Source organism: Arachis hypogaea, chromosome 7, assembly GCF_003086295.3.
Source record: "Arachis hypogaea cultivar Tifrunner chromosome 7, arahy.Tifrunner.gnm2.J5K5, whole genome shotgun sequence".
Taxonomy (NCBI): domain Eukaryota; kingdom Viridiplantae; phylum Streptophyta; class Magnoliopsida; order Fabales; family Fabaceae; genus Arachis; species Arachis hypogaea.
The window spans coordinates 67866873-67938961 of NC_092042.1; the positions used below are offsets into that span (position 1 = coordinate 67866873).

Below are 72089 nucleotides of genomic sequence, written 5' to 3' on the forward strand. Positions count from 1 at the left end.
TAGATCTGCTAAGAATATTCTCATGGCATCACGAGATTTTTTCCGAAGGCTCAAGCTGGTGTGATCGCAGGCTACTGTCGCTCCAAATTGCCATATATGGTTCCAATTGTGCTGTCGTCTGCCCAAAACTTCATGGTTAGGTATCTTGTGAACACCACCATGTAGAAGTCGTTGAGCGTCTTTCTTCCCAAAATGACGTTGTATGCAGTGTGGTCTTTGAAGACGACGAAGTCGGCCATGATAGTTCGCCTATTGACCTCGTTTCCAACGCTGATTGGGAGCTTAACCACCCCATTTGGCTTGATAAAGAAGTCTCCTATGCCCACCTCCCCATTCTGGTGTGTGTGGAGGTCAGAGTCATGGGGCCCGAGGGCATCGAAGGCATTCTTAAACAAGATATTGAAATCGGCGCCAGTGTCTACCAGTATTCTCTTTATGAGTCTGGATCCTATCCTACTAGCCATGATAGCCATGAGCGGGTCATGGGTAACATCTTGAATCTGGTAATCCTATGATCGGAATGTGAAATCGGGAAAGGTTGTCGGCGTGAGGTGTTCTGAAGCAGTTGCTGTAACACCCTACCATATAGAGCCTTATGCTTAAGTCGTAAAGTAGAGGTGACGATATCTTACGACCTCTAAAAGTAATAGTCGTACACAAATATAGTTGAAATAATTTATAATTAGGAGCCTTGAAGAAAAAGTTAAGCAAAAACAAAAATAGAAATTCGTGTCACACTCGCAAGGTTAATCGTAAAGTGGATAAGGAAAGATCAAAAGAAGACCAAAATAATAATATACAAAATGGAGTTCCAAAATACAGATGTCAAGCTCCAGACTCGACCTGCGAAGCCAAAGCCTGCCAGATATATATATATATATATATATATATATATATATATATATATATATATATATATATATATATATATATATATATATATATATAACCCAAATAAAACTCAAACTACAGAGTAAGCACCTATTCCTCCAAGTCAACCTCTATGAAGGACAAACATAAAATATATACAGAGAAAAATCTCTATACATATATACATAGCATAAATACAAAATACAACATCCCAAAATAACCAAACTTCGCTTGAACAGGAAACTCCAGATGCTCAGCGTGGTGCCTCTTGACTTGCATCTAAAATCAACAACATATGTGTGGAATGAGAACCGGAGGTTCTCAGCATGGTAATGATGCCCACATATATAATATATAAGGTCCCAGAAAAGCCAAAGAAATTTCTTGAACTTTGACACTCAAAATTAAATCTTAAAGTTTATAAATTGAAAGCCATAAATAAGGTGGGTTATCTAAGATTCTTATTTCTAATTCCTTTATAACTTAAGCCCTAATTTTCACCTTCCTTCAATCCTCCAATCCTCCAATACTCTGGTGCATAGACAAATAATACAGACAAAGCAAACCCATGTAGGTGTTTATAAGCTCAACCTGGAGCAAGCAGGACGAACCACAATCTTTGCTACTGTCCAAGTATCTCAAACATTGACCCAGAGCAAGCAGGACGAACTTCAATCCTTGCTACTATCCAGATGTCACAAACATACATTCATTCAATCTTAATCGGATAAACTATTCTTCCATCCAAATTAACTAATACAGAACTTCCCAAAAATTCTTAGATAAATCGGTCACAAAATCCATTGCAATTCCTTCCCACTTCCACTGAGGAATCTCAAGTGGCTGTAACATTCCTGACGGTTTCTAATGATCTATCTTCACCTTTTGACAAGTCAGGCACTTTGACATAACTGTAGCTACATCACTTTTCATCCCAAGTCACTAGAACATCTTCTTTAAATCATAGTGCATCTTAGTACTTCTTAGGTGAATGGAAAACCCACTGTTGTGAGCTTCCAACAACAATTCTTGTCTCAGACTCCCGAGATCCGGCACACAAATTTTCCCTTTATACTTCCACAATCATTCACCATACTTAGTGAATTCTCCATGCCTCTTTTTACCAACTAGTTGAAATAATTGCTGAAGCTTTTGCTCATCTTACTGAGCCCTCTATATCTCTGATTTAAACGTACTTGAAATCTGCAACTGATTTAAACAAGCTCTTCCGGCAACTTCACCAATATCCAGCTTAAGATCCACAAACTTATTCACTAACTCCTCTTCCTTGATTCTCATTCAAGCTATTGTTAAGGACTTTCGACTCAACGCATCCGCCACCACATTTGCCTTTCCAGGGTGATAACTTAGTTCAAAATCATAATCCTTTAGCAACTCCATCTGCCTCCTCTGATGCATATTAAGCTCTTTCTGATCAAAGATGTACTTGGGACTCTTATGATCAGACAACACGATAAACCTCACTCCGTACAAGTGGTGCCTCCAATTCTTCAATGCAAACACAATCGCCATTAATTCCAAGTCATGAGTTGGGTAATTTACCTCATGCGGTCTCAGCTGATGCGATGCGTAAGCCACCACGTTTCGGTGTTGCATCAACATACAACCTAAACCCTTCAAGGAATCATCACATTATACTTCAAACGGTTCGTGCGGTTCTGGAAAAATCAAAATAGGCGGTGAAGTTAACTATTGTTTCAAGGTCTGAAAACTTTCTTCACACTTTGATGTCCACACAAACGGCACCTCCTTCCTTGTCAACATAGTCATCGGTAGTGCAATCCGAGAAAATCCTTCAATAAATCTCCGATAATACCCGACTAAGCCTAAGAAACTTCTGACTTCTGTCACCATTGTCGGTCTTTCCTATTCCATCACCGCCTCTACTTTCAAAGGATCCACCACTATTCCTCCCTTGCTCACCACGTGACCTAAGAACTTCACTTCCTCCTTCCATAACTCACATTTGGACAACTTAGCATACAATTTTTGCTCCTTCAGGATTTGCAACACAATTCTCAAGTGTTTCTCATGCTCTTTCACCGTCTTAGAATAAACTAAGATATCGTCTATGAAAACCACCAAAAATTTGTCCAAAAAGTGACAAAATACTCTGTTCATGTAATCCATAAACACAGCAGGTACATTTGTTAACCCAAAGGACATCACCGCGAAGTCGTTGTGTCCATAGCGCGTCCTAAACACTATTTTTGGAATGTCATCCTCTTTCACCCTTATCTGATGGTAACCGGATCTCAAATCAATCTTGAAAAACATTCCAGTTCCTTGCAATTGATCCATTAAGTCATCTATCCTTGGCAGCGGATACTTGTTCTTTACAGTCACTTTGTTCAACTGTCGGTAATCCACACAAAGTCGCATTCCTCCATATTTTTTCCTTACCAATAAAACTGGCGCTCCCCACGGAGATACACTCGGTCGAATGAACCTCTTATTCAGAAGCACCTCCAACTGAGCCTTTAGTTCATCCAGCTCCATCGGAGTCATTCGATACGGTGCAATCGACACTGGTCCGGCTCCCGGCACCAATTCAATTGCAAATTCAATCTCCCTTTGAAGTGGAAACTCAGGAATATCTTCCGGGAACACCTCTGGAAAGTCTCTAACCACCGAGATTTGATCTTGCTCATGATTATCACCTAACGTAGTCGCAGCCAACAATATATAACCTTGACACTCGGCTCCACTGTAGTTCACCATTACAGAGTTCAGGTAATAACCCTCAGCTACCACTGCTCCATTTTCTCCTTCCGGCATAAACTGAATTGATCGCTCAAAACAATCCAATAAACCCGATTCTTTGACAACCAATCAAACCCCAAAATCATCTCCAACCCAACCATTGGTAAATAAATCAAGTTATGCACAAAGTCTCTACCCTCAAGTTTAAAACCTACTTGTCTACAACCTGACCTAGTCATAACCGTCTGACGCAGAGTATGTACATGCAATTCAAATGCAAATTCTGACACTTTCAAGCCTAGCTCCTCAACTTTGTCAAATGAAATAAACGAATGCGAAGCTCCAGTATCATATAATGCAACTTAGGTTTTATCGCCAATTAAACATATACCTCTCATCAACGGATCCGCCTTAGCAGCATCTTTGGCATTCACAGTAAATACTCGCCCTTGGTGTTGACTCTGACCCGCATTTGGGTTCTTCCCACGAGTGCAATCTCTTGCAATGTGACCAGGCAAACCACAGTTGAAGCAACCACTTATACCAATCTTGCAAAAGTTATATAGATGAAAACGTCTACAACAATCACAAGTTAAATTCGGAGAAACCTTACTCTGATTCCCTCTCCCTCTGCCACGCTGGTACTGATCATAAGTGTTCTTTCTGAAGCCTCCTTGACCTTGAGGTGTATGTCCTCCTTTCTTGAAATTCTGACCCCTTGGCTGAAAGTACTTGCCACATTCTCGACTAGTGTTTCCTCTATGAGTGTCCCTTGACGAGGCTATCGTCTTTGCACATTCCTCAATAACTCTCGCCTTGATCACAAGATCGGAGAAGATTCGAATCTCTAAAGGAGCCACAGCATTCATGATGTTATCCTTCAAACCCCTTTAATACTTAATGCATTTCCAGCTTTGATAGGTCTCCGGGGCACCTTGACACATCCTAGAGAACCTACAGAGCTTCTCAAATCGGCTAGTATAGTCTGTCACAAACAAGAAACCTTGCTTCAGCTGCATAAGTTCCATCTCCTTCGCTTTCCTTGCAGATTCAGGAAAGTACTTCTTATAGAAAGCCGTCTGAAATACATCCCAAGGGACGTCGGCATTCTGAAGCTAGAGCAAGTGGCATTCTCCTTGCCACCAATGTTGAGCCTCTCCCAAAAGCTGATACGCAACAAACTCTACATACTGGTTGTTCGGAACATGCTGTACTTGTAAAGCATGCTCCATGGCTTGGAACCAATTATCCACTTCCGTAGGGTTGGTTGAACCTCTGAAACTTGACGGATGAATCTTAAGAAAAGTAGCCAAGGTCATCGGAGTACCTCCCATGTTATCACCATTTTCTTCAGCATTATCATTCTCATTTCCATCTCCGTTTTCGTTTCCAGATGGTTGGTGATAAACCACTATTTTATGGTTTATATTGTATTTAATTGAGTGGTTTTATCAAGCTTTTCACCCACCTATTCATATGATTTGCATGATTTTACAATTCCTTCCTAGTTTAGTTCTATGATTGAAAACATGCTTCTTTGGTCTTAATTTAACTAATCTTAATCCTCTCTTATTACCATTCGATGCCTTGATTTATGTGTTAAGTGTTTCAGACTTCATAGGGCAGGAATGGCGTAAGGAATGAAGAGGAAGCGTGCAAAAGTGGGAGGAACACAAGGAATTGAGGAGATGACCAGTGAGAAGTCATGCGGTCGCATGGCTCACGCGACCGCGCGAAATGGAAGAAATCACAGTGACGCGTTCGCGTGCCTGACGCGACCGCGCGGATTGGAAGCTGCACGAACGACGCGAATGCGTGGACGACGCACACGCGTGGTACGAAAAAACGCTAAGTGACGCGAACGCGTGGACGACGCGGCCGCGTGACCTGCACGATCTGCAGAAATTATAGAATATGCTGGAGATAGTTTCGGGCCGCCTTTTGACCCAGAGTTCGGCCCAGAAACACATATCAAAGTCAGAGGACATGCAGGGACTCAATATCGGAGATCTTCAGTTATTCACTTTTCATAATTTAGATATAGCTTTTAGAGAGAGAGGTTCTCTCCTCTCTCTTAGGTTTTAGGATTAGGATTTCTTTTAGTCATTAGGATTGTTTCTTCGTACTAGGTTCAATAATTTATGTTTCTCTTCTATTTTTGTTTACTCTAAAGCTTTTATTTGTATTTGATTTATGTTGCCCAATTGGCTTATGAACTTTTCCATGTTAAAATTGACATCTCCATTCAATATAATTTGAGGTATTCCAGATATTTATGATTTTAATTTAGCTTTCCATATTCTTGGTTTTGGTTGAATAATTGGTAACTCTTGAGTTATCAAACTCATTGTAATTGATAATTATTATTCTTGCTGATTAATTTAGATTCCTATAACTCTAGTCTTTCCTTAAGGAGTTGACTAGGACTTTAGGTATTAAATTAATTTGTCCACTTAACTGACCTTCATAGTTAGAGGTTGACTTAGTGGGAGAAACTGTATAATTCTCATTACCATTGATAAGGATAACTAGGATAGGACTTCCAGTTTTCATACCTTGCCAAGAGTTTTATTAGTTATTAATTTATTAATTCCTGCAATTTATTTCTCTTGTTCAAAACCTTTTCAAAACCCAAAAACACTGTTTTGCATAACCAATAATAATTCATACTTCCCTACAATTTCTTGAGAAGACGACTCGAGGTTTGAATACTTTGGTTTATAATTTTTATTGGGTTTGTTACTTGTGACAACCAAACGTTTGTAAGAAAGGTTGATTGCCTGGTTTAGAAACTATACTTGCAACGATAATTTATTATAACTTCTAAACCATCAATCTTCAGTTCTTCAGTTGGCCTAACCTCTGCACGGCTTGTAGAGTCGCAGCAGCATTTGCCTCCATAGTATTAGCGAGGTTAGCCATTGCCGCCATGAATTCGGCATGGTTATCGGCCGGTTGCTCATTTCCACTCTCTTATCGTGAACGTGTACAACCTCATCCGCGAGAGGCCATTAGGGTTCCTGTCTACACCAAACAATCAATATCAAGGTGATCAGTGTCAATATCAAAAGCCCGGTGCTTCAATTATCCCAAAAGGCACTCACAAACAAGCACACTATGCAATATCAATGGGATAACCTAAATAGCATCAAAGAAAAAGACACAGAGTATGCATTGAAGGACAATCGGTCTATCTCTCAGGCTCACGAGGACGAACCGCTTTGATACCACTAAATGTAACACCTTAATTATTCTAAGCCTTACCTCATGTCGTAAATCAAAGGTTAATCAAAGGTTACGACAGTTCTATAGCTTATACATATAATATAGAAAGAAGTAATATATTCTAGAAGCCCGATGAAGGATACAGCTCAAAAACAGGATATAAAGAGCGCAAAACATACACACGAAGCTACAAACTTAACGCACAAGATATAGATATAATATAACAAAATATCAAAGTATAATAGTATAAATATCTAGCCACGGCCTGAGGAGTTTAAGCTAGCTAGCTATACATAGACAATATAGAATTTTGAAAGTTAAAACAGCTTATACAAGTTTTTCTTTCAAAGCAAGCCTCTAGGAAAAAGTAAATACAAAAGTGAGAGATTAATACAAAATAATCAAAAGACTCCAAAATGAGATAGAGATCCTCTGCTCTGTCACCACCAAAATAACTCACCGAGATGGGTTGTGACTTGCATCTGAAAAACAACAACAGAATATGGTATGAGAACCAGAGGTTCTCAGTATGGAGACAGTGCCCAGTTATGTAAGATATAAGACCCCGGGACGCTAGAGGCAATCCTAGAACTTCATATCCATCACAAGATTCATCTTAAAGGATAGCTAAACATTAAAGAATAAATTAAACCTTAACATAATAAAAGGGGTAGTCTATCTTAGGAGATTTTCTAATCTAACAGTTCTCCGCTGTCCCACAGCCTTCTCCAACCTATCCTCCATGCGATCCCATCGCCACCGCCTTCCGAACTTCCTCAATCCCAGTAGAAAACACAATTAATATCAATGCAAGTAAAACACAAGTATATGCATATATGGCAAGTAATTCAAGTAGGCAATTAGGCATGTTATACAGTTAGGCAAGCAATTACAAGTCGGCAAAGCAAACAAACAGATAGAAGATGCACATGATTAATGCATGTCCTATTGGCTGTGATATCACATTGTCGGTTTAACTGCCAACCCGACACATCTCCATGGAGATGTTGCCCTTCGGAATCATAATGGGAACCCCCGAGATATGGTGCTCGAAACACCATCCAGGATTTTGTGCCTGCACACTCTAGTGATCCGAAGGGATGCGAACGGGATACTCTTGCCACGGACCTCACATCTCAACGTACGCAGGACAAACCACCGCCCTTACTCTGTCGCTACCTCGACAGGCGGGATCTAACCACAGTCCCTGCCAGGCGCATAGCGTCTCAACAATCTCAATTTAAAAAATATTATAGCAGTGGTTTTTCAAAAATTCATTATTTTAGTATATCAATTATTCATCATTGAAACTCCGAGTCCTCGACTCATCTCAACCACTGTCGATTCATAATTTCCATTCCGAACTCATTAGTTCATCAGTTTCTCAATTCATATATTATTCTTCCTTCTCTCTCCATCAAACCCATCCTCAGTACACCATAAACTTAAGCCTCCGTTCTCTAACTTTTCAAGGTAATATCAATTTAAATCTCCTAAGACCTTTTCTATGTTTTGATGCCCGAAAATAAGCCAAAGAGTCTGATATAAGTGTCACGGAAGTTTACAAGCTTGTCTGGAAGGTGAAACAGTTGAAAACAAGGTGTTAGCTGGAAAACAGGGCATGTGCGTACGCACAGGGGTGTGCGTGCGAGGATTTTCAAAATGTGTTTGTACGCATAGAGGTGTGCGTACGCACAAGTGTTAAATTTTCCAATTCTGTTTGCTTGCACAAGGAGTGCGAACACCCTCAACAGAATGCACCTTCCAACGTGTGCGTGCACACAGGGCTGTGCGTGCGCACAGCTTGCAGAACTTCCTTGGTTGTGTACGCGAACAGAGCGTGCTAGAGCTCCCATCAGTAGCCATGTCCCCGTGTGTGTGTGCGCACAAGGCGGTGCGTGCGCACAGGTTCAAAAATCCATGGGGTGTGCGTGCGCACAAGGCTGTGTGTGCGCACACAAAGCAGAAATCACAAATTCTGCAGCATTCACAGAATTCAGATTTTTACACCAAACTTTGAATGATCATAACTTGCTTTACAAAAATCTATTTCTTACAAACTTTATATCCATTTAAATAATTTTCAATGAACTTTAATTTAAAGTAAATTTCAACAAATTTTGATAACTGAGGCTCAAGTTATAATCCGTCAAAGTTTACCAAAATTCCGTTTTTACCAAAATTTCAGAAGTTCTCAATTTTTCCAATTTCACAACCAAAATTAAACCACCATTTCATCAACTCCCAAAACACATCAGATTTCACACTTTTTATACTTCAATTCACCACTCCAACTTATGCAATCATCAATCCCCATTATCAAATACATAACAATGCATTCATTTTTCAACTAACACATTAATTAAATTCCATTCTACCATTTCCAACAATCATCATAATCAATTTCAATCTCAATCTTCAATACCATACTATCAACATCAATATTTCAATTTATCAACAACCTAAATAATCAAATCATCATACATCATCATACAACAATTCTAACAACCAATTTAATTCAATCCTATCCTATGGGTCACTAGCCTAAGTGTCCAAAAATATTATATATTACATAGAGAAAACCGACACCATACCTTGGCCAATTTCCAATATGCACTAAATCACCAAGTTGACCTCAACCAAGCTTCCACAAGTTTTCAAACTCAATCAGGCCATCATTTCAACTCCAAGCTCCAAGTAAATGCCAATAATCACAACTTCAAACTATATATACACATAATTTCATAACCAATCAACCTAGGGTTCAACTTAATCATAATTTCACAATGGTTCAAGATACTCTTACTTTACCCAATAGTTTTGGAAGTAAAGCCCAATAGTAATCAAGTACTAGAGTGTACCTAAACACCCAAAATCACAAAATTTCACTCAATACAAAACTCTAAAAATTCAAAATTTTGGAAGGAAGAACTGAGAGAGATTTTATGATTTTCTTACTAGTTTTTTGGGTGGGTTTTGTAGAGCTCTTCGCGAAGATCGCGTGGCAACAAATGGTGCGGCGATCGGAGCTCCGTAGCTCAAGTTATGAGCTTGGGAAGATGATGATGAATAGAGCTTCTTCTCCCTTCTCCCTCTTTTCTTTCAGCTGGTGTGTGTTGTGTTTGAGTGTGTTAAGTGCTGATGGGTTCATTAATGGAGGGTTTTATATGTTGGACTTGGGCTCAACTTGGGTCCGGTACAACCCATTAGCGTTTTTAGCCCGTTTGGCTCAACTTTGGGCCAAACCTTTAAAATTAACGCCCGGTTTTTTACTTTAAATATTTTCCTATGGTTTTCTAATGTTTTTAATTTTTCTCGCACAGTACGGGACAGACTTAAACCGGTTCGACCGGTTCAGCTGCTGGTTTGCGATTTTACTCGGTTTTTTGCAAAAAATACATTTTCTGACTCAGAAAAATCTACTGAATCTAAAAATCATATTTAAATCCTCTAATTCTCATTCTAAATTTTTGGAACCTAATTTGGGCGATTTAATTATTTAATTAGATGGTTAATTAGTCTCGGTTCTTACACCGTAAGGATCTTTAGCTCTTTCTTTTGAGAAGACTTTGACTTTTCACTTGGCCTTACAACCTCTACGTTTACCACGATGGTAAGGTCCACCTCAGCTTCTTCCCTTGAAGGTGGTCTGGCAGCTCGGGGGGTTATGGCCCTCTCCCGTTTCCAGGGCTCTCTCTTTTGTAGGTTTTCGGGGTTTACATATTATTTTCGTGGATTCAAATAGTTTTCCGTCACGGAGGTAATCAAAATATAGGGACTTGTTTCCTCTAGTCTACTCCTTGAGTTACCGTGCCTTTGGTATTATGCCACGGTCGGCTATCTGCTGGTAAATTTCAGTGGTCGGAGCAATTAGAGGGGTGTAGTTGATGAACTTCATGATCTTTACGGGTTGGGGATTTTCCCAGCTGCTCTTTGTCCCCTTCTTTCGGGGGAGGGAGGGTGGCCTCCTGATGAGGAAAGACAGTGGTTGAGGCATTCCGTTTGTTGGCTGCCATGACCTAGATGACTTCTTCGTCATTTATATATTCTCTTGTCATGTTATGGATCTCATGCATGGTCCATACGAGATTAGCAATTAGGTGCTTTCGGAAGTCCTCGTTACTTATCCCGTTGATTAGGTAGAGGCTGGCAATAGAATCTGTTAGGCCGTTGATCTCTAGATATTCATCATTGAAATGGTCCAAATACTTCTTCGTGGGCTCGTTTTTGCGTTGGGTAATATCCAAGAGGTTTATAGGGTGTTTGGCCTTCGCAATCCTAGTCATGAATTGGGCTAGGAATCTTCGGGATATATCTGCGAAGCCCTCGATGGATCCCTGAAGTAGGGAGTTAAACCATTTGATCGCTGGTCCGACAAGTATTATTGGAAAAGCCCGACAACATATCGCATCACCCCTTCCTGATTCATTCGAGTCTCAAATGCTATTAGATGCTCTTGCGGGTCTTTTGTCCCATCATATTGCATGTCAAAGTGCCTTGGAAGTCAGACCCGGAGGATATTGTCGGCAAAAGGGGTTACTCTTATGACTACGGGCTCGTTGTGTCGCCTTTTCTTCCCTGTCGAAGATCGTTCGTGTCCCTTGACTTGTCGTCTTAGTCGTTCCTGGTTCGAAAAATTCGAATTACTGTTATGTTTCTGGGATGGATCAATCCTGTCTCACCGCCTCCGAGTTTGTTGCTCCGAAGGATCTACTGGGCGTCGTTATGTTTGGTGGCTGGACACCTCCGTGTGGACTACGCTTGGGATTTGAACCCACCAACACAATATCCTCCCGGGGTTCTGGTCACCCATGGGCTCGGACGCGATAGGAGTCTTCTGGTCGCGTGGTCCCCACAGATGACACCAATATTCAAGTCTGACCTGACTCGATGGAACCCATGACCAGACAATGAGAGTCTGATTGTTGCAGCTCTCCAGGGTGTTGAATGAGAAATGGATGGGGTGGACCTGCAATGACACTTCAATGCTAAAGTCAGAGAAGCGTCTATGAGGTCGAAAGTTAGGATTATTGTGCGTACTTTAGGAGAATCGTGATTCTCCTTTTTATAAGACTCTGGTGCTCTTCAAGTCGAAAATATATAATGCGTATTTACGGTACTAAATGTTAGAAATGACACAAGCGGACTTCTCGAGATGCGTCGGGTCACTGCACTGGCCCCTGATGAGTTGGGTCTGAGATCCGTCCATCTTTGAAAAGTCGAAATTAAAGGAAATAAAATATATGAATAGAAAATAAAATAAAAATAAAAATAGAGATAAAATGAATAACAAAATAGATGAATAAATAAGAATTATCCATATACAGTAAATAAATTGTAGTTTAAAGTAAATAGAAAGGAATTTAACGTACTTGAAAAGGAAAATAAAGCAAAGTAAATTAAAAATGACAAAGCAAAATAAATTGGAAATAAAAAGAAAAAATAAAGAAAATGAATAAAAGAGTTTATTCTAAACACTCACATGCACTTTATGATCTTTCGTTGCATCGATGATACTGAGAATTTGTAGAGTTTATGTAATGATATAGTGTATTAAATTGAAGTCTGATTCGTTCTGACTTCTGTCTTTCAGCTATTTATAGATTAAAAGGATAGATTTATAGAATAGTTTTTTCTTTCCTCGGTCTACCTTTTTCCTATTTCTCAAATCACGATATTGTCTTGATCATAAAAAATCTTGATCTCCAAATTTGTCATCCCACATATTCATTTACCTTGATTTTCAAGTTTCACATTCCATAAAATGCTTTTGGATAAAACTTTCATCTCATTTCAACCTTTAAAAGTCATTGATTCGATTCCTTTTAAAGAAAATCAAACCTTGGCCTTGTGTCAATGTTCTTATGAAACAACTCATATTATGGTACTTCGACCTAACAACCTACATGATACGGTATTTCGATATACATATTATCGACATATTCGTAAATCAAACGATATCATAGTCGAATCATATGTACGGTCGAATTTTGTGCTAACAAAAAGAAAAATATTGATAATGGTTTATTCGATGTGACTGAAACGAGATAAATACGAAAAATAAGAGTAAAAGTGACATTTTTGTTTTTGTTTCTATATTTTTACCAAACATGTTATAATAACAAATTTATTTAGGTTTCTGTCTCTAATATTTCTCTCTCCATCTTTTCGTTTATGTATTTGTGTTCCAAGATTATTCAATGAAGGCTTTAAAGTCAGGGTTTTGGTACAAGGAAATTTTTTATATAAATATATATACAAAGAAGGATATTTAAACAATTTTGTTTTATTTCTTTCATCATGCTATAAAAATTGGCATCATGTATCTATGCTAAGCACATGTAGCTCCAAAAGTGGAAACAAATCATGCATCTAGAAAAGTATCACATAAATCAATCAATTAATTAACATAAATTACTTTATTTTCTGTTCCCACTGGTCACAACTCACATACATACAACTTTGTGCCATCGCTATTCCGTGTTGAAGAGGCCTCCGAATTAGAGTCTTTAGCTCAATGCTAGTAGATTCTGAAAACGACCCTTCTTCATGATCTTTAAAAATGAACTCGTCAAGTTCATACTCATAATAATAATATTATGTCTTCTACCAATTAATGTTAATTAGGATTGTTACTTATGATTTTGTCTCGGAATGCATCTTACAAAAATGCAAATTTTTAAACCAATTTTAGTTAGTCGAATAGATAGATAAATTCACTTCTCAGTTTAAGCGAGCATTAAAAATTTAAATTTTATTATATATAAAATAATTTATTGATAAACGATAAACTGTTAAATAGAATTTAAATTTATAACAAATTAATTTTTAATTTCTCAACTTAAAAATATCTTAAAGAATCATAAAAATGTGAAATCTTTTAAGTAGAAAATCTTTAAATTTTGGACCTAGCTATATGATAAAACCTAATTAATTAAAGACCTGCTTTAATTTTGATGGATTAACTATAGGGAGTACAATGTACCTAAATTTTATTTGAAAGGTACCATTTAATTGCCTTCTATGTAGGATGTATGTGTTATTATGGGATTCCATGTCCACTTGCTCAAGTCACGCGCTATCGTCATGCTGTACACCACAAAACCCTATCTTTCTATGTGACTAAGTTTGATGACAAAAGCACTCATATAATTGTCAAAACCCCACCATATGTATATGTCGTTATTGGTTTAAAGGACCCATAGTGCCCTACACTCTTTCCAAGAATTTCCCATCAAATTTGGAGGATATACATGATATGATTTGCTCTACAGATTCTGAAATTATTATTATATTCATTTCTTTAATTATAATATATATATATCTGCACGGTATAGTATATATGTGGGTCTTTTAGTTATAAATATCAAAATTATGAATTCTAAAAATAGAAAAATTTTCATACTAACACTTTGTTTGGATGGAAGATAAAAAATAGAAGAAAAAAAAATAAGAAAAAAAAATAAAAAAGAAGAAAGTAAAAAAAAAGTTAATTTTTTTTATGTTATTTGAATGAACAGAAAATGAATGAAAAAAAAGAGAAAAAAAAATTATAACCAAATAAAATTATATTAAAATCCTTTATTTTTTTTTTGTTTTTTTTAATACCATGGATAAATGAGTAATTTGACATTCATTTTGTATATTATCATCTATTTCCATCGCAAGAGCGAGAAGAAAACTTGAGAGTGGGTCCCACACCACTTTTTTTTCCTTTCCTTCCAATTTCCATTGTTATTCAATCAATAAAAAATGAAGTTTTCCATCTATTTTTCCTCCTTGCATTTTCTGTTGATCCAAACAGTGCGTAAGAAATTTTTTATTATAAAATTTTTATTGCAAATCGAATTAGAATAGTCAACATTTTACTCGTAATTCTTTTTATTTTGTAATCGCTATAATTTTCAATAAATAATAGGACTTGAATGTTCATAATTCTATTGAGCTAAAATAAAATTCTTATTAAAGGAAATGCATGTGTGACTTAAATTGATATAAGTTTTACATTTTTATTAATTAATAAAAAATAATTAACTTAATCTACCAAAAAGAATGAATATGGATAATATGACTGTTGGAGACTATATACTTCAGATAGCCTTGGAGGGGAGAATAACGGGCATGCATATGACTCTTAGCATTTGATTTGTAATAACTTCTTTTAATTTGTAATATAGTGAGTAACCAAAAGAATATTGTCCAAGAACATAGTTATATAGAAATTTATTATTACACACTGCTATCATGCAATAAGCATGAAATCAAAGTGTCCACTAATACATGTAAAATAATATACAATTTAATGGATTTTGTCTTATAATAACATTCAGGAAAAAGTGCCATAGTTTCATTGTAAGAGAGGAAGAGTAAATGCGCTTTTGTGCATTTCAATTTGACCTTTTCTCCCCAGTATCAAGCAAAATAATGGAATCAACAATTAATAATAAAGCTTATTAGGAAGCTAAGAAAGCATCAAAGTGGTGGAACTCATCATCATCATGAGTGCCAAAATTCTTTACCAAGTTAATGGAAGGCTTGATGGACGGTTCAAAATCCTTCAAATCCGACCAAACAGGATCCAGTTTATGATCTCCAACATCACTAGGTGAATCTTCTTTAGCATGTTCTTGTGTGACAGTTGGAGTTAGAGGACTAATTATAGGGTAATAATCCTTTTCATTGGATACCTTAGAATCATGATGATGATTCTGAGAATTCACAAGCAAACGTGGAACATTATTATTACTATTGGGAGTGGATTTGCATGTATGCATGCCAGTGTAGGTAGTTTGGTACATAATAGGATTCTCTTGTGTCTTTTGCACCTGTTTGATTGCCCGGCAACCCTCCTCATACTTTCTACTGCATCTAAAGTAGCTCCTGTAAAATATATTTCAAATAAAATGAAGTCTTATATATTCCCCCACAACCAGAAATGCTACATCATCAATAAAATTCATCATTTACCTAACTCTAAATCATAAATACTAAATTCTAAGTCGTGATAATATAAAAATGAAATATTAATCTAAAATATTGATTAATATTAAAAATACTAATAATTTCAAAGTGTTAATTAATTAGATATTTGTTTAGGCAAGTATAGGTATGTTATGTATGTGAGGTGTGTTTCAGATCAGAGGAGCCTATATATATGTTGTCTGAAGTAGTATAAAGCAACAAATAATATATAAGCAATATTTTATGATCAACAAATTTTTTTTTTTAATTTTAAATATTAATTTTAATTTTTAATAGTATAAAGATAAAATGTTGATTAAAATTATTGGCTAATATTAATAAAAATGTTAGTTCCTAATATTTTTCAAAATATATTAATAAAATTACTTTGGAAACAAAATGAGTCAATATAAAAAAAAAATGTATTTGATATATTCGAAAGCTTAGTTTAGAGGGACAAATCTATTCATAAAAATCCCAAATAAAATACCTACACTTTCGGTGGTGATGTGGTGACAACAAAGGATTAGCTTGTCAGAGGGATAAGTAAATGGAGAAATAACGAGTAAATTTTTACGATAATCTCTGAAATTTACGGAATTATTTAATTTGATTTTTGAAATTTTAATTTTATTATAGTGGTCCTTTAAATTAAGCTGTGATGGTCCTGAAGTTATTTTCGATAATGACTCAATTGTTTTAGTATTAATATAGCTATTATAGTAGTACCTAAACCTCACACCTTATATCTTGGCCACCTTCCTCTCCTTCCCCTCCCTCTCCTACACCCTCTCATCTCTCCCCTCTTTCCTCCGTCGCCACCACACCTCATCCCCTAAAACCTGAAAATCATTATTCTTATTCCAATTAATGGAAACGTAACATTTGGATCTTATGAATAATGGCGTTAGGTCGAAGGAGAAGGAGAGAGAGATGGAGAGAGTTGATGAGGATGACAAGAAGAGTCTAAAGGAGAAAAGTGGGGTGGAGAGGAAGGTGACAAAGGTGTAAGGTGTGGCATCACGGAAATAATTGAGTCATCACTAGAAATGCGTTTAACAACTATTACCATATTCATTAGAACCTCAAATACTAAATTGAATCAGCCAGGACATTGTGGACTTTACTTAACAAATTACCAGTCATATACTTTGATCATCTAAGAAAGTGTAGTGTACTATAAGACTGCGTTTGTTTACAGAGACAGGACATTAGAGGGACACTAAGATATAAAATCATGTTTGACAGAAGAGACATAAACAGAGACAATGTATCTAAAGACACTAAATTATTATATTTTGTGTTCATCCTGATAGAAAGAAAGCGAATACACTAACAAGGGACATAATTTATTTTTTATTTTTTTTATTATTCTTATTAATTTTTCATAATTATATTTTTTATTTCAATTTTTTAAATAAAAAAAATAAAAATAAATTAAATTTTTATTATTTGTTCTAGTTTATCACCAAATAAAATACAAAAAATACAAAATTTTATGTCGTATTTTATCCTATTATATTTCTTAGTGTGTTATCTCATGCTGTTGTCATAAACAAACGCAGCCTAGTAGACATGCGTGGACATTGATTTTGTTTGTTTGATGATGTATATATCATTTCAGACTACTGCAAACCATCAAATTTGTATAGATACAATCCAACATAATTGTTGTTTTTGAGGAATGAATTTGAGAGTCTATTCCAAATATATATTGAATATTCTAAATTTATTTAGAGTAAGATTTATATTTAAAAATATGACAGATTATTATATGAGGTATATATGAAGTTAAAACTATTATGAATACATTTATTTTTGTATTTGTAATTTTACAAAAATACATGAATGTTACACAATACAATCTCCTATTTATAAGTTTGTAGTCAAGTAAATCGTTGTTTATTGGAATGAATGACATTATTTTTAAATATTATTAAATTTATTTTTTATTAAACCGATTTATTTAACATTATCTTTTATACTAAATCGTTATGCCTTCTAACGATTTATGTAAGATTTTCTCCTATGCTAAATCGTTTTAGAATTACTCAATAATGCATTGTAAATCGTTCTTACTTGACACATGTCTATTAGCAAATCGTTTTGGGTTAAAATATGTGGGTTACAACGATTTGTATAAAATATATATAATCAAAATCAATTCAGAAGAAACATATATAAAATTGATATAGAACAATTTATTATTTATGTGTTTTATCCTTAAAGCGGGTATAAAAATGGATGGGACAAACTAAAAGGGAAAAGGGAAGAGGGAAAACAAATAATAATAATAATAATGAATATACCTTGGAAATATAGAACTCAAGATTTGTTTCTGTCCATATTTCCTCCATGTGTAATTATCATCAGCAGTGAGCGAAACTATGGTCCATGTGTCTGGACTACTCCTAATATAAGCATGCGTGCAATAACAACAAAATTATTTAAAATAACATATAAATATTGCAAATATGTTTATGCAAAGTCACCAAAACATATATGTTTATGAAAGTCATTTTCATGCATATAGTATGGTGCACATAAAAAAATGTCTTCTCATATTTTTTTTCTAAATATATATATATTATTCACTCAATTTAAATCTAACCAATATGAAACTCCAAACATCACATTAAAATTCTTTCCAATTTAACCAAATTTAGTTGACTAACTAGTAATTATTAAAAAAATATAAAAAAATTAAATATTTCTAAAACACTATATTTCAATCATTTTAATTATTAATTTTAATTAATATATATTATATATTTTTTTATAGAGCAATGCTAGGGCCAGCAACTTTTGTAATTAATAACTATCAAATAACCATCAATGATGAGTTAATGGTGTGAGATTGATGGGAGATTTCATCCAATGACTCACCTTTCTCTAATAGTTACATGCTGGCCAAAATTCTATAAAATTACTGACCTCCTAGACTTTTTCTTTTTTATAAATGAATATTTGAAATTCTTCCAAATATATTATTTATTTTTTTATACACACGCACAATCCAAGATGTTTCTCCCATGTCTTTGTTACAACAATAATGGCAGATTGCCAGTTAAACACTCAGTGCAACCGTTACCCGTACGAGTTTTTCCGTACAAATTATATACCCAATTTTTTAGACGGAAACCCTGCTCCTGCTTTCTGTGAACCCAAATCATACCCAAAAAACCACCTTTGCTAATAGCATGTTACAGATTCACATCTTAATTATTATCTTAAATTTCATATTTTGCCTCAACAGTATATCAGCAAATAAAATATCAGAAACCAAATTTATATAAAGAAAAATTAAACAAAAAAAATCCACAGTGAAGTATACCAAACCTTCTTTTGTAGCAACCTCTTCCTCTTGCTGTCTTTGTGGCGGTTCTTTTGTTCTTACACTGATCAGAATCATCTGCCGCCTTAATCCCAGCATTTTGGGAAGAGAGAATGGAAAGGATTTCATTGAAGGATCTGAGGACATTGGCAAGAAGCTCTTCAGCTGAGAGAGAAGACCCTCCATTGGGATTCTTAAGAAGAAGAAGCTTCAGCTGAGTTGCAGCTTCATGGCCATTAAGAAGCTCTCTTGTTATCTTACTCTTCTCACTATCACTATTTATTTTGGTGCAAAGGGTTGTAGTATTGTCCATTTTTTCACTGTTTTTTTCTGAAATTTTTGCCTACAAATAAAGGGTCCTCTGTGTTTGGAGAATCTTTCCCTTTTCTGGGTCGAATCAGAATTGCTATTGGGTTTTGGATGAGAGAGAGAAAGAAAGGGGCTTGAAGTTTAGGTTTGGGAGTGAAGAAAGGGATAAATAAATGAATGGAAATTGTTGGGAAGTTAACGGGGTAGTGATTGATGTGAGATAATGATGTGACAAGAAAACTTTTCTACCAAAAGAAAGAAAGTTTTCCACACAAAAAGACACTTAAATGCATACAGCTAATTAATTAAGCTTAAAAATTAATAAAGTTACTAAAGGTTTTAATTCACAGAGGGATTTAAGATTAACTACTGCTTTCATAATTGCATATCTTTCTTCGATATTTAATTGAAATCTAATTTAAACCATTAGATTTTAAGTTTTAAATTTTAATATTTATATTTAGAGTTGTATTTATTAATTTAAACTAAATAGTATTTAAGTCTTAAGTATAATTTAATATATCTTAAATAATATTAAATAATTAATTATTAATTTAATTTATTATTTTAAAAAATAATTAAATTAAACTCAACTATAAAAAATTATTTTCACTAAACTATAAAAATTTTAAGTTTAAAAATAATATATACTATTACAAATGAAAAGAAAAAACATAATTGATTTTGGTTAAAATTAGAGTAGACTTAACGAAATTTCTCTTTTAAAAAATAAATTTTAGTATTTAATATTATTTTATTTTATTTTTAAAAATATTATATTTTAAAATTTATTAATTTCTTTATCAATACCTTTGATTTTCAAAAAAAAGTAAATTATATTAATTGAATTGGAATTTTTCGAAAAATTTTTGTTTTTATTCGATTTTTTTCTAGCGATCACTAAGTTTATTATGTAATGTGTCAGATTATCTTTATTTTTTTTTTATTTGTATGGAAAGTCTTAGTTTTTATATATCAAACAAGTGAAATAAAGCGTCAATAAATTATAACTCAAATGATATAATTTTTTTATATTCATCTAAAAAATAAATTTGAGTCTTCCTATTTTCGGTTAAAAAAAAAAAACAGATGGAACAAGGCTTTTGGGAGTCGCACTTATTTGAGTTACTTTCCTTCTTCAATTTGTAATTATATTAACAAGATGGTCTAATAGTTTGTGTAGAGTGGTTCCTCCAATTCTCAGGGCTTCATCATCTAACATTTTAGAAGACTCTCATTATCCTTAAGAGATTTGGAACGTATCATGTTAAGTGCCACGTGGCATAAAGACGTAGTGGGTTAATATCACCTGTCACAAGATAATTGGTTGACGTGTTAGATTAGTGACAACTGGCACGCCACGTATCAGATCAGTGACACATGGTGTAAAAAAGTTATTTATAATTAAAATAATCTTTAAAAGTTCAGGCGTAAGTCATTTTTATCCCTAAAATTTTAAAAATTAATCAAATTAATCCTTATATAATTTTTTTATTTTTTCTTGATAATTTTAAATTTAAAATATTTTTTATACTACTAATTTTAATAGAAATGTAATTGACAAACAAAAAATTAGTAATTATATCTTTTCTTCTTAAAAATTTTTTCAATAAAATTATCCATCTCCTTTAATTCTTCTCGAAATCTCTCAAAATCTCTATCCTTTAGTTTTGTATTTTTTTTATGGCAGCTTTCAAATGAGTCTATTTTATTCAAGCATATAAAATTATATACAGAAGAGCCAAAATCCATTCACTCAACTAAATACATTTTATGAACACTCTTTTAAAAAGGGTAGTATTAGGGAGCCAATGGCTTAAATGTACAATATGTACAATGGGCTAAATCTTTGGTCCATGAATAAATGGACTAAATCTTTAGTCCATGAATAAAATGAACATCACCTATACTATTTAGAATAACCATCTGGATACCAAGAATAATAAACATCTCATGTCATAAAACCACTCATCCCAAAAACTTAAATTGATTTTCGGGTTCACCAAGGATCGAATTCTTGACCTTTCGGATCTAGAACTCCAATACCATGTCATGAACTCACTCATTCCAAAAGCATAACCTGACAGGACAATATAACACTAATGATTATATCTCTAATACTTCCTAATCCTCTATTATACACATTGTACGCTTAAGGCATTGGCTCCCTATCCTTTTCCTTTTAAAAATTAAAACTCTGGCCATCAACTAACCTATTGAAGTAACAAGTGGGCATTGTGCGACACCGATGATGGTGTCTGTCGTGCCAACCAGCGACTAATTTAAGAAGGAGTCCGGCAACAAGTATCTCTAGTGAGTGGGTGAGCGTCACGCGGTGATAGTGGATGGTGAGCCAAGCAGCGCGTCAAGGGAGAGTACGGAGTCGATGTTCTTTCCTGCGGTGGTTGAAACCGACACCGAGATTGGCTTCCGGTGAGGGAGAGAGAGGCGCGAGGGGAACGACGGACGCGCGACGAGGAGGAAGAGCCGGTCGGCGATGTTGGCTGCCGACGAGGGAGAGAGAGACGCACGGAGGTGAGGACTACTTGTTGAGAGGCGACGACATGATGACCCCAGAAGACGATGATGATTGCCGGTGAGGGTGTGATTGATGAAGGTGGGGTGGTAGAGGGTTTGAGGAGAAAAACTGTTTGGGTAAATTGGTTACACTTTGGCATAGTTAAATTTTTTGATTAATTGAATGGATTTTTTTTATTTGAGTAATTTGGAGATTGTTTTTTATTTTTTATCTGTATTGGACTAGATTTTCAGCCGATTGTTTACATTGTTAAAAAATTTCATTTTCTTCCTAGCGAAATTGATAATCATATCTAGAGCTAAGTTTCTTTACCGATTTGAATTCTAGTTGTAATTGACAGATTCAAATTTCTGTTTGAGAAGCTAAGTAAATATGAATGTGGATTAATACCTCTTGTGCAAAATGACAACTAATAACAGATGCTTGAAGGATGCATATGCAAAGAGTCAGAAAGTAACATTGTAGTCATCAACACGCCACTCTTCGTATTGTTTGGATTCAGTTTGCATACCTGCAAATATTAAGAAAATCGTGTCCTTCTCCAAGTGATCTTGTAATTCTTGACCATAGATTGAAAATAATATAGCAAGGTGGCGTCAGGTTAGGAAGTTATCTTCTACAAAGGCGACATACTCCACTGCTTCAACCTCATCAACCATGGATCCATAGTGGTAAAAGAAGAGTGTTAGAGATCAGTAATTTTTGTGTTTTGTAACTATCAATTAATTATTAATAATGTTTTTAGGAGATCATTCACTTTTCTTTTGATGGTTAAGTGCGGGTCAATAACTTTTGTGTTTTGTAACTATCAATTAGTCATCAATAGTATTTTTAATTTTTAAAAATTGTTATCTATTGAATACGTGATTAAGAATTCTTGATAGAAATTTACTATTTATAATGCTAACTCAACTTCACATAACCATCCATATAAGGGTGTGTTTGGCAAACACGTTGGGGAGGAGAGAAGCCCGTTTGAGCTTCTTGAAAGTTTCACTTTAATGTTTGACAATTTTTATCTTTGTGAACGCAGAATTGATTCTGCCTTTGAACCACGTTTAGGAGAAGCTCAAATTTGTAGCTTCTGCGTTTCACGTTTCATGTTTCATGTTTAGGAGAAGCTAAAATATTTCTTTTTTACCAACCCTGCCCTTCATTTTCTTCTATAAGAATGATACTAGTAACTATTATCTTCACAGTTATTTTTTGTAGTTCTTCCTACTTCTTCATAATTTTTTAGTTCCATTTTTTTCATCAAAATCGTTCAGATTTATTTCAATCACTAACAAATTGAAATTTTTTTATTTTTATTTGATTTTATTCATATGAATTCTATTTACGTTTTATGGTATTTTTTTTGTTCATATGATATATGTCGTTGGTTTTATGGAATTTTTATTATTTCTTATCTGTATAATTTTTTTCTATTCTTTGATGTACTGTATTTTTGTTTTGTATTAATTTTTTTATTTTTTATTCTGAATTTGTAAAATTTGTAATTGTAATTGTAATTATTACGTTTATTATCAAAATTTTGAAATTTGTAAAATTTGTAAAATTTGTAATTATATATTACGTTTATTATCAAAATTTTGAATAATATAAATTATGATCCTATAAAAAAAGGATAAAATAAATAAAAAATTAATTATAAGTAACAATAGAGTCATAAATAATAAAAATTTATAGTCTAAAATAATACTAAATTAAAGAGTACTGACGATACTAAAAAAAATTATAGAATATTTTCTTTTTGTGTGACATTATAAAATTTATAGTACTCTCTTTTATATTTTTATTTTTTATTGTATTTATTTTATTTGTATGATAAATATTTTTTATATTATTTTTTATAGTATTCTGATTTTGCAGGTATATAAAATTGATGTCTATTTTAGTAATTTTTCATCTAAAAGTGATTTTGAATAGTATAATCCAAACAACATTTATTTTACTATAATCAATTTTGATATAAAGATTACCAAACATAAATCACTTTAACTCAAACTAACTTATCATCAAAATCAATTTTACAAAATCAATTTTATGCAAACTCTGGTTTGCAAACTGTAATCCAAACACACACTAAGTAACTCTCCAACTAACTTCTTAAGTTCTAACTGACTATAACCTCTCTTTTTATTTGTGCAAATTGATATATTTAAATTATTTACTAATATGCCATTCTATTGTAGAGACACTACAAAAGAATGCGTGCCTCCATAAAAAAATTATTAATGCTATACTGTATCAAAACAGTGACATATTTTTAAATATATAACAATTTATGTATATGTATTTAGTAGATTAAAATTTTGGAATAAGAGATTGATCATGATATGATATCAAAATTTAAGATTAAAAGATACACAATTTAATTTTTATTATTTCTAAAATAAAAAAATAACATTATACAAAATTCACATTTTAAGTCTAAAAGAATTCTTGCATAAGAAAACGTGTTATATATTAAATATATGCACATAAATGATTATATATTTAACAAATATCTGTATTAATACAGTATAGCTTTAATAATTTTTTATGGAGGCAGATTTTTTTTAGTGTCTCTACAATGCAATGGCATAATAATAAATAATTTAAAAAATATATTAATTTAGTAATAAGTCTTAAGAACGGTGACAATTAAAAGTTTTATATGGAACTTCTATATTAAAAGAATATATAGATTAAGTAGAATGATAAAAATCTCAGATAATTCACTACTAACCAATTTACCTTACCTTCATATATATGATCTGTATCATAATAAGCAAGACATTCATATATATATGCCCCACATTTGATGAGCTCAAGCTCCAGTTGGTTAGTGTTACTTTCAAATACTGAAATAGAGACAAAGATATAAACACTGGAGAATGCACAAAATAAACAATATATACAATATTTTCAATCTTATTAGTAAAGACAAAAAGACAACAGACAAATTATTTTTCTATTAAAATATTAATTTTATTCTTATATATACCATAATCACTATACCGCTATTGATCACTAGTTCAACCATCTCAAACAACTAAAATGATAAAATCAAGAAAAAGTCATGATTCCCTAAAATGAACTAAATCCACCCCAAAATCCATATCCGAACATTGAGAGCTTGGACATGGATATACATTGTTTGCATTATCATTAGATACCATACTTGGTGGCATAATAATGGAAGGCTTGTATGGTTCGATAATATCCTTCAAATCTGACAACATAGAAGGAGGAGGAGGAGTAGTGTCTTGTTTTATAGTTGGTACCTTACAATCCACCATGACCAAACATGGAGCATCATCAGGGGTGGCTTTGCACGTGTGCATGCCAATGTATGTGATTTGGTACATACAAGGATTCTCTTGTGTCCTCTGCACATGTTTGATTGCCCGGCAATTTTGATCATACTTTCTACTGCATCTAAAGTAGCTCCTGCGTGCAAATTGTAGATCATTAATAAATTACGTTGCACAATAAACCAATAGTCTCAATCATACTTTGAATCCAACCACACATGCATAAAACGTGAAATTACTGTCATAATAATATAGAAGCGAAGCTTAAAATAGAAATAAAACACAAGAAACGAATGTAGTTGGTTATAAAATAAAGAAGCTCACATTTCACATCAACTTAAATTCCAGGACAAGTAACAAAACTAAAGAATCAAATATGTGTCGGCCAACATTAATTAATTCTTTTGAGATTCTCACCAACACGACATTGAATATTTGCATAAAGAGGTTTGTGCATGATCCGATAGAACAAAGAAAGATATTAAAAGAGCTATGGTTCAGGTCTTTCTGCATCAGTGTATGCCACATATTCAAGGAAGACCTTTAATTTGCCCCTCATGAAAATAAGGAAACCACTTCATTTCATTCTTACTTCATGAAGATAGTGATGGTGGTCTTGATTCGGGAAGCATTTATATGGATCGAAAAGAACCTTCAACTGTGGTGGCAGAACAAATTAAATGCAGCAGCTTCCAAAGCTTCGCTTCAAGTGGAAAAGAAGAGGAATATGCCCCACTAATGATCAAGTTTACATTGAAGAAAATAATGAGGAATATATAGATTAGTATATTATTAGAATTTAGGCTATTTATGTTTATGACTTCATGCCTTTAGATTATATTCTCTTCTCATGAGTTTAGTAATATTTAATTTTGAGGTGGTTGCTCAACCTTCAAGAAAAGCACAAGCTAAACTTTTTTCATAAGATAAATAAAAAAAATGTGTTTTTTTTTCCTCCAAACTTGTAAAGGTGCTCTTAAGAGCTCCTGTGAGATATTTTTTAGACCCTTCAAAGTCCAATATTAAAAAGAATAATATACTCATTATTTTAAAATATGATACATAAAAATTACTACATTAAAAATTTAATGCATTTTAATATAATAATAAGTTATAATTCAAACATTTTAAATCACAAAACTTAAATTTTCTATAAGATATCTTTTCTTGACACTTACGTAAAAAACTTTATTGTTAATAATTATCAAGTATTAAGGAAAGTATCCTGAACATAATTTTTTAGTTTACAATTATTGTAATTAGATGACCTTAAATTCTTTTGACAATGAGTGATCTTAAAGATATTTTATTAGAATTATCAAACAAAACTACCACCAATTATTTGCAGAAGAATATGAATGATGTCAAAAGTCAAAGTCATAGATAAAATATAAGAATCATGTTACATGATTACTAGTTTTGTAGTTAATATGTAGTTAATATAAAAAAAAGTCACTCATTAAAATGTTTAAAATGTTTTTTTTAAATATCTTTTAATAATTAAAATTTAACACATATAATTAATTAAATTGTATTATTTTTATTAAAATGAGGCCAAACAAAATAATTTGATTGAAAAATAGTGAACTAAATTTTAAATCGATCTAAATTAATATGATTTTTTTTATAGAAAATGACTACAATATCTTTATTAAAGAAAATGCATAAAATACTCTTTTTATATAATATGACTAAAATACTCCTATTATATATATATTTTGAAAATTCTAAATTCTAATCCTATGATGGCAGAGAACTAAAGAATTAAAATTTAGAATTTTTAAAATTAATATATATAATAAGAGTATTTTAGTCATTTTTTATAATAAGAGTATTGTAGTCATTTTTTATAAAAAAATAATATTAATTTAAACAAATTTAAGATTTGATTTACTATTTTTTCGGTTAAATTAAATTGTCTAACTTAATTTTGATAAAAATAACACAATTTAATTGATTATATGTATTAAATTTTAATTATTAAAAAATATTTTAAAAAAAAATATTTTAGAAGTCTTTATAAAGACTCTCAAAAAATTAAAAAAATGAAGTTATTGACTATATGTTGATTAAAATTCTGCTTATTATCTAAACTTTCTTTAAATATAATATCAAAGACATATTATATTAGGGTGAAATTGATGGCAACCATAAACCACATAATAACACCAAGCAGATCAGACTATTTAGAGAGAAAATAAAAAAAGAAAATAAATAATATAATGATGACAATTACCTAGGAAATTTAGAATTCTGAATTTCTTTCTCTCCATATTTCCTCCATGCATGATTATCATCTGCAGTGGGAGAGATTGTGGTCCATGTGTGTTCAGTCCTCCTAATAATAATTACCATTAACCAATATCAAAAATTTCAGATAAAAAATATAAATAGACAATAAAAATACTAAATAATGTGAATAATGAATATATTAGATGTTCAATTCATTAGATATAATCAAATGATTATTTTAGTGTTAAAATTTAGAAAATAATTTAAAAATAAAATATTTTTTTATTTTATTAAATTAATTTTAAAATTTATTATTCAAATTATTTAAAAAAATTATTATGTAACTAACAAAACTCTTTCAAAAAAAGATAGCATATATGCATGTCGCTTTCGAGCAAAATAGCATGCGGTACACAACAACAACTAACTAGCAGCCACAATCTATTGTAAATCATTATATCTCATAGCGAAAAGCAAATCCAAGAAAATCTAACATTGTTAATTATGGTATAAATATCTATTGTAAAAAGTCCTATATATAATCTCATAACTTCCTCCGTTGTCCAATAATTCATTATGGTATAAATATCTTTTGATATCATATCAAATTGAGTCCAACTATAAAACGTTAACATTTTGCAAACAATTATGTCAGTAAATTTTTTTTGAATTAATTTTATATTCTAAATTTTAAACTTATCAATACTGAATTCTTAATATTAAACTACTCTTTCACCTTATCTCATAACAATAATAAAAAAATTTCATAGTCTACAAATTCAACCCAACAGAATACATAAATTTAATTACAATTTTAGTCTTTATTATTTTATCTTATCTTATCTTTAGTTGTTCTTATTTTATCTTTATTTATTTTTATCTTTCTTAAGTCAATGCTCTATATATATTTAGTTTCACCTTCACAATTCAATCATTCAATCAATCAATAAAAATTCTTCATATTTTCTTTTCTTATTATTTCACAATTTTATCACTTATTTAATAACCCTCCAAAAAATAAGATTAAAAAAGTAATTTTATAATAATAAAAAATATGCAATGGCTAATGTTAACTAATTATAAGTTTACTCCCTGTACTTGTTCTATCAAATTCTAGTATTTAAATTTTTCATTCGCCCAGAAAACATGTGCCAAGCCCTTTTCCTCTATATTGTTCATTTTTAATTCACAGAATTTGTCATGTTAATGGAACATTTTAGTTCATCTATGTTTTTAGTTTATTTTAATTCAATATATCTGTTGTTTTTACCTTTAATATACTATTTATTGAACAACTTACTCTTATTTTCCTTTTTCATTCTCTATCAATAAGCACAATAAACAATACAATATTCATATAAAATATATGAATTATCAAAACTTATTTTGCTAAAAAAGTTTTCATAAATAAATATTAATAATTGTTAATTTGAATTTTTCTATGTCCTGCCGTACGTGTGAAGTGAAACCCAACGCTGGAAACTCAAACTACCCACAAAACAACAACATTGCATTGAAGTGATGAGCTAATGCACAAAACAGAAACCCTTTTAGTTAGATTCATATCTGACACTTCATGTTTAGCCAACAATTTAATCAACCCCCGGCCCCCACCCCTTCCGAAAAGAAAACTAATATATAATTAGGAATAGTTTTAGGTATTTTCAGAAATAATTATATTTTAATATTTTTAACAGTTAAGTTTAATTATATATTAATTTTATTAGTTAAAATTATTAAAATATTAATATTTAAGATTTTTAAATATTATATAATAAAAAATAATTTCAGATATTTTTAAAATAATTATATTCTAATAATAATTTTAATTATTAAAGAAGATTTTGAAATTTTTCCAAAATAATAAGTGTATGTTCACGGAAGTTTGTGTCAAATATGAGGTACTACATGCCAAATATGCATCCATTAAAAAAGAAAAAAGTCTAGGGCCAACAGTTTTATTGAATTTTGACCATTATGTAACCAACAGAGAAATATGAGCTATTGGATGAAATTTCATACCAATCTCACACCATCAAATTATCATTAATAACTAGTTGATGGCTAACAATCACAAAAATTGCTAATCCTTAACATTGCTCTTAAAAAAGTAGCTATTTTTATTTACCTTCTTTTGTAGCAGCCTCTTCCAACTTTTTTGGGCGGAGTCATACAATGAGATTCTCCTCCGGAATAATCATCGCTGGGATCTGCCGACGACCGCGACGGATCATGGCGACAAGGTTGTTCCTGGGAATGATTAGAAGCAAGAAGAGAAAGGGTTTCAGCGAAGGAAGTAAGGACATTGCCAAGAAGCTCTTCAGCTGAGAGAGAAGTGTCGCCAATGGGGTTCTGAAGAAGAAGCTTCAGCTGAGTCGCAGCTTCTTGACCTTGAACAAGTTCTTTGATTATTATTCTTTTCTTCTTCGATGAGACATCGTTATTTTCAGAACAAAGGGTATTCTTCTTCATAATTGTTTGCCTTTTTTGGTTTGGATCTTGTAAGGGTTTTGTTATTATTGGTAACGATAAGAGGAGAGGCTAAAAAAGCATAATGAGAAGAGAAGGAAGAAGTGATATGCTTTTTGGGGTTAGTTTTGGCAATAACAATAAATAAATAATTAAATGTTGGGAAAGGCAGCGGGCCGGGTAGCTAGTAATTGTCTTATTGTCTAATTCATATTAGATGTGTAATATTATTTTTTGACTAATTATTTTTACAAAAATATATAATAACAAAAAATATTTAAATATATAAATTCTGACTTTTTGTTTTATCTTTCTAATATTGCTATTCTTTTTAATTACTAAATATTTCTTTTTTTCCACTATAGGATAAGGAACAAAGCTTTTTTTCACGCACATAATTAAGAACGAAATAAATTAGTTTCCAAAAGTTTTCTGTTACAAGAAAGTAAATTACCAAAAAAAAATTTCAAAAAATTTAGATATTTATAAAAAGTATCCTTAAAAAATTAAATGATAAAACCCCCATAAATTTAAAAGGGTAATAAAAAATTAAATATTAGACATATATTAGATTTTGATAAATTTTTTTACAATAAGATGATTAAAAAATAAACTTTTCTTTTTTAAAATTTAGTAATTTTATATAAAATAATTTTTTTTGTGATGCTTCTTTTTGTGAATATTTGAAAATGTTTTGAAAAAAAACTCTTATATAAAGAGACATGTTAAAAATATAACTATTGATATAATTTTTTATTAATTTAAATTTTTTGAAAAATTAATATATATCATGACAACTTATTATGATCAAACTTCAATATATTAAATAATTAATACAATAAGAATTTTGATTAAATTTAACTATTTACATTATGATAAAAATCATAATATTGAGATATAAATTTATAATTTAATCTAATTTTTTTTAGTCATAGTATGCTAAAAAAGACATTAATAATCTACATACATCAATATATATAACGGTTTGATAAAAATTAAAACATCAATAAAATATATATGAAAGAACTCTTAATAAGTATAATTTCTGTATATTTGTTAAAAATATATTTTCATTGAAAAATATGGTAGTAGGTTTTGTTTTTGACCTGGGATTATTATGATAATATTTATTAAATTTTAGTTATGGATATCTCATATATTAGGGTGCTAATTAAATGGGCCCTGCATATGATTTAAATACATCTATAATTAATGATTATTAATATATAATAAATAAAATAATTTTTAATAATAAATTTGAACTTTATGATTATAGTATAACTAGATTAAATAAAGTCTTGAAATGAGAATTCTTATATCATTCACAAGGTTATTATAATAGCTATAAAGAGTTAGAGTTTGATAATTATACTATATTTTAAAAATTAACAAAAATTAAAAAATAAAAAAATTATACTTTATTTATATTTATTTAATTTATTATCCGCAGTATTGAATATTTACGATCACAAACTGATTAACGAATATTCTAATATTTTCTAAAATATTATTTAATAATTATTTTAATTTAATTAAATAAATAATTATTTTATCTAAATAGAATATTATATTATTCTTTTTTAGCATAAAAATTATAATAATATAATAATTAAAAATGTTAAATTTAAATTTAAAATTACGATAGACATATATATATATATATATATATATATATATATATATATATATATATATATATATATATATAAGTAAGTCTAACTTTTAGAGAAAAATTTTAATATAAGGTATTGAAAAATATGTTTCTCAATTTAGATTAAATTTTTACTAGTCAAATAGTTGACAACAAAAATTAATGGAAGTACGAAAATACAAACATTTGTATCTGATTTATATAATTAGAGGAGAAAATTTTTTACTAATAATTAGAACTCTTTCAAACATTTGTATCTGATTTATTATACTGTTAAGATAAAATAATTTTTAAAAAAATAAATTATTATAAATTACTTTATTATTTTTATCATATTATGAACCCTGGTAATCCCTCAACTCTCACTATTAATATATTTTTAATATGAATTTAGCTAAAAAAGTACTAATAATATTTATTAAGATAATCAAAATAAAAATTTAACTTTTAACCTCATCTCATGCATTTAGGTTTGTAAGAAATGAAATCTCTCAATTCTTTCTTTGATTAAAAAATTTGGCCAATTTAAGCGAGACTATAAAAATTTATAAAAGGTTTTGTATAAATTAATTAGAATAAAAAATTAAGAAAAACATTTGAAATTTACTTTTCTCAATGATTATAATGGGAAGAGAATTGAAACGGTTATCTCTCTATGCGTAGGAGATAAAATCGTTTCAATTTTCTTCCTATTATCCTATCAACCTCTCCTAACAATTAGAAACGATTGTCTCATCTCTTTTATTTTATTTATTGTACATCAACTTCATATTTTTATCTTTTTATTTTAGTCTTTTTTACCAATCTTTTTATGTATTAATTACATGCTAAAAGTTTGAATTATTATTGATATTATTAATATTTTTTATTATTTTCATTTTTTTAAAAATATATATAGTTCGTTTATAGTGTAAACAAGATATACATGTATCGCGTCTATCTGTCTTATTTTGTTTACATGGTAAACAAAATACATGCATCTTTTTTACCGTATAAACAAAATAAAAAATTATTTCGATAAATATTTTTTAAATTATTTATTTCGATAATTAATACATTTATTTAATTTATAAAAATAAAAAATCCTTCCGTTTGTCGGCTTGTGAAAAAAGGTTTATTAAAAAAATAAAAATCTCACCACCCAATAATGGATACGCAGATACGGAATATAATATAGGTAGGTGCTACATACTAGCTAATAAATAGTAGTAGTAGTAGTACTGTAGAGTGTAGTGCTTAACCTGTCCAAAATTTATTTATGCGCGAAAACAGACCCATTCCCCGAAATGAACGGTAGATGACGTTTCATTGCTGATGTAATCACGTATAAGTGTATAACCCTAACGATTGCTCCTTTGATTTTACTCTCTTGAAAGGCAAAATTCATTTGGATTAAAATTATTAATTTAAAAGATTTATCTAATACATATTTTAAAGGGTAAATATTAATATTATTAATAAAAAATATTTTTTTATTTTAATAAACATACTAAAATTTAAATTTATATCTTTTATAACAAATTAAATTAATCATTTTAATATATATTTTTAAAACATATGATAACTAAATTTTAACTTAAAATATTTTTATTCAAATTATATAAATTTAAAATTTTTATATATTTAATAAAAATTTATTAATAATATTTTTAATATTTTATTTTAGCATATATATTAATTGAACATTAAAAAAATGTTTGCCTTCTCTTGATATAATATTATTTTTAAAAAATTGTTATAAAATAAAAAAATTAATAATTCCTAAAACAAATTGATTTATCATTATATTTCGAAATCCATTTTTTTATATTTTAATAAGTTAGCACGATTCAGCACAATTTGGTACACAAATGTTATAACACCTTCACTATCAGAATGTCACGCTTCCGCTTGCGTTGTTCTGATAGCAAGAGGTATTACGACGACTTCATATACTTAATAATAAAATATGAGCCTTTAACTCGAAACTGTATCGCTATTTTATTGAAAAAATATTTTTACAATAAAATAAACAAGCATATACATAAACAAAACTTCTTACTCAAATAACTTATACATATTAGATACATACAAATCATACAATTCCTATCTCTCTAACATAATTATAATAGTAATGGCAAGGAAAAAAAAAATAATAACTAAACTAATACATCCATATCGCATAAGTTAAACTTAAAAAAACTCTTCATAAGCGTCTTCGTCCGTTTCCTAAAAAGAAAGTTTATAGGGGAGTGAAAACATCGTCCTCGAAAGGGTTCTCAGTAGAGGATTTTTAAGAATTGTCGTAAGAAGATATTGTAATTAAAACTATTTTCAAAACATAGTGATTATTAACTTATTATTCAAATCTAAAATTCGTATTTCTCTTACAAAAAATTCATGTAAAATAACATTTTAATCAAAACTTATCTCTAATCCAGTCAATCATGGCCTCCGCCCCAAACATAACCAAATCTTGGCCTATGGCCTAAATAAAAACAATTCACCATCGAAACTCAATCTCAACAGAATCAATCACAAACACAATCAAATTCAAGGCAAACACATATATAGAACAGTTACCAGTTACACAGAACTCATCAAATAAGCAAACTAAAATACTTAAGCACACCCAAACAAAGCACACAAATGCAACATGATGCATGTCTATCCCTAACGCATGTAATGAGCTCATTTGTCGGTTTCGAACCGCACCTGACGCAATCTGACTCGCAAGTCAGATAAAGCATTCCAGCAGCATAACCTCTACAAGGTCCCAAACCTTTGCAGGCGCTGATTCTCCAGCTAAAGTATGTCGAGCATTACTTCTGCAAGTACTTGAAGGCGTTGATTCTCTAGCTGAAGCATGTGCCCCTTTCTCCTGGAAGCTATTCCATATACACAGGTATCCTCGCACAATCATTCCCATCAGCACCTTAACCACTTACTTTCTGTCACCCTCTTGTGACCTTTTAATCATTTCATAAATCACACGTGCCGTGTTCCCTTTTCCCTTTCTTTCTTCTTCTTAACAAACCGAACTCAAATAATAACTTATACATAATTTATCCTCAAAAGATTGAATTTAAAACATTATACTTTTCTTAATAAATCGAAGTGAAAATAAGACTCTTTCCGTAATAAATTGAAATAAATTATATTCTTAAAATCAGATTTGCTTTTAAATAACGCTTTAAACAAAATTTTAAAGTTTTATAAAAATTTCGGCAGCGTTTCCTTTAAAAATGGGACTTTTGCTACTCTTTAAGGGTCCCAACCAAAATATTTTTTAACCATTTTTCAACCATTTCCAATGACTCAAACTAACTCCAAAATCAGAAATCATCTTCCAAAACTCAATTCATAACCAACAATTCAAACCAATTTCAAATGTTAAATCATTTTCAATTCACAGAATCATTTTCGATAAATCAGCAAAGTCCATTCCTAATATCTCAAATCGTTTCAAATACCAATTCATTTTCAATATTCAATTAACCCCAAACCAAGAAAATCATTTTACATAGCATTTAATCAAACCAACTTTCTAACTCAATAATTAGAAACAATCACAATTTGATCATCATCATAACAATCTTAAATCAAGTACAACACCCAACTAAGCATCTTCAATCAATCAATAAACTATTCAAACTAGCATTTACATTCATTCTAGACAACTCAATTCAATTCATAAAACTTACAAAATCATAAAAATATATTTTTATATCTATATCAGACTTAAAACAATTCTTAGTAGTAAATTAAGTTTAAGAAATTGCCCCTACCTTGACAAGCCGGAACCCAAAAACCAAACACATCAAGGAAATCTTTTCTCTTAGCGCGCAATCCACGGCAGCCGTAATTATAGCAACTCTAATCACGGCACATAAGAACCGAAACTCAACCCTAAAGTATTAATGTTGCAAAGACCTTAGAAACATATAACAAAGCAGCGACTAAAAGAATTTGGAACAGAAAACAGCTTACCGAACTTCCGAATAGCCGAGAAAATGGAATGGTGGTGACTCCGTTGATGACGCGGCAGCTCGATGTCACTTGCATGACTACTAAACTCAGCATGCAAGAACCACAAGTCGGCCATACGTTATCATCATCTCAGTTACTATAACAGGCTATGACGAAAAACTGATTTCAAAGGTTTCAGAGACGATAACACTTGCCAAGAGAAAAGGAACTTCAGTAGCGGTTTTTGGCGGCAGAGGCATGAGAAACGGCGACAAAGGTGCGTCAGTTTCCAGGCCCGCAACATTCTCCCTCACTCGTGACTCTGCTCCTCAACGGTGATGATGGCTTCTCAGTGAGGATGCGACTGGGTGCAGCGGTAACGCACGGCTTCCCTCCTCCTTCGCATCTCTCTCTCTTTCTCTTGCCTCAGATCTGATTCTTGACGGCGGCAACAATAGGACACGGAGGCGGCAAGCTCCTTCCTCCTTCTCTGGTGTGCGACATCGTCCCTTCCTCCTCTTCTCTGGCGCTAGCTTTGATGGGTCAACAGTGACGGTGGTGTGACGCAAGCTCTCTCTTCTCGACAGCACAGCAGTGACGACGGTTCGACAGCAGGTTGACAGCCCATGGGAAGCTTCGGCGGTGGCAAATTGGTGGCGACGTGGTGGTGCGATGGTGAGCATGGATGGCATCAGATCAGTCGTGATGGAGGCAGCAACGTGGGCTACATCTTCTCTTCACTTTCGGACGTGGGCTTTCTCTCACTCTCTGAATCTCGTTTCTTTCTCTCTTCTCTGTACCATTGGGAAAATGCTAGGGTTGAGGGATGAAGCTGAGTGAGTGAAAGGGGGAAACGGCGCTGGGGTGAGGGATAACTGGGTTTGGGTTTCTCTATTTGGGAAATTAGGGTTTGTGATTTAATTTGGGAACTAGGGTTAGAAATTAGAGATTTTATAAAAAAAATAAAGAATAGATATGAATAGATATTTTGATAAAATTGGGGGATATAATAATTTTAAAACCAAATATACTTCATTCAAAATATTTAAAAACATTATTTATCAACATATTGCTAAGTTTAATTAATTAGTCCTAATTTAAATTATAAAATAATATATTAATTACATTTTATAAAATATAGTTTAAATTCAAAATATTAATTATTTAAATTAAATTATATAACTTTTTATTATTTTTCTATTATGAGAATGTTAATTTGAAATTATATTAAATAATCAGTTATGATAAAATACCACGAGAATATTAATTATCTTAAACTTAAAGTATTTATAAAATTAATTTAATAATTTTTAATAAATTATTTTCTAAAAATAAAGAACTTGAATTAAATTATAAATTATTAATAATAGAAATTACTTAAATTAATTTATACAATTTTTTTTATTTTTTAATTACTGAAATTATGTGAAATATTTAATTATAATAAAGAGTATATAAAAATTCTAATTAATTTAAACCTTATTTATCATGAAACTCTATTTAATTACTATCAGTAAAATAATTTTTTTAAAATAAAATTCTCAACAATTATAATAAATCATAAATAACTCATTATGTACTTTTCCAAAAATTTGGATTGTTACAAATGTACTGGAGTTTGCCTAAGACATTGACGAATTTTTAGACATTTAGCAAAGTTACGTCAACAGTAAATTTTAAGAAAAATTTGAGGTTCACCTAACGAATTTTAGGTAGTTCGCCCAATTATATAAAGTGATTTCCTCTCTTATTTTTCACAACTATAAAAAATTTATTCTCTACTCTCATCACTTTTTAAGTTTATTCTGATATCTTTTTCTATCTCACATCAATTTTTAAATAAATTTTTTAAATTATTTTTTTGTTTTTAAGTTATTTTTTGTATATAATTTATTTAATGTTATTTATTAAAATATTTAGAGTAGATGTTTTATAGAAATCAGTATTATAATAGAGATTTAGAGTTAATTATTTAAATAATAATATAATAGATAATAATTATAAAGCATATTTATTTGAGATAATATATTGTTTTATTTAGATTATATTATATTAGATAATTTAAAATATTGATGTATTTGAAAAATATTTAAATGAATATTTCTTTTAAATTTGCTATGTAGATTTAATACGTTTTAATTTTTATATTACGATTAATATGTTATAATAGCCCAATATATCTCGTATGTTGGTTATATTTGTCGGGTTAATTTTTTGGATTAGGTTACTTTAATTATTGTTAGTTGTAAAATATATATTTTAGTTAAAAGTTGTTGATATTAATTTTTAAATATTTTATTTAAACTATTTTGATAGAGTAAAATTTGTTAGACCAAGCACATTCTTTATAAATTAGATAAGGTAGAGTATATTGTTGGCAAATTTAGATAATTGATATAATTAACATTTAAGTTGTGTCCTTAATAAATACAAAATTTATATTATTTTGAGCATGAATTTTATATAAGTTTGTTTTAGTCTAATACGGTGTTACAGATGCAATGGAATTTATTAATAAAATCTAACGAGCGTATTAAAATATATCTCAGATGTGTTAGTTTTGAATATGTGACTTATATGGTTGACAGGGTTGTACATAAATCGAATATTATCCGCATATTCGTGATAATTATCCGTATTTGATCTGTATTTTGTGGATATTATCTAATTTACAGTCTGATAAGATCAGATAGCAGATATTACACTTGAAAGCTTTTACACAAGGAAGAAATATCTACAACACTCAGTAAAACATAACACTGTCATTATTACCACGTCAAGATTGTCGTGCGAATTACACCTAAGTACCTAAATTACCATAGTTGTTAGAACATATTAAAATATAATTAATAATATGTAACTGAATCCAATGTAATGAATATGACCGGGTAAATATATTTGCATTGCGAATAACCACTTAAAAAACTTGTTGTATGATTTTTTTTAATATCCATATTTTAGCAATGACTCTTTACTTTGCAAGTCAAATTTTTCTGTACGATGTTTTGTAACCAAAGTGATTTTTAATAGATCCTTCAAGAACTCTTATACTAATCGTTGGATCTACTTTGACCATTGTAAATATGTGTCGAATTACCACCTACGAATCCAACCTTCTATGGTCCTGGCCTATTGATGTTTACGTATAAGAATGAGGTCTGTTGTATCTCTTTACCTCCCATTTTCTTGTTTGCGATAATAAAAAATATGTATGCTCCATTGACAACTCGATCCAAACTGAATACATTGCATAACATACTTCAACTAATCACTTTCTAATATCTTATACTTCATAGCCCTACTTTTGATGATGTACATCTTAACTGTCATAATGATTTCTTTTTTGTTTATAAACGGTTGCCTTATATCAAACTCATTTGTTAGATCATTCTAGGAGTTTCTTGAGTAAAAGACCAATCTCAATTTATTATCTTGAGATTCAACATGAAAAAACGAACAGGATAATAAATCATACGATCAGAAAATAGTAGGCTCTATCACTGCGACTTGTGAGACTGTGAAGTTGTTTATCTATTTCTCTTCCTTATCAGGTATATCCACAGGTTCATCCTCTACTTCTTCATTGTCGGACACATGGTTAACTTGATAAAGATCCATTACTGGGTTTCTGATCGTAGAACCATCATGATTTTTTAAATTCGCTTTTAACATCCCATTAATAATTCATTATAATCCTCAGGATTTGACCCCTGACTTCTTTCATGTGGCATATTTAGATTAACCATGGACTTTTGTTCTAATTGTCCCATCTAAGAAGTTGTCATCATCAACTTCTGAAAAAATTTTCTCACATAGGTCGATCAAAAATACAAATAACTCCAATAGATGGACATTTTAAAATAATTGTGCTAATCCCTGATTAAACGTTTGTCTTTGTCATAATGTATTCAATATTTATGTCAGCTAAAAAATTGTTTAAAATGATAATGACATAATAATAATAATAATAATAATAATAATAATAATAATAATAATAATAAAGTATCATCTATGAAAATAAACTAATAAAAAATTAAATACACGCTGTGAATAACAACACAATACTTTTTGTAAATAAAAGTGTCGTCTACCTCCATCAGATATCTATAACAAATTTATCCCACTTTCTTTTTGTGTTGTTGGCTAAGCATGTATTAAAAAATTCTTTAACGTCATTAGATACCTCACATCAGCTAGCAAGTATACAAAGATTGATTGAACAAAATTAAGTACAATAAATTCATTTTGATCAAATGCGATTTTTTTTATCATAATAAATTGATAACAATGACATTTTTAATATTTTAAATGGTAAGAATCGAAATAAAAAGTGATGTAAAGGTAAATGAAGAGCACATGTTGTCATTTATAAAATGTATTTTGTGTTATAGAAGGAAAGCAAGTTCGTCAAATGGATAGGCGAACATTGGACATAGTATCAAATTTGCTGTTGTCCCAAGAAAATTTCGGTAATATCATGAAGTTTGCCTATATGTTAGACAAACTTCAACACATTTGTAAAAATTTACTATTTGGTTGGGCGAATGAACTTATTAAAATTTAAAAAAGAAGAATTTTGAAATATAATGATAGATTAATTTATTTTAGAAATCAATAATTTTTTTATTTTATAACAAAAAAATTCTATTATTTAAATATATAGAAGATTAATCATTATATTTTTATCGAAAAAGATTATTTATTCTTTTCTTAATTCATGTTATACATTAGAACAGAAGAATAAGTACCTATTTTTAAAATTGAATCAAAATATTATTAATTTCATATATAAACCGGAGGATGATAATGCATTTTAAAATTATTAATGTCAATTTTATATAACAAACTTCTTTTCTATTTTTCTAAAATACTCCACGTTGCATGGGTAGATATATACAAAAGAATTAAAAAATAAAAAAATAAAAGGTACAGTAAAATTAATAAAAATTTAATTGAGAGTAATTTAATCATTTTAAAAATGATAAAATTATTGATCTTGTACTTATTTATGTAAACATAAAAATTGAGATCAATAACTTTATTCTTATATATAATTTCTAACTTATATGGTTACTCAATATATATACACTTCACGTAAAATTAATTAGGATGTAATTATTATCAACAACGTCGTGATAATTATTGAATAACAAAAATACTTCATAAATGATAAATAGTAATTACTAAATTAATTATAAAATATATTATCAACAAAATAATAAATCATTAAAATAATCTAACTTTTTATAAAAAAAATTAAATAATCAAATGTTTCATAATCATCAAGTAATCAAACGTTTTAATAACAATATAATCAAAATTTTTATGAATATAAAAAAATAACTACCACTTTATCTTTTATATTTTTTATCTGTACTTTGATTATAAATATAAATTTAATTTAATTATATTATTTATGAAATGTCAATATAAATATAAATCAAATTTAATTATACTATTTATAAAATATTTAATTATAAATATAAATATGTGGTTATTTGATATCTCATTATAATATTTTTTATATGAGTGATTGTTTGATAGGTTATTTTTATTTTGTATTTACATAACAGTTTTAGAATTCTAATTCTTATAAATTTGCTCTTAAAATTTTAAAATTTCGAATTATAAAAAAAATTACGAGAGAGATGTGGGCATTAACATATTTCACAAAAAAAGTTATAACAAATAAAAATTTATTTGAAGAGATTAAACACATGATTAAAGGTAAAGGAAGAGAGCAAATGAAAAAAGCTGTAAAAATGTTATAATCAACTCTTATTAAAGTTTCAAACATTTTTTTAAAATTAAATTTCTTTCTCCTATTCTCTTTAAGTAGTATTTTCGAATTCTTTATAATCTTCTTAGAATTATTCAAATTTAAAATGCTTGCTGCTCTTATTTGCTAATTATATAACTTTATTATTCATCCAATTACCATTTACATCTAGTTTTTTTCTTCTTTTTTTTTTTTTTATTGTTCTGTTCTTTTTGTACCATTTTGACATTGCTCTCTATTCTTTTTAATTTTGTGGCTTCATAAGTTTCTTCTGTTTTGAGTCAGCTTCAAAAATTTTCTTACATATTCTTATCTCATCTTCTTTTAGTCTAATCCCATAACCACTAAAGTCTCCTATTTTTGGGGTTGGTAGTTATATTAGGATACATGTTTTTTAGTTTTTCTTTGTCCTAATTTTATAATTGAGCTTCTTTTTAGCTTGAGATCCATAAGAGGTGTTTTAGGTAAGGCTGGGCATGGTTTGGATTTTTATAAATCCAAACTGGATCCATTTCAGAACTAGTTTTATGGTTCATGAAACCAAACCAGAACTGGATTGAAGAGAGAAACCAGTTCTAAACCGATTTGGAAAAACAAAAACCGGTTTTAAACCGATTTTAGAATTTAAATTCGATTTTATTTATAAACCGGTTTTAAATCCAGTTTTACATATAAAATCGATTTTAAATTTAAAAAGGGAAACATTAGAATGAAAATCTGAAACCAACTTCTCCACTTAGAGCCAAATCCCTTTTCCCCCTAAAGAATACTAATTACCCCATCCAAAAGTATCATGAGTTTTCTCAAAAGATTAATGTCATTTCTTCATCCTTGCATATCATACCACTTTATTTACAACCAAATTAGCATCCAAAATCCATCTTCCTGCAATGGAAGCATTCTGGTCGGAAAGAGTTCCCCTAAACTTGGCTTATTTTCACTTGATTAAAAAAATTCTCAATACATGGCAATAGGCACCAGCTTCATAAAATTAAAAGAGGAAATCAAAGAAATACAAAAAAGAAAGATCTTTAAAGAAGGATTTAAGGAGCAATACCGTCAACAGTATCTGTGCAAAGAATTCATTCTATAAAGGTTTTCCAAAAAATAGAAAAGGAGGAAATAGACACAGAATACAATGAAATTCAACCACCAATGAACAATAGAGACCACAGTGGAATTTGTCGGGAAAATCAAAGAAAAGGTGAAATGTGATGTCAAATGTGTGGTAAAATACAAAACAGCTTTAAAAAATGTTCGTGTCACTTGTATTCTCCCCATGCCATCATTCAAGATCAACTCAACATAGTATCCCCATAATTGCCCTTGGCAAGACACTAGTTGGAATTATTACATATTCTAGGCAATGACTAAACTTTCTAGTAAGAACAGATTTGAGTTTATATCTGCGTTATTATAAGTTGTGATTCACAACAGAACTACCTAGTGTTTCAACATCCCCAATGAAGTGAAATCTAACAGCATCAATATGCATGGCAAAATCATGATAAATCAGATTCTTTGCAAAATGTACGCCACTATTATAGTCATACAAAGAATAAAGATAATACAAATCCTAAATTTTCATTAAATTCATATACTTGTTTGTATATGCACACTTTGCATTCTAGAAAAGAGTTAAAAGAAGAAGAATAAGGGAGTAGGCAAGGTGGATCACACCTTCACGCTTATTATAGGCTTCTTCAGATATTGTATATTTTTCCACCAATGAAGTATCTTCCAGCCAGCCACCAGATGTAACAGATGATGGATCAAGATCTACAACATGTAAACAAAACCTGCCAAAGAAGAACACAAAAATTCATCATTTGAAGTGTTCTTACTATCCCTCTTATGCAGCATTATTCAAATTCATCATTCATCCCTGCAAATTAATCATGATAATGAGCCCACAACCATATGAAACCTTACCCCTATCCTTACTTATAAACAACTTTAACATCATTATATGGCAATATTCTAAAATTTCCATGTCCTCTAAGACCAAGAGTCCTCATGTAATTGCAATGGTGCCTTAACTCTACCTCTTTCAACAAATAAATTGGCACAACTAGCATGAAAGAATTGATTAATCATCATAATATAAACCCAACTTCCTTTCTCTTATGGCAGACCAAAGCACATGCATATTTTAGTGACCAAACATTATATGACGCTCTCAGGCAAAAAATATATCCGGCAAAATTGGGTCTATCACTGCTTATTACAATATTACTATTCTATACATAATGCATGCTCCCTAGTCCAAATTTGATAAAGTAATCTACTCACCATTAAGAAATCATCTTGAAATTTCCCAAATTCAATAGCAGGCAATCTTCTCAGGAGACTTGACACTTGTCTTAACAATGAATTTTCACAAGGAACATCACCTGCATTTTAAACAAAGGTTGAAACAATAGTTACTAATGGAAGTTTCAACAAATGTGGACCATGTATGATAATATTGTTTAAGCCAGAAACATAAATACTTTCCATGGAAACACTGTGCACCTATTAACTTATGTGGCTTAGCAAACTAGTTGAGTGTTAAATTCGCTTAAAATATGTGATAAATAAAAACTTCAAAATTAGATTTTTCTAAGCAGAGATTAAGCTACATAAATGGCAGAATGCAGATAGACCAATAGAAAATCCTACTAGTAAATAAATAACCCTCCCCCCGTTTTTTTTTAAAAAAAGAAAATGATTACTTTATGAATTGATGACTTTGATCCTAAATCTTATCAGTTCATCAAGGATTCAACTACTACTTAGTTTAATTAGATATTTTTCAACAAAAAGTGAACCACAGTGAAGAAGAAACTTAAAGCAGGATCCATTTAAATGGAGAGTTCAAATGTTTAATACTGAAAGATTTTAAAATCTGCACATTCAATCCATTGAAGTGAAGAAGTCAGTATACTCATGAAGGAACAAAACAAAATAAATCAACAAAATAGAAAAAACCCAGATAAAACTCAGAACTCAGAACAAGGGCAAGGAGGAGGCTTACCTCAATTGATGAGCATGAGCTCCGGTGAGCCATCAACGAAATAAGAAGAGAACCGAAAAAGAGAGAAGACAGAGTCGCGAATGGGAGGTCGAGGACTCGAGGCAGAGAGACAGAGTCTCGAATCAAAGTGAAGACTGAAGACTCGAAGAGGTAGAGGCCGACGAACCACCGGCGAGCTCCGACGAGAGGCAGAGAAGAAGAAATGTTGACGGTGGATTTGTCGGAGAGTGGATTTGGTTTCGTTGAAGGGGATTTGTCGAAGAGGAGAAGACTCAAAAATCAAAATTAGGGTTTTTTTAGATCTGGATTTTAATTTCGATCTGGATTTGGATCCGGTTTAAAACCATTTAAATGGATTGGATCAAAAACCAAACTATAAAATAAATATAATTTGGTTTGGACTTTTTTTGGTTTAAAACTGATTTTTTTTAAATGGTTTGGTTTGGATTTTTTTAAAATGGTTTGGATCCGGTTTTTTTGCCCACCCCTAGTTTTAGGATTATGCTTACCTATGTTAAAAGTTCATACTCCATTTTCACAAATTTTTTGCTTTTCTCTTTCTTAATTCTTTGATAATCTTTCCAATCTCATTTATAACCCTTAAATCATGCTGCTCTGGTCCATTCTCCATCCTTTTGTTAATTATTTGTATTGTGATTTCTTCTAACTTTTTTTCTTCTCTGATTTTCATATCCATAACTGCTTCATGCTTTTCTGAGACATCTTTAATTTTTTTATTTAGAATTATGTTTGATATGCACTATATTTTTTTATTTTCTATTTCTTTTCAAGTTTTCTGCTCTTCTATTATATTCTCTACACTTCTCATTCTTCCTCTTAGTTTGTACAACTGTACGAACCTGACATCTAGATTAAATAGAAGAATGAAATAGTAGTAGAAGGGTAAGGAAGATGCAGTGATATCGGTGAGATATCGTCTAATTTTTCAGTATTTGCTTGTATTATGCAGTAAAAACATTGAGTGACAAAATTATCAGATATTTGAAAGAATTGATTCTCTCTTAGTGCCTAATCCTATCTTTTCTCTTTTTATTTAATGCTCTTTCACTATTTTCCACAGTCCTTTATACTTTTCACCTCTCTCTCATAACATAATGCTTCTCTCTCACTCACTTTTCAACTAGGTAAGTTAGTTAAAAAATTCACCTTAGCCCATATTTACTTAATTACAATTAGATCCCTAATTTCTAATAAATTTAGTACCTAACAATACTCTTTCCTAAAGAATCACCTTGTCCTCAAGATAATGAAAAAGAAACTAAACAACATTCTTAAAATATAATAGGCTGCCTCCAAGTCCTCGCAAAAAAATATACTTGCAGCAGAATTATGTCCATCATCCGAGTCCCATTTTTTGAAGAACGAACACCCGTTATGAGAATTTATCATAAGCATGGAGCTCCTCAATGTCAGGAACCCAATGCTTGTAACTATCTTTATAGCAAGTGAGAAAGTTATCAATATTAAGCCATATTCCTTAGTAAATGATATAGCTTTCCACTTCTATCATATCCTCCCGGATCCCGAGTTATTAATCCCAAATTAGTAATTGGCTAGTCTTGATCCTAAAAAAATTGCAACCTATAACTATTTGCTCACTGTGCGTAAAATCTTGATCAACTACATATTCTTAATAATCTCTAAACCACTCATTAAAGAAATTGGTGTTACCCTCAATCCCGACCTCTATAATACCAGAATCAAAAGGTGTATTTCTAATGATAGAATTGTCACAAACATCTTTTTTACCCACTCTAACAATGTAGATTGAAATTTGCAGTGACTGTAACCCTCTTTGATGAAAATTTTCAGAGGTATTCATAATTATTTTTCTAAAATAAGCTTTAAAGCTTGACTAGCAGCTAATTAAGTATTTATTTGGTTCATTTCAAACTACTTCCATAAGGTATTCCTTATTTTTAACCTCACTATTTACTCTCTCATGAACCTTCTTAGTTAACCATAAATTAGAGATGGTGGCATTTCAAATGCCCTTAGGCATGAAATAGGAAGGTGTCCCTTTAAATTTCAGTCCATCTCTATGCTGCACTATTACTGCCATATATTCCTTAGTTTTTAATATTTCTATTGCATACAACAACCTAACAACAATTTATATACTAACCACAATTTCAATACCATCCACATAATCACACTTATAACATACTCAATCATTTTAACACCTAAAATATTCAATTCTCCATTTTCTCTACTCATTCAACAAAATTTCAAAGTTTATAATACTACCATACCGTTTATTCTACATTTAATTATTCAATTCATTCACAGCTTTCATTCAAAATTCTACTAATATATACAATTCAAACCTCCCTTAAACATACTAAACAACTAATGAATTTTTACTTATCATAACTAAAATCAAATGTCAAATGTAAGACCCGGTTAATTAACGAATAATTAACCTATAAATGAGAATTTATTCTAGAAAGCCAAAAATGTCATTTTTATGGCTTAATATGATAGAGGAGAATGAGACGAGAATTTTGGTACCAATTTTGTGGAATTTAGACCAAGATTGGACCGAATGGGCCAACCGGACCCAAAGTGGGCCCTTGGCCCAACTAAACTAAACCAAACCCTAGTTTTCAGCACTCTCTCTCCTCATTAGACACACACACACACGCTGAAATGGTGGAGGGGAAGGGAAGAAGACACTCTCAAGTTCTCTCCCTTGGTTAATCTTCAAACCACCATAACTTTTGATCTAGAGCTCCGATTGCCACACCGTTTGTGGGCACTCGTTCACCGCAGAGAGCTATACAAAACCCATACAATCAATCTTGAGGTAAGTCACGTTTTTCTCTTCAAATTTACAGCCTTGTTTTTGAGTTTTATGAGCAAAAATATTGAGATTTTGGACTCTTTGATGTTATAGGACCCAACTCTCTGGAAGGAGAAGATTAATCTTGCCTCCTTGGACCTTGGGTATGGTAAGATTCTCAACCCTAGTGTAATTTGTTGTTATATGATGTTTGGGTATTGAGATGTTGTGTGTGGGTATGATGATTGTGGCTTAGGTTATGTATATGTGAATATCGGGGCTTGATTGAGACCTTGGAAAGTTGAAAACAGATTTTTGGTGGTAAAAATCTGTTCTTGGAGATGTTGAAACCTAGAGGGCTTGTGGACAAGTGGTTTGAAAGTGCTCCGGTTGAGCTTGGGAAATCGGCTAAGGTATGGTCTCGGTTTCTCGTATCTAATATGTAATGTGGTAGGAAATACTTAGGTTAGAGGCCCTAAGATAGGCATTGAATTGTTGATGTTGTTGAATGGTTGAGATATATGATGTGGCCATATATGTGATGATGATTATTGATGCCTTGATGGTATGATATATTTGAATTGTGATATATGCATGTTGTGATATATGTTTGATGAGTAATTGAGGTTGAATTGTGGGTGACACCATGTTGATGGTGAGTATGATATTGAATATGTGTAATGATGGTTAATTAAAAATGGTATTATTGAAAATTGGGATAAGAAAGTATGTATGGCATGTTTATGTGTTGTCTCTTAGCCATTTGATTGAGAAGTGTTAAACTAGTGGGGTGATGCTTTGTGAATTGTGGTGAAGCGTTGATATGTGAGTTGAGGAGGCTTGATGTTGATTTTAGTACATTTTGATTGATTTCAAAAAGGGTTGAAAATTGGCATGTTTTGGTTGATTTTGAAAAGAGTTAAAAATGGCTTGTTTTAAAAATGGCACATTGTGGTTTTGTATGAAAACATGGTTTTTGGGCATAATTTGATGGGACATAACTTGGGACTACGAATTCCCATTTTGTACCAAACTTATTTAGAAATGAAATTGGATTCGGGATGTCCATGCCGTTCGAAGAACGGGCGAAAAACGATTTAAAATGAGAAAGTTTTGTCCATCGGAAGATTAGGGGTTGAATCTATGAATTCTGCAGCTTTTAACTTAGAAAATTTTTAGTAGAATGACCCCCCACGCGTAGGCGCACTTGGCGCGTGCACGTCGTTCTTCGAGAAGGCACCATCCACGCGTGTGCGTGGTGTGCGCGGGTGCGTCGATGCGCTTCACCAAATGCCAAGCCTTTTTCCCAAGAGTTGTGCCAGTTTTGTGCCTGGGGCACAAATGTAACCGCGCGTACGCGTGGCTGATGCGTGCGCGTCGTTTGGCTATTTTTCAATCTGTGCGTCCGCGTGTATGACACTTGCGCATCGATGAGTTTTGTGGCCATCCACGCGTGCGTGTGGCCTTGTTTTCACCCCAAAGTTGATTTTTGAGTTTTAAAAGCCAAATTTCACACTTCTAAGCCTCCGATCTCACCACTTGTGTCTTAAATCATTATGATATGCCTAGCAATGAGAAAAGGAGCTAGTGGATGTGGTAACTTGCAAGTGAGGTAAGGGAAAAATGAATGATCAATGAGGATCAAAGATGATTATGTGAGAGGCGGAGGATGGCAGTGGAAGTGCTTGTTATGCCATGGGCCGAAAGGACATAATTGTTAATGAAATGGCTGGTTATGGATTTAACCGTGAGATGGATGGCTGGTTATGGATTTAATCATGAGTCGGATGGCTGGATTATTGCCGTATTACGGCGGAGCCATGATTATGGCTAAGAATAAATGCATATATGCTGTTGAATGAATTGTGAATGTGACACCTCCACTATCGGAGATGAGAGTTTCCCTGGGAGAAAGCAGTGGCTAGCCACCACGTGCTCCAGGTTGAGACTCGAAGCTCTTTTGACCCTATGTCGTCAGGGTGGCCGGGCACTATGAAAGCCCCGGATGAGCTCACCCCCATAAATATTCACCAGTGAGGGTGATGGATATGGATCATGTTTATGATCAAATTTATATTGAGTATAACTCGAGTTGGGGAGACACGACAGAGGGACAGTCCAATGGTTAGCTACCAGGACTTGTCGGGTTAGCTCTATAACCGACAGATGATATCATCAGCGATTAGGGACAGGCATTCATCATATGCATACTATGTGAATTGTTTGAGATTGCCTATTTGACTGCATATTACTTGTTATTTGTCTAAATGCCTTATTTGTTCCTATTTGTATATCTCTTGTCTGATATAACTGTGTTTGCTACATTATACTCTTGCTGGTGGTTAGGAGGTCTGAAGGAATTGGAAAGGGAAGTGTTAGTTAGACTGAAGAAATCTTTAGTCAGATGCCCTTTATGGTTTAGCTTGTTTATAAGCTTTGATTTTATCTGGAGGGAGTTCTAGGATTGCCTTCGGCTTTCCTCTATTGTTATATATTATATATGTGGAATCTGTTATCATGCTGGGAACCTTTGGTTCTCACCCATGCGGATTTTGTGGTTTTCAGATGCAGGACGTGAGGTTTCTCGCTGAAGCATGCTGGAGATTTCTGGATTAGCGAAGATCCTTTGTTCTTGGGATTCTATTTTGATTTTATGATTTTTCTTAGATACTTTATCTCCATTGAATAATACAAACTGTGATGACTCCTCTTATAGGAGATTTTGGAGAATAGGTTCTTTGTCTTTGGGTCCCTTTAGGTTTCCTTGGGGTTTCCTTATTTTATTTTCTTGTATATATATGTTGTTGTGCTCGGACCGGTTATCTTCGCATCCGAATTTGAGTTTTGATATTCCCGTTTTGACACTCTTTTGTATATATATAATCCCGCGTTGGTTCATCCTTGTTTGTTACGTTATCGATATGAGTGTTGCGCTTTTCGAGTTACGATTTTTGTTTACCCCTTTTTCTTAAGGAGGCTCCTAGTTATAATCATTTTTCACAATACTATTCGTACTAAATTTTTATTTTAGAGGTCGTAATACCTTGCTATCTCTGAATTATGACTTAAGCATAAGACTCCGTATGGTAGGGTGTTACATTATGGTATCAGAGTAGTTCGTTCCTGTAGAGCCTGAGGGACGGACTGACTATGCTTCTGTGCATTTTCTGTATGTGTGTTATGTGCCATTAGTATATCTACTTGATATAATTGGCATAAACGTTCATGAGCATGCATTTGGAACTTGAAGCACTAAACTTCCGATATTGAGACTGATCAACTTAATATCAATTATTTGGTGTGTATAGGAACCAGATGGCACCTTATGGACGCGGTAGAGGCCACGGTAGAGTCCGTGGTAGAGGTCGTACTAATGCTCGTGCGCCGGAGGTTAACCCTAATGACCCGGTGAACCTTATGATTGTGTTGGAGAACATGGCTGCTGCGATGCAAGCCACTACTGAAGCTCTTGGGCAACAGATGAACAATCGTGGCAATGATGGAAATAGATCTCAAAGACCAATAGATGTCAGAAGTTTCTCTGTGATGGTAAACAAGTGTAGGGTTGCTGAGGAGTGTGTGAAGAAGGCAGCCGCTGAGAGAGGAAGTCACAAGGGACCATTCTCACAGAACCGAGGGAAGAGCTTTGCACCTAGAGGTCTGCCTTTCAAGTGGGGAAGTTCTTTCAGGAGGCCCAACAACAACAACTCCCAAGGGAAAAGGTTTGGGAAGCAACCATAGAATGAGCAAGTTTGTGCTAGGTGTGAAAGTCACCATCCGGGAGCCCCGTGTATGGCCGGATGAGGTTTGTGCTATTACTGTGGTAAGGTGGGACATAAGGTCCTAAACTGTCCGGTGAAGCAGAAACAAGGTGCTGGAAAAGCACAACAGACTGGTCAGATGTTCACCACCTCAGCTATAGGTGCCGTGGGATCCGAGACATTCATCCGAGGTAACTGTGAAATGGCTGGTCAAACTTTAAATGCTTTATTTGATTCGGGAGCATCGCATTCATTCATTGCATTTGAGAAAGCCCATGAGTTAGGATTGAAGATCGTAACCTTAGGTTATGACCTAAAAGTGTATAATGCTACCCATGAAGCCATGGTAACTAGGCTAGGATGCCCGAAAGTTTCGTTTAGGTTCAAGCAGCGTGATTTTGTCCATAATTTGATCTGCCTGCCGATGATCGGTCTTGATCTTACCTTGGGATTGGACTGGTTATCTGAGAACCATGTCCTGCTTGATTGTTCTACAAAATCGGTGTACTTTATGCCGGAAGATACAGAAGGGCCAGTCGTGGTGAATAATTATTACTTGAATTCGATGATGGTGAACTGTTCTGGAATCGAATGTCAGGGTATCCTGTTGTTAACTGTGGGTGTTTCGGGTGATGCTTAGAGGTTGGAACAGATTCCGGTGGTGTATGAGTTTTCGGAAGTGTTTCCCGATGACTTTGATGAATTTCCACCTAACCGAGAGGTTGAGTTTGCTATTGAATTGGTGCCTGGGGAGGGACCAATCTCAAGTGCTCCTTATAGAATATCACCATTAGAGATGGCTGAGCTAAAGTCTCAGTTAGAGGATTTGTTAGGTAAGAATTTTATACGACCAAGTGTCTCTCCGTGGGGTGCGCCAGTGCTACTGGTAAAGAAGAAAGATGGGAGTATACGGCTCTGTGTGGATTACAGGCAGCTGAACAAGGTCACAATAAAGAATAAGTACCCATTGCCGAGAATTGATGATCTCATGGATCAGTTAGAAGGAGCTGGGGTTTTCTCCAAGATCGATTTACGATCCGGTTATCACCAGATAAGGGTGAGGGGTGAGGATATCCCTAAGACCGCTTTCAGGACTTGTTATGGTAATTACGAGTACACTGTAATGTCCTTTGGGTTGACAAACGCTCCTGCAGTATTCATGGATTATATGAACAGAGTGTTCCATCCGTTTCTGGATAAATTTATTGTTGTCTTCATTGACGACATACTGATTTACTCCAATACTGAAGAAGAGCATGCAGAACACTTGAGGACCGTGTTGCAGATTCTAAAGGAGAAAAAACTCTATGCAAAACTATCTAAGCGTGAGTTTTGGAAGAATGGGGTGAAGTTTTTGGGTCACGTGGTGAGTAAGAAGGGAATAGCCGTAGATCCAACTAAGGTGGAGGCTGTGATGGATTGGAAACAACCAACCACAGTAACTGAGATAAGGAGTTTTCTGGGCTTAGCTGGCTATTACCGAAGGTTCATCAAAGGCTTTTTGCAATTAGCTTTGCCGTTGACAAAGTTAACCTGCAAAGACACTCCGTTTGTTTGGACTCTTGAGTGCGAGGAGAGCTTTCAGGCATTGAAGAAAAAGTTGACCACCGCACCTGTGTTAGTGTTACCTGAGCCGAACGAGCCTTTTGAGGTATACTGTGATGCCTCATTAAAGGGTCTAGGATGCGTGCTGATGCAGCATCACAATGTGGTGGCGTATGCCTCACGCTAGTTGAGACCTCATGAAGTTAGTTATCCTACGCACGATTTGGAACTCGCTGTGGTTGTGTTTGCCTTGAAGGTGTGGAGGCATTATCTCTATGGGGTTAAGTTCTAAGTCTTCTCTGATCACAAGAGCTTGAAATATCTCTTTGATCAGAAAGAGCTTAATATGAGGTAGAGGAGGTGGATGGAATTATTGAAGGACTACGACTTTGAGTTGAATTACCATTCGGGAAAGGCGAATGTAGTGGCGGATGCGTTAAGTCGGAAGTCGTTGTATGCGGCTTGGATGTTGCTTCAAGAAGAGAAGTTGCTCAAAGAATTCGAGAGTCTGAAAATTGGTGCTCGAGAAGTATCTGGAACATTGTGTTTGAGCCGATTAGAAATCTCGAGTGACTTTAAGTCCGAACTCCTAAAGGCTCATGAAAATGATGAAGCGTTATGGAAGGTGTTACCGGCTATTGAGCAAGGAAAACAGTGGAGAATCTCGGAAGAAAAAGATGGGTTATGGAGATTCAAGGGTAGGATCATTGTGCTGGATGTTGTCACTTTGAGGCAAGATATTTTAAAGGAGGCACACAAAAGCGGATTCTCCATTCACCCGGGAAGTACTAAGATGTACCATGATTTAAAGGCGATGTTTGGTGGCCGGGTATGAAGCATGATGTGGCGGAACATGTTTCTAAGTGCTTAACTTGTCAAAAGGTAAAGATTGAACATCAAAGACCTTCCAGTATGTTGCAACCTTTAGAGGTTCCGCAATAGAAGTGGGAAAGTATTGCAATGGACTTTGTGTCAGGATTGCCAAGGACTAGGGCTGGTTTTGATGCTATCTGGGTGATTGTGGACCGACTGACGAAGTCAACTCACTTTTTACCTATTCGGATGACTTACACCCTTGAGGAGCTAGCACGGTTATACATAAAGAAGATTGTGAGACTTCATGGTGTACCTGCTACTATAATCTCTGATAGAGATTCTCGTTTTACTTTGAGGTTCTGGGGTGCAATTCAGAAAGCTTTTGGAACCTGATTAAGCTTGAGTACAGCTTACCATCCTCAAACAGATGGTCAATCCGAGGGGACAATCCAAACACTAGAGGATATGTTGAGAGCTTGTGTTTTGGACCAACCGGCGAGTTGGGATCGGTATATGCCGTTAGTGGAGTTTGCATACAATAATAGTTACCATGCAAGCATCGGAATGGCTCCGTATGAGGCCTTGGATGGGAGGAAATGTCAATATCCGCTATGTTGGTATGAAGCTGGAGAGAAAGGTTTGTTGGGACCGAAAATGAAAGTTGAGACCACTGAACAAGTCAAGAAAATCCGAGATAGGATGCTTACGACGCAGAGTCGCCAGAAGAGTTACGCCGATCAGAGGCAGAAACCCTTGGAATTTGGGAAAGGAGATCATGTTTTCCTTAAGGTTACTCCAACTACAGGAGTAGGTAGGGCGATTAAAGCGAAGAAATTGAATCCTCGTTACATTGGTCCATTTCAGATCCTGTAGAAGATTGGACCGGTGGTGTATCGGATGGCTCTGCCACCGCATCTTTCGAACCTGCATGACGTGTTTCACGTGTCACAGCTTCGGAAGTACACTCCTGATAGCCATGTGTTGGAACTTGAATCGGTTCAGTTAAGAGAAGATTTGACGCTTCCGGTGGCTCCAGTCAGAATTGATGATACTAGTATCAGACGATTACGTGAAAAAGAGGTTTCATTAGTCAAAGTGGCTTGGAGTCGAGACGGTGTTGAGGAACACACTTGGGAACTTGAGTCGGAGATGCAAACGGACTATCCGCACTTATTCTCAGGTAATTGAATTTGAATTTTGTGGGCAAAATTTCCAATTAGGTGAGAAAAATGTAAGACCCGGTTAATTAACGGCTAATTAACCTATAAATGAGAATTTATTCTAGAAAGCCAAAAATGTGATTTTTATGGCTTAATATGATAGAGGAGATTGAGACGAGAATTTTGGTACCAATTTTGTGAAATTTGGACCAAGATTAGACCGAACGGGCCAAACCGGGCCAACCGGACCCAAAGTGGTCCCTTGGCCCAACTAAACTAAACTAAAACCCTAGTTTTCAGCACTCTCTCTCCTTATTAGACACACACACACACGCTGAAATGGTGGAGGGGAAGGGAAGAACACACTCTCAAGTTCTCTCCCTTGGTTAATCTTCAAACCATCATAACTTTTGATCTAGAGCTCCGATTGCCACACCGTTTGTGGCCACGCGTTCACCGCAAATAGCTCTACAAAACCCATACAATCAATGTTGAGGTAAGCCACGTTTTGCTCTTCAAAATTCCAGCCTTGTTTTCGAATTTCATGAGCAAAAATATTGAGATTTTGGGCTCTTTGATGTTATAGGACCCAACTCTCTTGAAGGAGAAGATTAATCTTGCCTCCTTGGACCTTGGGTATGGTAAAATTCTCAACCCTAGTGTAATTTGTTGTTATATGATGTTTGGGTATTGAGATGTTGTGTATGGGAATGATGATTGTGGCTTAGGTTATGTATATGTGAATATTGGGGCTTGATTGAGACCTTAGAAAGTTGAAAAGAGATTTTTGGTGGTAAAGATCTGTTCTTGGAGGTGTTGAGACCTAGAGGGCTTGTGGACAAGTGGTTTGGAAGTGCTCCGGTTGAGCTTGGAAAATTTGCTAAGGTATGGTCTCGGTTTCTCGTATCTAATATGTAATGTGGTAGGAAATACTTAGGCTAGAGGCCCTAAGATAGGCATTGAATTGTTGATGTTGTTGAATGGTTGAGATATATGATGTGGCCATATATGTGATGATGATTATTAATGCCTTGATGGTATGATGTATGAGAATTATGCATGTTGTGATATATGCTTGATGAGTAATTGAGGTTGAATTGTGGGTGACACCATGTTGATGGTGAGTATGATATTGAGTATGTGTAATGATGGTTAATTGAAAATGGTATTATTGGAAATTTGGGATAAGAAAGTATGTATGGCATGTTTATGTGTTATCTCTTAGCCATTTTATTGAGAAGTGTTAAACTAGTGGGGTGATGCTTTATTGAAAATGGCTGGTTATGGATTTAACCGTGAGCCGGATGGTTGGATTATTGCCGTGTTACGGCGTAGCCATGATTATGGCTAAGAATAAATGCATATATGCTGTTGAATGAATTGTGAATGTGACACTTCCACTATCGGAGATGAGAGTTTCCCTGGGAGAAAGCAGTGGCTAGCCACCACGTGCTCCAGGTTGAGACTCGAAGCTCTTTTGACCCTATGTCGTCAGGGTGGCCGGGCACTGTGAAAGCCCTGGATGAGCTCACCCCCATAAATATTCACCGGTGAGGGTGATAGATGTGTGACAAACCTCATTTGTAGGGTTTATCTTGTATTGATTTTAGGGGATTTTATCACCTTTCACCCACATTTATTCAATAAAATAGCATGGTTTTGTATATTCTCCTTTAATTGTGCTTAAGAGTGAAAACATGCTTTTTAGGACTCAAAATAGATAAATTTAATTCACCTTGACTCTATTAGATGCCTTGATATGTTTGTTTAGTGATTTAAAGTTTAGGAGGCAAAGATTGGATCAAGGGAATGAAGAAAAAGCATGTAAAGTTGGAGAACTCATGAAGAAATGATGGAACCGAAAAGCTGTCAAGCCTGACCTCTTCGCACTTAATTGACCATAACTTGAGCTACAGAGGTCCAAATGATGCCGTTCTAGTTGGGTTAGAAAGCTAACATCCGGGGCTTCGAAACGATATAAGATTTGCCATAGTTGCATCGTGCATAGGGGCGCGCACGCGCACGTTACATGGACGCGCTGATGGTGGCACATGACCCACTTAATGCAACATGTGGCCAGCGATTTTAGAAGCCTTGTGGGCCCAATCCAACTCATTTCGGATGCTATTTAAGCCAAGGATTGAAGGGAAATCAATATACTTTCATACTTTTGATCATTAGTCATAGTTTAGTAGTTAGAAGTAGTTTCTAGAGAGAGAAGCTCTCACTTTTCTCTAGGATTAGGATTAGGATTAGGTTTAGTTCTTAGATCTAGATTTTAATTCATCTTCTTCTACTTCTATCTTCTCAATTCCTTGTTGTTACATTCATTCTTCTTCCATCTTTTATTGTAATTTCCTTTATGTTGATCTTATACTTTGTTGTAGATCTACTATTGTTCCTTCCATTTCCTTTCAATTCAATAAGAGGTAATTCATAATAATTGTTCTTCTTTGCTTTCCTATTGTTGATCTCTTGCCTTTGTAGTTAGATCTCTCTTTAATTCTTGCAATTTATGTTGTTTACTTTTATTGCCTTTTATGTGTTTGTTGAAATGCCTCTTCTAGATATAGTATAGACTTTGTTCCTCTTGGCCTAAGTAGAGTAATTAGTGACACTTGAGTTATCTAATTCCTTTGTTGATTGGTAATTGGAGAGATTGCTAATTGGTTTGGAGTGCACTAAAGCTAGTCTTTCCTTGGGAGTTGGCTAGGACTTGTGGCTCAAGTCAATTCATTCACTTGACTTTCCTTTATTTAGTAAGGGTTAACTAAGTGGTAGCAATGAACAATTCTCATCACAATTGAGAAGGATAACTAGGATAGGACTTCTAATTTTTATACCTTGCCAAGAGCCTTTTATAGTTGTTAGTTTATTTTCATTGCCATTTACTTTTCATGCCTCTTATCCAAAACCCCAAAACACATTTCTAACCAATAACAAGGCACTTTATTGTAATTCCTAGGGAGAACGACCCGAGGTTTGAATACTTCGGTTTATAAAATTAGGGGTTTGTTACTTGTGACAAACAATCTTTTGTATGAAAGGATTTTTGATTGGATTGGAAACTATACTTGCAACGAGAATTCATTTGTGAAATTCTATACCGTCAAAAATCCATTCATCAATATGGATCATGATTATGATCAAATTTATATTGAGTATAACTCGAGTTGGGGAGACACAACAGAGGGACAGTCCAATGGTTAGCTACCAGGACTTGTCGGGTTAGCTCTATAATCGACAGATGATATCATCAGCCATTAGGGACAGGCATTCATCATATGCATACTATGTGAATTGTTTGAGATTGCCTATTTGACTGCATATTACTTGCTATTTGTCTAAATGCCTTATTTGTTCTTATTTATATATCTCTTGTCTGATATAACTGTGTTTGCTACATTATACTCTTGCTGGTGGTTAGGAGGTCTGAAGGAATTGGAAAGGGAAGTGTTAGTTAGACTGAAGAAATCTTTAGTCAGATGCCCTTTATGGTTTAGCTTGTTTATAAGCTTTGATTTTATCTGGAGGGAGTTCTAGGATTGCCTTCGGCTTTCCTCTATTGTTATATATTATATATGTGGAATCTGTTACCATGCTGGGAACCTCTGGTTCTCACCCATGCGGATTTTGTGGTTTTCAGATGCAGGACGTGAGGTTTCTCGCTGAAGCATGCTGGAGATTTCTGGATTAGCAAAGATCCTTTATTCTTGGGATTCTGTTTTGATTTTATGATTTCTCTTAGATACTTTATCTCCATTGAATAATACAAACTATGATGACTCATCTTATCGGAGATTTTGGAGAATAGGTTCTTTGTCTTTGAGTCCCTTTGGGTTTCCTTGGGGTTTTCTTATTTTATTTACTTGTATATATATGTTGTTGTGCTCGGACCGGTTATCTTCGCATCCGGATTTGAGTTTTGATATTTCTGTTTTGACACTCTTTTGTATATATATAATCCCGCGTTGGTTCATCCTTGTTCGTTACGTTATCGATAGGAGTGTTGCGCTTTTCGAGTTACGATTTTTGTTTACCCCTTTTTCTTAAGGAGGCTCCTAGTTATAATCATTTTTCACAATACTATTCATACTAAATTTTTATTTTAGAGGTCGTAATACCTTGCCATCTATGAATTATGACTTAAGCATAAGACTCCGTATGGTAGGGTGTTATATCAAACCTAGCCAAATTTAAGCCTAAAATCATGTTCACTTGTTTCTCTCTATTTCTACCTACCTCTGCACTCAACAATTCACCCTATAATCTACACGTAAACCAAAATCAAATGTGGTTGCTCTTATTCTTTCTTCGTGTACGTGATAGACCTTGCTTGCGAGGCGCCATTTAGGTCTCCTATCCACACCAAACAATCGATATCAAGGTGATCAGTCTCAATATCTCTAGCTCAGCGCTTCAATTATCCCAAAATGAGCTCACAAACAAGCATGCTATACATATCAAACAGATATCCTAAATAGCATGAAAGAAAAATGACCCAGAGTATTCAATGAAGCATAATCGGTCCATTCCTCAGGCTCACAAGGACGAACCACTCTTATACCACTTAATGTAATACCCCCGTCACCCTAAGCCTTACCTCTAACCATAAAGCAAAGGATAACAAAGTATCACGACAGTTCTAAAGCTCATATATATATATATATATATATATATATATATATATATATATATATATATATATATATATATATATATATATATAGAAAGAAGTAGTAATACTAGAAGCCCGATGAAGAAATAGAGTTCAAAATTGCATAAAGTAGAATTATAAAGCGCAAAGCGTTCACACAAACTAACTAAATGTGTAAAGGGGGAGCAAGATACAACAATATACAATAATAGTCAAGATAGATATAAATATGATATACAAAAAGGAACTAGTCCAAACCTGCGGAGTGTAGGCTGGTGATGAGCGGATAATTTATACGCTTTTTGGCATTGTTTTTAGGTAGTTTTTAGTATGATCTAGTTACTTTTAGGGATGTTTTCATTAGTTTTTATGCTAAATTCACATTTCTGGACTTTACTATGAGTTTGTGTGTTTTTCTGTGATTTCAGGTAATTTCTGGCTGAAATTGAGGGACCTGAGCAAAACTCTGATAAAAGGCTGACAAAGGACTGCTGATGCTGTTGGATTCTGACCTCCTTGAACTCGAAATGGATTTTCTGAAGCTACAGAACTCCAAATGGCGCGATCTCAACGGCGTTGGAAATTAGACATCCAAAGCTTTCCAGCAATATATAATAGTCCATACTTTATTTGAGATTTGACGACGTAAACTGGCGCTCAACGCCAGTTCCATGCTGCATTCTGGAGTCAAACGCCAGAAACACGTCACGAACCAGAGTTGAACGCCAAAAACGCGTTACAACTTGGTGTTCAACTCCAAGATAAGCCTCAGCTCGTGTAAGGATCAAGCTCAGCCCAAGCACACACCAAGTGAGCCCCGAAAGTGGATTTCTGCATCAATTACTTACTTCTGTAAACCCTAGCAGCTAGTCTAGTATAAATGGGACTTTTTACTATTGTATTAGATATCTTTGGTCTCAATTTTATTTTATTATTCATCTTAGGAGACTATTGATCACGTTTGGGGGCTGGCCATTTGGCCATGCCTGGACCTTCATCACTTATGTATTTTCAACGGTGGAGTTTCTACACACCATAGATTAAGGGTGTGGAGCTCTGCTGTGCCTCAAGTTTCAATGCAATTACTACTATTTTCTATTCAATTCCGCTTGTTCTTATTCTAAGATATTCGTTGCACTTCAACATGATGAATGTGATGATCCATGACACTCATCATCATTCTCACCTATGAATGCGTGACTGACAACCACTTCCGTTCTACCTTAGACCAGGCACATATATATCTCTTGGATTCCTTAATCAGAATCTTCGTGGTATAAGCTAGAATTGATGGCAGCATTCATGGGAATCCGGAAAGTCTAACTTTGTCTGTGGTATTCCGAGTAGGATTTCGGGATTGAATGACTGTGACGAGTTTCAAACTCGCGATTGTTGGGCGTGATGACAAACGCAAAAGAATCAAGGGATTTTATTCCGACATGATTGAGAACCGACAGATGATTAGCCGTGCTGTGACAGAGCATTTGGATCATTTTCACTGAAAGGATGGGATGTAGCCATTGACAACGGTGATGCCCTACATACAGCTTTCCATGGAAAGGAATAAGAAGGATTGAAGGCAGACAGTAGGAAAGCAGAGATCCAACAGGGACAAGCACCTCCACACACTTATCTGAAATTCCCACCATTGAAATACATGAGTAACTCTATCTTTATTCTTTGCTTTATTTATTATTCGAAAACTCCATAACATTTACTATCCGCCTAACTGAGATTTACAAGATGACCATAGCTTGCTTCATACCACCAACAATCTTCGTGGGATCGACCCTTACTCACGTAAGGTATTACTTGGACGACCCAGTGTACTTGCTGATTAGTTGTGCGGAGTTGTTACTAAGTGTGATTCACGTTTGAGAGCGCTACCAAGTTCATTGGCGCCATTGTTGATGATCACAATTTCGTGCACCAGCTGGCTAGTCAAACTGAATATAATAGAGTTTTGAAGTTTAAAATAGCAAATATAACCTATCTCTCAAAGTTTTCAGAAATAAAGCCTCTAAGGCAACACAGTTAAATATACAAAAGGTGAGAGAATAACTACAACAAATGTAAATTAGAATAAAACATAAGAAATATCATCATCTGATTTGTCACCACGTTCGCAAACTCACCGAGGTGGGTTGTGACTTGTATTTGAAAAACACCAACAATATATGGTATGAGAACCGGAGGTTCTCAATATGGTAATAGTGCCCAATATGTAAGATATAAGGTTCCGGGACGCCAAAGGCAATCCTAGAACTTCACATCGATACATATATTCAAGCTAAACGAAATAAATAACTTAAACTATAAACCATAAATAGGGTTATCAAAACTTATAGGATTTCTAACTAATACCAAATCACACTGCTGTCCCACAGCCTTCGCCAGCCTACCCCCCTTGCAATCCCATCACCACCGCCTACCTAACATCTTCAGTACCAGACAATCGCAGATAATGCAAGCAAGTAAAACAACTAGCAAGTAAGCATATTATACATTTAGGCAAAAGATGCAATTAGGCAAAGCAAACAAATCTCATAGAAGATACACATGATAAATGCATGTTCTATTGGCTCGTGATATCACTTGTTGGTCCATAAATGCCAACTCGATACATCTTTTCGGATGTTGCCTTTCTCCCACATCCGAAGATATAGCACCTGGCATGCTTTTGTTCCGAGGATATAGTTCCTAGTACACTTGCATACATCATTCCGAGGATATAGTGCCTGACACACTCTTGCGGCAGAAAAGGTTATCAATAATAATTCAATGCCAGGGATATAGTGCCCTGTTCACTATTATTCCAAGGATATAGTGCCTAAAACACTTTCAATATCCAACCAGTCTATCAACCTCAAATCATCATCAATCATCACCATTTTCTCATCCCAATCCATTCTAAATTCTCAAGTCTCAACATTCCAGGGATATAGTACCCGACACACTATCTTTCCAAGGATATAATGTCTGGCACGCTCTCTAAACATCCAACAAGTTCATCATTTCTTTCCAAGTTCTCAACTCATTATAAGAATTCCCATTTCTCAAACTCTCCTCAATTTAATACTTTATAACTCAGCATTTACAAACTTCATCCGTAACCTTCTAAAACCTAATTCATCATCTTCCAAACTCATGGCAGAAAATATTTAACCTTAAGTCATTTAACCCATCCTCAATAGCCTCAAGGCCTAATCGCTATTTATAAGTCTTAAACATAAGTTAAAGAAGTTTGGAAGGATAGAAGAACCTTTAAAAATGAAAAAAACAATTTTTTAGCAAAATAAGGGTCTTGTGTACACAAACCTCTGTCCTGCGTACCCACAAGGTGGAAAAAAGGGTGGTCGCGTACGCGACACCTCCCTTGCGTACGCGAGAATTCCAACCCGAGGGGAATCCTCATGTCGTGTGTTTAAGTTACGCATGCTAGTTCCCGCGTACGCGAGATCACCTGGCAGTGAAAAATGCTCGCGTTGCGTGCACAGTTCTACGTATGCGAGCCTTAGCAAACTTAGAAAATTTTGTAAAGTTGCAAAAATCAGATTTTGGCATCTAACTTCTGATGTTCATAGCTTCCTCTACAAAATTTCATTTTCTTCAAACTTTATATCATTTTAAAGCTCTCAAAACTATCTTTAATTTGAAATAAAAGTCACTCAATTTCAAAATTTGAGGCTCAAGTTATGATCGACCAAAATTTAACAAAAATAAAATTTTATCAATTTCAACAAAATTCTCTAGTTTCCAAAACTTCAAAACCAAAATAAATCGAACACACCCAAAACAACCCAAATATCCATAGTAAACACTCTCTAACCATTTCTCAATCATTCAATCACTTACACTATTTAATAAACACCTCAACCAACTCCAAATTCAATCTAAAACACATCAAAGCTTTTCAATATTACAATTCAATATTTTCAACAATTATCAATATTACATATATCAAATCTCTCATCCAATTAATCTCATTATCATCAATGCATATCAAATCCCAACATATCATCAATACTCATCCTTAATCATTCATTACTATCATCAATTTCTTTCAACATAATTAATAATCAACATCAACAAATCATAATCAATACCATTTATAATCATAAATCATCAATCATCATCATATTAGGATCCATCATAACCATATCTCAACACATACATTTTATCTATTCTCAACAACATACATATATCACAAACACAACCTAAACAACCATATATTCAATTCAATTCTATCATGTGGTCCACTGGCCTAAGTTTAACGAAACATTATATATTACATAAAGAAAGCCGAAATCGTACCTTGGCCGATCTCCAATATGCACAAAATCACCAAATTTGATTCCAACAAGCCTCCAATCACCAACAATCCACCAAACTCAATTCCAATACTCCAAATCAACTCCAATAATCACAATTTCAAGCTATACATACCACTATTACCACAGTTAATACCTAGAGTTTACCGAATTTAGAAATTCACAAATTCACAAATTCACAAGGATAAAAAGTTTTCTTACCTTTCCTAATAGTGTTTGGGGAAAAGCTTAACAATCGCTCGCTATTAAAATTCACTTGAACCATTAAAATCACAAAACTTATTCAAAAACCAAACGTAAAATTGCAAATTTTATTAGGGCAGAAACTGGAGTATGAATTTCAAAATCTTACCAACTTTACTTAGCTATAATTGAAGAGATTGTTGAGAGCTTCGCATGGCCGCAAATGGCTCGTTAATGGAGCACCGTAGCTCAAATTATGGTTCTCGAAAGGTGACAATGAATAGTAACACCCCTTTTCTTCTTCCTTCTCTTCACTCACCGTTGCTCCCTCTTTCTAGGGCTGAAAATGAGCTTGTTGGCTCATTAATTGAGTTTATATATGTTGGGGTTCGGCCCAACTTGGGCCTAGTCCAACTCGTTAGCGTTTTTGTCCCATTTGGCTCAACTTTGGGCCAAATCTTTATAATTAGCGCTTGGTTTTTAACTTTAAATATTTTTCTAAGTTCTTCTACAATTTTTATTGCTCTCACACAGTACTGAACAGATTTAAACTGGTACTGCTGGCTAATTCACCGGTACGCATTTTTACGCATATTTTAGCAGAAAAATACTTTTTCCCGCTCAAAAAATATACTGAATCCAAATTTCACCTTTATATTTTCAAAATAACATTTCTATATTTTTGAACCTATCCTGGAAAATTAAATTATTATTTTATTCTAATTAATCGGTTTATTATTTTATTCTAAAATTCGGCTCTTACATCGACAAGCAAAGGTGTTGCGGATCAGGCTACTGGTCGTGGTCGTAGCCGTGGCCAGGGTAGAGGGAGGATTTCTTCCAATACCATTGGGACTTATACAGCCGAGTAGTCCACCTATAGAAGTTAGGCAGCAACTGGTTCCCCTCCACCACCTCCCATCGTGCGGTTGACTATTTGGCTTGATGACGGCACAAGGTAAGTGATGAGCAGATAATTTGTACGCTTTTTGGCATTGTTTTTAGTATGTTTTTAGTATGTTCTAGTTAGTTTTTAGTATATTTTTATTAGTTTTTAGTTAAAATTCACTTTTCTAGACTTTACTATGAGTTCGTGTGTTTTTCTGTGATTTCAGGTATTTTCTGGCTGAAATTGAGGGACTTGAGCAAAAATCTGATTCAGAGACTAAAAAGGACTGCAGATGCTGTTGGATTCTGACCTCCCTGCACTCGAAGTGGTTTTTCTGGCGCTACAGAAGCCCAATTGGCACGCTCTCAACGGCGTTGGAAAGTAGACATCCTGGGCTTTCCAGCAATATATGATAGTCCATACTTTGCCTAAGATTTGATGGCCCAAACCGGCGTTCAAAGTCACCATCAGAATTCCCAGCGTTAAACGCCGGAACTGGCACAAGAATGGGAGTTAAACGCCCAAACTAGCACAAAAGCTGGTGTTTAACTCCAAGAGAAGTCTCTGCACGAAAATACATCAATGCTCAGCCCAAGCACATAACAAGTGGGCCCGGAAGTGGATTTTTATGTCATTTACTCATCTTTGTAAACCTTAGGCTACTAGTTCTCTATAAGTAGGACCTTTTACTATTGTATTTTCATCTTGGTTCTTCTGGTTCCCTCTCTGGGGCCGAGGCCAATGATCACACTATCACTTATGTATTTTCAACGGTGGAGTTTCTACACACCATAGATTAAGGTGTGGAGCTCTGCTGTACCTCGAGTATTAATGGAATTACTATTGTTCTTCTATTCAATTCAACTTGTTCTTGTTCTAAGATATCACTTGTTCTTCAACTTGATGAATGTGATGATCCGTGACACTCATCATCATTCTCACCTATGAACGTGTGCCTGACAACCACCTCCGTTCTACCTTAGATTGAGTGGATATCTCTTGGATTCTTTAACCGGAATCTTCGTGGTATAAGCTAGAACTGATGGCGGCATTCAAGAGAATCCGGAAGGTCTAAACCTTGTCTGTGGTATTCTGAGTAGGATTCAATGATTGAATGACTGTGACGAGCTTCAAACTCCTGAAGGCTGGGCGTTAGTGACAGACGCAAAAGAATCACTGGATTCTATTCTGACCTGATTGAGAACCGACAGATGAATAGCCGTGCCGTGACAGGGTGCGTTGAACATTTTCACTGAGAGGATGGGAGGTAGCCACTGACAACGGTGAAACCCTTGCATACAGCTTGCCATGGAAAGGAGTAAGAAGGATTGGATGAAGACAGTAGGAAAGCAGAGAGACGGAAGGGACCAAGCATCTTCATACGCTTATCTGAAATTCCTACCAATGAATTACATAAGTATCTCTATCTTTATCTTTATGTTTTATTCATCATTCATAACCATTTGAGTTTGCCTGACTAAGATTTACAAGGTGACCATAGCTTGCTTCATACCAACAATCTCTGTGGGATCAACCCTTACTCGCGTAAGGTTTATTACTTGGACGACCCAGTACACTTGCTGGTTAGTTGTGCGAAGTTGTGTTTATGCCATGGTATTGAACACCAAGTTTTTGGGTTCATCACCGGGGATTATTTGAGTTGTGAAAAGTATTGATCACAATGTCGTGCACTAAGTTTTTGGCGCCGTTGCCGGGGATTGTTGAGTTTGGACAACTGACGGTTCATCTTGTTGCTTAGATTAGGTATTTTTCAGAATTCTTGAGAATGAATTCTAGAGTTTCATGATGATTTGTTGAAGTCTGGCTGGCTGTGAAGCCATGTCTAATTTTATTGGACCGAGGTTTCAACTTATCATCACAAGAGCTTGTTGATTTCTATCAATCTTGCTGTTGGAGCAATGATCTGCTAAGGCTTGGGTGGCCATAGGCCATGTCTAGTGTTTTGGACCGAAGCTTTCTTTGAAAGCTTGGCTGGCTATGAAGCCATGTCTAATTCCTGGACCGGAGTCTTAGACTAGCATTGCATGATTCCTGGAATTCTCATTAAGAATTCTGATATCTTTATTTTCTTTTCCACTTAATTTTCGAAAAAACCAAAAAAAAAATTTATAAAATCATAAAATCCAAAAATATTTCTTGTTGTGTCTAGAGTCTCATGTTAAGTTTGGTGTCAATTGCATGTTTCTGTTCTTCTTGCATTCTTTCATGTGTCTTAAGTGATCTTCAAGATGTTCTTGATGATTTCATTACTCTGATCTTTAAATTCTCTTGACTTGAGTGTTTGTGTTTCTCATATGCATTCTCATTTTGTTAGTGTCAGTAGTATACAAACTGCTAAGTTTGGTGTCTTGCATGCATTGTTATTTGATTGCATTTTGATTATTCCTTATTATTAAAAATCCAAAAATATTTTTAATTTGTGTCTTTTCAAGTCAATAATACAGAGGATTGAAGATTCAGAACATTCAGCAGAGGAATTGCACAGAAAAAGTTGGGCGTTCAAAACGCCCAGTGAAGAAGGGCAAACTGGCGTTTAAACGCCAGCCAGGGTGCCTGGCTGGGCGTTTAACGCCCAAAAGGGTAGTGCTTTGGGAGTTAAACGCCAGAATGTGCACCATTCTGGGCGTTTAACGCCAGGATGGCACAAGAGGGAAGATTCTGTTTTTAATTCAAATTTTTTTTCAGGTTTTCAAAATTTTTCAAAATCAAATCTTTTTCAAATCATATCTTTTCAATCAAACCTTTTTCAAAATCAATTTCTTTCCATTTTTAAAGATACTTGCTATCAATTAATGATTTGATTCAACATTTCAAGTATGTTGCCTTTTCTGTTGAGAAAGGTTTAATGTTTGAATCATATCTTTTCTTGTTAGCCAAGTTATTAATTTTTAAAATCAAATCTTTTTAAAATGTTTTTCAAATCATATCTTCTCAATCACATCTTTTTAAAACCAATCATATCTTCTTAAATCACATCTTTTTCAGAATAGTTTTCAATCAAATCTTTTTGATTTCTAATTTTAAAATCTTTTTCAAAAATCACTTTACTTCTTTCTCAATCTTGGTTTTCGAAAATCAATTAAAGTTTTTCAAAATGTTTTCAAAATCTTTTACTTAATTTTCAAAAATTTCTTCCCCTCTTCTCACATCCTTCTATTTATGGACTAAAACTATTCCTCAATGAACAATTCGAACTCCATCTTCTTTGATAAGTTCGGATTTTCTACTTCTGCCTTCTATTTTCCTTTTCCTCTGACACCTCAAGGAATCTCTATACTGTGACATAGAGGATTCCATATTTTCTTGCTTTCTTCTCTTTCATATGAGCAGGAGCAAAGACAAAAGCATTCTTGTTGAGGCTGATCCTGAACCTGAAAGGACCTTGAAGCGAAAGCTAAGGGAAGCTAAGGCACAATTCTCTGTAGAGGACCTAACAGAAATCTTCAAAGAAGAAGAACTCATGGCAGCCGAAAACAACAACAATGCCAACAATGCAAGGAAGGTGCTGGGTGACTTTACTGCACCTACTCCCGACTTCTATGGGAGAAGCATCTCTATCCCTGCCATTGGAGCAAACAACTTTGAGCTTAAGCATCAATTAGTTTCTCTAATGCAACAGAATTGCAAGTTCCATGGACTTCCATTGGAAGATCCTCATCAGGTTTTAGCTGAATTCTTGCAAATCTGTGACACTGTCAAGACTAATGGGGTTGACCCTGAGGTCTACAGACTTATGCTATTCCCTTTTGCTGTAAGAGACAGAGCTAGAATATGGTTGGACTCACAACCTAAAGAAAGCCTGAACTCTTGGGAAAAGCTAGTCAATGCCTTCTTGGCAAAGTTCTTTCCACCTCAAAAATTGAGTAAGCTTAGAGTGGAAGTCCAAACCTTCAGACAGAAGGAAGGAGAATCCCTCTATGAAGCTTGGGAAAGATACAAACAATTAATCAGAAAGTGTCCCTCTGATATGCTTTCTGAATGGAGCATCATAGGTATTTTCTATGATGGTCTGTTTGAACTGTCCAAGATGTCTTTGGATAGCTCTGCTGGAGGATCTCTTCATCTGAAGAAGACGCCTACAGAAGCTCAAGAACTAATTGAAATGGTTGCAAATAACCAATTCATGTACACTTCTGAAAGGAATCCTGTGAACAATGGGACTAATCAGAAGAAACGAGTTCTTGAGATTGATACTCTGAATGCCATATTAGCTCAGAACAAAAAATTGACTCAGCAAGTCAATATGATTTCTCAAAGTCTGTCTGGAATGCAAAATGCACCAGGCAGTACTAAGGAAGCTTCATCTGAAGAAGAAGCTTATGATCCTGAGAACCCTTCAATGGAAGAGGTAAATTACATGAGAGAACCCTATGGAAACACCTACAATCCTTCATGGAGAAATCATCCAAATCTCTCATGGAAGGATCACCAGAGACCTCAACAAGGTTTCAACAATAATAATGGTGGAAGAAACAGGTTTAGCAATGGCAAGCCTTTTCCATCATCTTCTCAGCAACAGACAGAGAGTTCTAAGCAGAACACCTCTGACATAGCAACCATGGTCTCTGATCTAATCAAAACCACTCAAAGTTTCATGACTGAAACAAGGTCCTCCATTAGAAATTTGGAGGCACAAGTGGGTCAGCTGAGTAAGAAAATTACTGAACTCCCTCCTAGTAATCTTCCAAGCAATACAGAAGAAAATCCAAAAGGAGAGTGCAAGGCCATCAACATGGCCAAATTTGGAGAGGAGGGAGAGGCAGTGAACGCCACTGAGGAAGACCTCAATGGACGTCCACTGGCCTCCAATGAGTTCCCCAATGAGGAACCATGGGAATCTGAGGTTCCCACTGAGACTATAGAGATCCCATTGGATTTACTTCTGCCATTCATGAGCTCTGATGAGTATTCTTCCTCTGAAGAGGATGAGTATGTCACTGAAGAGCAAGTTGCTAAATACCTTGGAGCAATCATGAAGCTAAATGACAAGTTATTTGGTAATGAGACTTGGGAGGATGAACCCCCTTTGCTCACCAAAGAACTGGATGACTTGTCTAGGCAGAAACTACCTCAAAAGAAACAAGATCCTGGAAAGTTCTCAATACCTTGTACCATAGGCACCATGACCTTTAAGAAGGCCTTGTGTGACCTAAGGTCAAGTGTAAACCTCATGCCTCTCTCTGTAATGGAGAGGCTAGGGATCTTTGACGTGCAAGCTACAAAAATCTCACTAGAGATGGCAGACAATTCAAGAAAACAAGCTTATGGACTTGTAGAGGATGTTCTGGTAAAAGTTGAAGACCATTACATCCCTGCTGATTTAATAGTCCTAGAGACTGGGAAGTGCATGAATGAATCCATCATCCTTGGCAGACCCTTCCTAGCCACAGCAAAGGTTGTGATTGATGTTGATAGAGGAGAATTGATCATTCAAGTGAATGAAGAATCCTTTGTGTTTAAGACTCAAGGATATCCCTCTGTCTCCATGGAGAGGAAGCATGAAGAGCTTCTCTCAAAACAGAGTCAAACAGAGCCCCCACAGTCAAACTCTAAGTTTGGTGTTGGGAGGCCACAACCAAATTCTAAGTTTGGTGTTGAACCCCCACATTCAAACTCTAAGTTTGGTGTTGGGAGGTTCCAACATTGCTCTGAGCAACTCTGAGGCTCCATGAGAGCCCACTGTCAAGCTACTGACATTAAAGAAACGCTTGTTGGGAGGCAACCCAATGTTATATTTTATCTATTTTCCTTTGTTATTTTATGTTTTCTGTAGGTTGATGATCATGAGAAGTCACAAAATCAATTGAAAAAGCAAAAACAGAATGAAAAACAGAAAGAAAAATAGCACACCCTGGAGGAAGATCTTGCTGGCGTTTAAACGCCAGTAAGGCTAGGAGATGGGCGTTTAACGCCCAGTCTGGCACCATTCTGGGCGTTTAACGCCAGAAAGGGGCACCAGACTGGCGTTAAACGCCAGGAAAGGGCAAGAAGTTGGTGTTAAACGCCAGAAATGGGCACCAGCCCGGTGTTTAACGCAAGAATTGGCATGAAGAGCAATTTTGCTCGCCACTTGGTGCAGGGATAACTTTTCCTTGACACCTCAGGATATGTGGACCCCACAGGATCCCCACCTACCCCACCACTCTCTCTTCTTCTTCACCCATTCACCAATCACCTCAACCACTCTTCCCCAAAAACCCCTCACCTATCAAATCCCATCTTTCTCTTCACCACTCACATCCATCCTTCATAAAACCCCACCTACCTCACCATTCAAATTCAAACCACTTTCCCTCCCAAACCCACCTTCCCATAGCCGAACCCTACCCCTCTCCCCACCCCTATATAAACCCACCTTCACTCTTTCATTTTCACACAACCTAAACACTACTTCTCCCCCTTTGGCTGAACCACAAAGCCATCTCCATCTCCTTCATTTCTTCTTCTTCTACTCTCTTCTTTCTTCTTTTGCTTAAGGATGAGCAAACCTTTTAAGTTTGGTGTGGTAAAAGCATTGCTTTTTGTTTTTCCATAACCATTTATGGCATCCAAGGCCGGAGAAACCTCTAGAAAGAGGAAAGGGAAGGCAAAAGCTTTCACCTCCGAGTCATGGGAGATGGAGAGATTCATCTCAAGGGTGCATCAAGACCACTTCTATGAAGTTGTGGCCTTGAAGAAGGTGATCCCCGAGGTACCTTTTAAACTCAAAAAGAGTGAATATCCGGAGATCCGACATGAGATCCGAAGAAGAGGTTGGGAAGTTCTTACCAACCCCATTCAACAAGTCAGAATCTTAATGGTTCAAGAATTCTATGCCAATGCATGGATCACCAAGAACCATGATCAAAGTGTGAACCTGGACCCAAAGAATTGGCTTACAATGGTTTGGGAGAAATACTTGGATTTTAGTCCGGAAAATGTAAGGTTGGCATTCAACTTGCCCATGATGCAAGGAGATGAACATCCTTACACTAGAAGGGTCAACTTTGATCAAAGGTTGGACCAAGTCCTCACAGTCATTTGTGAATAGGGCACCCAATGGAAGAGAGATTCAAGAGGGAAGCCGGTTCAACTGAGAAGGCATGACCTCAAGCCTGTGGCTAGGGGATGGTTGGAGTTTATCCAACGCTCAATCATTCCCACTAGCAACCGGTCCGAAGTTACTATAGACCGGGCTATCATGATTCATAGCATCATGATTGGAGAAGAAATAGAAGTTCATGAGGTTATATCCCAAGAACTTTATAAGGTGGCGGACAAGTCCTCTACCTTGGCAAGGTTAGCCTTTCCTCATCTCATTTGTCACCTCTGTTATTCAGTTGGAGTTGACATAGAGGAAGACATCCCCATTGATGAGGACAAGCCCATTACTAAGAAAAAGATGGAGCAAACAAGAGACCCCTCTCATCATCAAATCCCTGAGATGCCTCAAGGGATGCACTTTCCTCCACAAAACTATTGGGAGCAACTAAACACCTCCCTAGGAGAATTGAGTTCCAACATGGGACAACTAAGGGTGGAGCACCAAGAACATTCCATCCTCCTCCATGAAATTAGAGAAGATCAA

General features: G+C 34.0%; 2 protein-coding genes, 1 long non-coding RNA gene and 1 other non-coding gene across 4 annotated transcripts; all 4 read right to left on the reverse strand.

The window, feature by feature from the left end:
* Positions 1–15014: 15014 nt before the first annotated feature.
* On the reverse strand, positions 15015–19616 carry LOC112703329 (probable WRKY transcription factor 70). Its single transcript, XM_025754733.3, has 3 exons — positions 19120–19616; positions 18090–18191; positions 15015–15699 (listed from the first exon to the last, which is right to left on the reverse strand). The coding sequence occupies exons 1-3, from the start codon at positions 19425–19427 to the stop codon at positions 15273–15275; spliced, it is 837 nt and encodes a 278-aa protein (XP_025610518.1). The 5' UTR covers positions 19428–19616; the 3' UTR covers positions 15015–15272.
* Positions 19617–24828: 5212 nt separating this feature from the next.
* LOC112703330 (WRKY DNA-binding transcription factor 70) lies at positions 24829–30073 on the reverse strand. Its single transcript, XM_025754734.3, has 3 exons — positions 29622–30073; positions 27498–27599; positions 24829–25397 (listed from the first exon to the last, which is right to left on the reverse strand). The coding sequence occupies exons 1-3, from the start codon at positions 29963–29965 to the stop codon at positions 25025–25027; spliced, it is 819 nt and encodes a 272-aa protein (XP_025610519.1). The 5' UTR covers positions 29966–30073; the 3' UTR covers positions 24829–25024.
* Positions 30074–34062: 3989 nt separating this feature from the next.
* Positions 34063–36507, reverse strand: LOC112703331 (uncharacterized). Its single transcript, XR_003154565.3, has 2 exons — positions 35583–36507; positions 34063–35501 (listed from the first exon to the last, which is right to left on the reverse strand). It is a non-coding gene; the product is annotated as an uncharacterized lncRNA (long non-coding RNA).
* A 31880-nt stretch (positions 36508–68387) lies between these two features.
* LOC112704800 (small nucleolar RNA R71) lies at positions 68388–68495 on the reverse strand. Its single transcript, XR_003155407.1, has one exon. It is a non-coding gene; the product is annotated as a small nucleolar RNA R71 (small nucleolar RNA).
* Positions 68496–72089: the final 3594 nt, after the last annotated feature.

What these genes read in the sequence shown, in the direction of transcription:
- LOC112703329 (XM_025754733.3), bottom strand. Translation starts at nt 19,427, where the DNA reads ATGGACAATACTACAACCCTTTGCACCAAAATAAATAGTGATAGTGAG. An exon ending in AGAGGTTGCTACAAAAGAAG is followed by an intron (nt 18,192 to 19,119) that starts GTTTGGTATACT and finishes TGCTTATATTAG; the next exon opens with GAGTAGTCCAGACACATGGA. An exon ending in TTGAGTTCTATATTTCCAAG is followed by an intron (nt 15,700 to 18,089) that starts GTATATTCATTA and finishes TATATTTTACAG; the next exon opens with GAGCTACTTTAGATGCAGTA.
- LOC112703330 (XM_025754734.3), bottom strand. Translation starts at nt 29,965, where the DNA reads ATGAAGAAGAATACCCTTTGTTCTGAAAATAACGATGTCTCATCGAAG. An exon ending in AGAGGCTGCTACAAAAGAAG is followed by an intron (nt 27,600 to 29,621) that starts GTAAATAAAAAT and finishes AATTATTATTAG; the next exon opens with GAGGACTGAACACACATGGA. An exon ending in CAGAATTCTAAATTTCCTAG is followed by an intron (nt 25,398 to 27,497) that starts GTAATTGTCATC and finishes ATTTGCACGCAG; the next exon opens with GAGCTACTTTAGATGCAGTA.